General features: G+C 33.8%; 6 protein-coding genes across 11 annotated transcripts; 4 read left to right on the top strand and 2 right to left on the bottom strand.

The window, feature by feature from the left end:
- The first annotated feature begins 14,011 nt into the window (after window positions 1-14,011).
- LOC125221639 (transcription factor MYB61-like) lies at window positions 14,012-15,668 on the top strand. The gene is made up of 3 exons (XM_048123819.2): window positions 14,012-14,278; window positions 14,349-14,478; window positions 14,562-15,668. Exons 1-3 carry the CDS (start codon window positions 14,146-14,148, stop codon window positions 15,376-15,378), a joined length of 1,080 nt encoding a protein of 359 aa, XP_047979776.2. The 5' UTR covers window positions 14,012-14,145; the 3' UTR covers window positions 15,379-15,668.
- Window positions 15,669-20,967: 5,299 nt separating this feature from the next.
- Window positions 20,968-25,080, bottom strand: LOC125221638 (pectin acetylesterase 10-like). The gene is made up of 12 exons (XM_048123817.2): window positions 24,591-25,080; window positions 24,151-24,233; window positions 23,345-23,474; window positions 23,155-23,228; window positions 22,926-23,012; window positions 22,728-22,852; window positions 22,575-22,635; window positions 22,122-22,175; window positions 21,955-22,032; window positions 21,762-21,867; window positions 21,530-21,675; window positions 20,968-21,305 (listed from the first exon to the last, which is right to left on the bottom strand). Exons 1-12 carry the CDS (start codon window positions 24,772-24,774, stop codon window positions 21,198-21,200), a joined length of 1,236 nt encoding a protein of 411 aa, XP_047979774.2. The 5' UTR covers window positions 24,775-25,080; the 3' UTR covers window positions 20,968-21,197.
- A 7,163-nt stretch (window positions 25,081-32,243) lies between these two features.
- Window positions 32,244-39,973, top strand: LOC125222971 (MBOAT (membrane bound O-acyl transferase) family protein). Its single transcript, XM_048125896.2, has 19 exons — window positions 32,244-32,556; window positions 32,617-32,672; window positions 32,902-33,083; window positions 33,182-33,230; window positions 33,329-33,432; window positions 33,533-33,597; window positions 34,109-34,179; window positions 34,720-34,779; window positions 34,900-35,013; window positions 35,505-35,629; window positions 35,710-35,761; window positions 36,869-36,931; window positions 37,031-37,140; window positions 37,228-37,320; window positions 37,415-37,496; window positions 38,941-39,018; window positions 39,418-39,493; window positions 39,561-39,610; window positions 39,685-39,973. The coding sequence occupies exons 1-19, from the start codon at window positions 32,454-32,456 to the stop codon at window positions 39,733-39,735; spliced, it is 1,584 nt and encodes a 527-aa protein (XP_047981853.1). The 5' UTR covers window positions 32,244-32,453; the 3' UTR covers window positions 39,736-39,973.
- Window positions 39,974-40,601: 628 nt separating this feature from the next.
- Window positions 40,602-48,169, top strand: LOC125219600 (uncharacterized). 6 transcript variants are annotated; one of them, XR_016135158.1, is made up of 17 exons: window positions 40,602-40,738; window positions 41,242-41,415; window positions 41,525-41,683; window positions 41,774-41,974; window positions 42,070-42,246; window positions 42,344-42,544; window positions 42,682-42,840; window positions 42,933-43,133; window positions 43,210-43,413; window positions 43,504-43,632; window positions 43,720-44,139; window positions 44,250-44,441; window positions 45,490-45,639; window positions 45,715-45,772; window positions 46,710-46,806; window positions 46,913-47,151; window positions 47,440-47,572. XR_016135158.1 is itself a non-coding variant. In XM_089063963.1 (17 exons), the coding sequence occupies exons 3-17, from the start codon at window positions 41,602-41,604 to the stop codon at window positions 48,027-48,029; spliced, it is 2,982 nt and encodes a 993-aa protein (XP_088920089.1). In that variant the 5' UTR covers window positions 40,603-40,738; window positions 41,242-41,325; window positions 41,525-41,601; the 3' UTR covers window positions 48,030-48,169. The 6 variants fall into 6 exon arrangements, 4 of the variants coding, with proteins under 4 accessions (XP_088920089.1, XP_047977578.1, XP_088920084.1 ...); XR_016135157.1 differs by having other exon boundaries at window positions 46,907-47,151; XM_089063963.1 differs by having other exon boundaries at window positions 40,603-40,738; window positions 41,242-41,325; window positions 46,907-47,027; window positions 47,440-48,169.
- Window positions 48,170-49,191: 1,022 nt separating this feature from the next.
- LOC125185607 (germin-like protein subfamily 2 member 1) lies at window positions 49,192-50,968 on the top strand. Its single transcript, XM_048082168.2, has 2 exons — window positions 49,192-49,397; window positions 50,220-50,968. The coding sequence occupies exons 1-2, from the start codon at window positions 49,289-49,291 to the stop codon at window positions 50,753-50,755; spliced, it is 645 nt and encodes a 214-aa protein (XP_047938125.1). The 5' UTR covers window positions 49,192-49,288; the 3' UTR covers window positions 50,756-50,968.
- A 2,527-nt stretch (window positions 50,969-53,495) lies between these two features.
- On the bottom strand, window positions 53,496-57,099 carry LOC125222173 (glutamate--tRNA ligase, cytoplasmic-like). The gene is made up of 6 exons (XM_048124662.2): window positions 56,915-57,099; window positions 56,284-56,380; window positions 55,956-56,109; window positions 54,594-55,714; window positions 53,950-54,417; window positions 53,496-53,852 (listed from the first exon to the last, which is right to left on the bottom strand). Exons 1-6 carry the CDS (start codon window positions 57,043-57,045, stop codon window positions 53,634-53,636), a joined length of 2,190 nt encoding a protein of 729 aa, XP_047980619.1. The 5' UTR covers window positions 57,046-57,099; the 3' UTR covers window positions 53,496-53,633.
- Between the last annotated feature and the right edge of the window lie 14,838 nt (window positions 57,100-71,937).

Below are 71,937 nucleotides of genomic sequence, written 5' to 3'. Positions count from 1 at the left end.
AAAATTGGATGTTAAAAAGGGGCTGAATTTGATTATTTAAACTTTGAAGAACAGCAACAATGGCTGCACTTTTATTTGGAGAAGAAGACGTATTTAATTAGAAGAAGATTAATTAAGACGTATTATAAAAATATTTTTTTACATAAAATAACGTGTTTGAGATTTGTTTCACTTATAGCTTGTAATTGCTCATATCCCGAGGATATTGATTTTAAAAGATTTAATGACCTTTAAAGAGTGATTAGTCATTCCATTAAGGGAATTTTAAAAATTAATTACTAAGCATAGCCTCTTTTAAATATACTGTACACTCTAACCGGTTAATCCAGGTTGAAAATTTCACTAACTTATTTCTTTTTACATTAAAAACTTGTTTTTTACTAATTTTTCAGGAAACTAAGATATAAATATGCATAGATATATTTTTGTTAAATACATGTTGGGCTGGTTTTTATGTGTATAAAAATTTTATGTAATTTCATACTTACATGATTATGATTTTATGATTCACTTTATTTTTTCATATACTATTAAAAATGATCCTCACCTCTTTTGGAAATAATTAAAATATATAATTATATTTCATCTCTCATATATTAAAACACCCATTAATAGTTGTCCTCTTTTATTATATTCATATATCCTATTTTAAAATACTCAAAAGTATTTTCTCAATATTAATTTATTCATTTTTACATACTTTAAAACATTCAATAGCTTTTACTTTATATTTAAACTCTTTAAAATGAAATTGCATAAAATTCTGTATCGTCTTAAGGGCTGTCTATCCTGGGAGGAGTGTATAGTACAACCCTTGCTAGAAAAATTTCCCGCGTCCGCCACTATAACTCTAGATTGATATTATTGACATCCCTGGGTATATCATAGTCACTATTGAACAAGCTTTCATCATTGGTGGCTGCGTCTTGAAGAACAATATGAGAAGATTCTCTGTCAAAAACATGGAATCCATTATGTTACTTGATGGTATACTACATTGTACAACTCCAGTTCAATAAAATTACAAATTTTCTTCATTCTCGACTTGCTCTAGTTTTAAGTTATGTTGAGTTTTCTTGTTCATATTTATTTTATTAGTTATGATTATAGATTTAAAACCTACAAAATTAGTTTAAAACTCAAACGCTGCCAAAACCAGAATAGCCTCTAACTGCCAAATAATGACGGTTTTGAACTTGAATTGGAACCGTCGATATTAGGTTTAAAACCAGAACCATCAAAACCTCTATTGGTCTAGTCGTAGTTTAGACTTTTGCGAAATCAGGACCATTTCAAAGACGTTGATTCTTAAATCGTGGAAAGGTCATAGTACAGAGTATCCCTATGTGGCGAGTATGTGATCAAACTCTAAGGCTAGCTACAATTGTACTATCACATACTCCCTCCGTCCCACAAGAATATGCACTCTTTCCTTTTTAATCCGTCCCACAAGAATATGTATTTTAGAAAGTTTTTTTTCTTTAATGGGGTGGGATCCATTCTCCACTAACAATACTTTAATTACTTTTTTCTTTCTTTACCATTCTCTACTTCTCTCTTACTTTACTAATTTTACATTAAAACTCATGCTGAACTCAAAATGCATATTCTTTGGGGACGAATACAGTATATTATTAAATGACAATGAATTTGAACTGGTGAAATGTTTCTAATTAATTGTCACATTATTATATATGTAAACATTAAAAGTGTTTATTAGTAAATACGAATTTATTAGTGATAAAAGTTACTAAAACTTAATAAGGAAGCCTACAAATTAAAGGCAACATATAGTATACTATTAGATTGGCAACATTTAAATATTCGACCAATAATAACATCTTCTTTAGTTTGGCATAAATGTAATAATGTTATGTCAAAATTGTTAACCCAACCATTCAAAATGAAGAGTACAAACATACTATACTGAAGTCCAAGCACAAAACGATTGGATATTACTTGAGTAAATTGGACATGGTTGTATACTTGTAATTTAAAATGCATAAGAAAAACAAATAGTAACAAATTTTATTTGTGAGGCATGGGCAAATTACATATACTCCTTAACTAAAAAGAAGTTGATATTTTCTATTGAAAAAAACGCTTCAAACCTTTTTAAAGAATAAAGAGGTGACCCAAACGTCAACAGAATTGTGTGCGGGGTACAATTCAAACCAAAAAAGAGTTGATTCATTACACTAATCTAATGAAACAAAATGATACATATTCCCACAATATTTTGGGGTTCTTTTTATCATTAATTTCCTATTTGAATTATTTCGAGATCACAATGTTTTCTTTGTTAGATCGAGATGTAATTCAAAGAAAAATATTGTGCAATTCAACCTATGTAACGATTATCTAGACAAAGCCCTACCACAGACAAGATCTACAAATTTGAAGAATAATATTGAAATCCAGCCAAGAGATTCAAATTCATGCATTAAGCTGAGGGCCAACATCACGTAGACACACGCACACTCACACACACACATAAATATATATTTAAAACATAAATAATTTTGTGGATAAGAAACCACTATCTTATTTCCTTTTTCTTTTGGGTACGGATTTCTTTCACATTTTGTACTAGCTAGAGCGAGTCGGTGTTGCAAAATTTGACCTTATGATTGGAATAATTGGCATTGGCTATTGCAAGTCTATTTACAAATTATAGCCACCCTGATAAAGACATACACATTCAATTCCAATAATTTTACACCAATACATATATTAGTATTTATTTTAAATATCTCATTCTCTTACATACAGATCAGCAATCCGTGAGTGGGCACAATTTATGTACACGGTCATATTAATTCAATCAATTCAAGCCGCCACCCCTATAATATATAGAGAACTATATTTTTTTAATAATATTATTTGTTGTTCCTATTCTTTAAAAATATCGTTATACATTTCAGAACATTGATATAATGTCGCCGGAAGGACTTTGATTTTTTGGACCAAAATACGTCGAGTCTAAAATGGTTGTTTATATTTTTCTCGTGAGAAAGAGAAATCATAACTTTGGTTCATTTATTTCTCTTCAAATACGTGTCTTGATGAGCAATTATTTGCCACATACTTTGATGATTTCGGGCACGGGATTTTATGTAGTCTTGTATTGTGAGTTAATGAAGAGAGAGTAAAGTAAGAAAGAAGAAAAAGTAGAAATGGTGTTGTTTCTATTTTAGGAAACGTTTCATTATTATTGGAACAACAAAAAAAAAAGTTTCATTTTTAATGAGACGGAGATAGTAGCTTTTATAACTTGAAGTCCTTTTGGTCCAAAAAAAAGTCCACTTAATTTCCAAGAATATCTTATAATATTTCCAAAGAATAGAGACCACTTACAATATTAGTGGAGTCCAAGGACTAAAAACGTAGTTCTCTCGTAATATTAATATTTGAAAGTTACTGTAGTTAGTTTTTTTCTTTTTCTTGTATAAATATTGAGTTAATCTATTTGAAATAAGCTCCAAAATTTGGATTTACTTTGCAACCATCTATTTATTTTTATGTGGGTGAAAAGTGTGGTTGTTTGGTTTTAAGGAGGATACAAGGACAATATCTTTGCACGAATGCAAATATGCTGTATGATAATTGATATTTGTGATTCAATTTTAGGTTTTACCAAGCTTGTTTTCTTGCTAAATATTGACATCAAATCACATCATACGTAAGGCTCAATCCAACAGCAACTTCCATTATTGCGACGAGAATACAGATATTGAAATTAATGCATGATTTGTTAATTTATCTCAAAGAAAAAATGATTAATTTGTTGAAGAGGAAAATATGGGTTATCCAGAAAGACAGGCCCTTTAGATATAATTTGATTTGATATATAATTGATGGAGGTAGCCCTAGAGGAATTAATTGTAGCAATACTAATAGTTAATAATAGTAGTATTAGATTATGAATAATAAAAAAGAAAGTGGACCGACACATAGTGATAGGAAATGTAGTTGCTTTCATGAAAGCCCCCACAACTCATTTTCTTGATGTACGTAATCTCTCTATTTATTGATCGTATATTTTCTTTGTGATTCTGTTTTCTCATTACTCATAAATTTATGGGACCACATTTCCAAATACCATTAATATCATCTATCTAGTTCAAACAATTATTCATCCCCCTTTAATGAGGCCAGCTCATCATTACTTTTTTTTTATTTTCTACAAGGTAGTACTTACCTTATTCGGATTCTTCATCCCATCCTATTATCTATTATGTCTCCAAATAATTTTACTATTTTAAAGCTATTAATTTATTATTATTGCATAAATGAATTGAAATTTATTAGTATACTAAAGAAGAAATACTATAAAGGATCTTAATTATATCGTAATTAAGGAATAACCAATCTTAATGATTTCATCGTTCTGTCCATCCAATTCTTTTTTAAATCACATTTTATTGATATTTCGAAATTTAGGTTGCGCTAATTAATTCTCACCATTTATGTCTTATTCCTTAAAAACTTTATGCTTTATTTTTAATGTTTTTTTCACTAGATAATGATTGTGTCATTAAGAATAAATCATCATTGGCTAAGATTATTTGGGTATATCGTTTTATTAAAGTAATGCTATTTGACATGACCGGCCATAAACATTTATCTCTTTAATATTTCAATAAATTTTATTTTTCTAGTATTTAACACTTAGTACTCTACTAAATTATAAATCTATTCTTATTAAAAGCTGACCTCAGTAGTGGGAAGGAGGTGGAGATTATATGCCAAAATAACTTTTTATTGGAAAATTAAATCCATATTAGAGATTAAAATTAAATAAATTACCACGGAGTACGTACTATAATACGAAAACCTTGTAAAATGAATTATCCCAATGCTCAAGAGGTACTTACCATGCATCATATAAGTACAAATTTTCTTGTGAAGGTAATTTCCAAATAAGCTCTTTATTGTATTCCATGGAGAAATTAAACCCCTTATTGTTAAATAAATGTAGTGTTGGGTATGATCTTGGACCTCTTGGTTGTTATGCTGCAATTATGGACAAGTAAAAGGAGTTATTGGCGAAGTTTCAAAACCCAATTTGTGACTTTATTTGTTTACTTGTTCTTTTCCCTATAATCAATAAAAGTCAACCTAGAATTTTGAATGTCATTTTCATCTTTGTCATAGACTTATAGTAAGTCATTCTTGTGCATGAACATATTAATTACTAGTAGAAATAGACTGCATGCACTCGTAAATAAGTGAGTGATGTATCCTTGTTCAATTGATGAACCTACTCATGTCCACCTAAAAGTAGAAGCAACTTTTGGAATGTTTTTATCGGTACAAATATAGCACACTATTTTCGATAGAGATAATAATCTGACACGAATATGCACAAAATAATAAGTTTAGATCTAATCTTTAGAACACACATTACGTCACAATGCCCATCTTGTAGGCATTAGATCTTAAAATTGTGTGCGGTCTAGATTCGGTCTTAGTTAATACTACTATTATTTGAATATGTTACTATATATATAAAATTGTTAACAAATGATAACTCACAACTAGCTTGGTAACTAAAAACGGTCAAAATCATACTATGAAAAGGGAAAAATGATGTTGGTCTTCATCAATACTAATTTTTGAATCTTTAATGCTACTACATACTTAAAAATCTCAAAAAAATTCCAAAAAAAATCATCTTTTTTATAAGTCTCTCGATTTAATTAAAATTTCATAGCCATTTATTTCTGTGTTTGATGCATTTTTTTTGGGTATGAAGATTAAAAATGAATTTTTAGTAATTTAATTGGAGATAGAGTAGAATATACAGGTGATGAAAAAGTAAGGTTTAAGACAACATAAAATAGGTAATTGAGGACAAAAGGAGAAAAAATCAGATAGATTATAAATATGTTGATTTTAACCAATATTTTGAGAAATGACTCCAACAGAAAGAAGATAGAAAAAAGACTCAACCACAATTAAATGGAAAGAGTAATGAAAGGAATAATATAAATCTATATTTTAATTATTTAAACAAAACATAAAAGAAAGCAAAAAATTCATGATGAAGTTAAAAACCCAAACTCTGTAAATGAAATTAAAGAAAAAAAATTAAAATGCATTACAAAGAATCAGAACAGAAGACATGTAAATCTACTTAAGTTTTGGGATACATTTATACTCCATATTACTAAATTTTTAATAAAATATCACATAATCAGAATTATGGTTAATTAATCAAGATTAATTATTAGCTTATTAATTTTGATTAAGATATAGTATTAATTTTTCATATATAATGTAGCAATCACCAATTTCAATTTATAATCCTCCATTAAACGTTTTAAATATTTTCAGAAAATTGTTTATTATATATATATATAAATTGAATTATGATAAATAAGTTTGGTCTCATCCGTGTGCTAGATGCGGAAAAATGTACTATTACATAAGACTGTCTCGTAGTTAAATCTCCAATTTGGTCTTTCTACATAATTGTAGGTATTTATACAAAATAGATTAATTAGCTAGACCGATTAACACGCCATTCATCTTTTTTTACACAAAGTCTACCTCCGAATCAAATCATTGTATTTATTAATACTCAAAGAATTGGACATATTATATCACGAGTATCAGATATACTATATTCAATTATATAATTTCATTATACGAAATAATTTTTTTTCTAATGCTATTTGCATTATAACTCCGCAGCATCGAATAATTTAAGTACTTAATGATAGAGATGTTGTCATATCCCTAAATACAAATGATGGGTTAAATTAAAATGAGAACTACAGCAAAGCAATAGATATTACCCAATTCTTAATAGATATAATTATATGAACAAACAAGGGAATAAGTATGTATTTATGGTTGACTTGAAGAAACAGCTCACCCCAAATTGCTAATAAAATCAAGATAAATGCCACGAGTTGAATGATTGGGCATGGAGAGATTACATGTATCTTATTATGGGGCCTTTTTGCAATTGGAAGATTCGTAAAGTCAAGGGATTATTGGATTATTTGTCATAATCTCTCATTCATATTGCTGTCCTTTAACCATTATTTATATTATATATATATGCTCTGCCTGAAACTTGTGTATAATTATTAGAAAATGATAGCAATGCGTTCAATAAATTACACAAATTATATAGGGGGCAGTTTTTCTAAAGCGCAACTAGCTAGCTTAAATTAATCGTCTGCAAAATGTCTCCATTACATTAATAATTTTAGACCATAAAGTTCAATTGCAGTGTAAAGGATTCTAGTACTATAATAAATTAAAGGGAGTTAAATATGTTTGAAAATGTCCACTCTCCTTTGGACAACGATGGCTCATTTTACAGTATTGGATATTATTGGGAGATTGCTAGTAGTTACTATAAAATTTAATCAAATTTTAATTTATATTGTATTTTTTAAAATTTAAATGATAAATTATGAAGTTCAAAAATTTATAACTATCCCACAATTATTATTCACAAAAAATGCTCAAATGATATGTGTGATGTCTTTGATGACGTGGGTGAGCAGTGGACATGAGGTGTACTATTACTCAAAGTATCAAAAAATCGAAAGGATGTGATAGAAATACCGTCGTAAGGAAACTACGATGTTTCTAGGTGAGGGCAGTTGGCAATCATGTTTAAGGTTGGCTTCTTATTTCTTTACAACACTCAACACTATTGCTTTCTTCAAATTTCTCCATTTTCATATAAAAAAATTGACTTTCTTTAAATATCTCCATTTTTCTATACCACAATACTGTCTTTCTTCCTTCCTTTTCTATTTTATTTTATTAGGTTCTTATTGATGAATAATTGGTAAAAAAATCCACTCTGGTGCCATGGTCCGCTGATAAATACAGATAATCAAAAATATAAAATAGATGAGCATACAAAGTTGTTTACTCAATTCGATACATTGTGTATCTACGTCTGGAGGCAATACCAAGCCAAGGATTACATTATATAATTTTCAGGAGAAATATATCTTTAGGAAATAAATTCTAGATAAGGTAAGAGATATTCAGGTTCGATAATTAACATGTTTGTGCATTGTGGTCGTTCTCATGAGAAGTAGATAGGTCCTAATTGTTTAATTTTCTTTAGCTGTCAAATCGTCCTGGTTGGGTCGTTATCGTGTCAACTCATTATCGACCCAACCCAATCGTGTCCCAACCCGACCTAAATCGAAATCACCGGGTTCTTATCGTGTCACAACCTAACGCGTTCGTGTCAGGTTCGGGCATGTTATCGTGTACCAAAAAAAGTCAACTCTCTGTTAATGATAGTCAGTTAGCTTGACACGACACGATAACGACTAAAACATGATGTTATTATACGATTTAAACATGATATTAGATGATAAAATAAAAAATTAACAAATTCAAACAATTATTTTTTAATCAAAATAATAAAATTAAGTATAGCACTATTAAATCTATATAATAAAATTAATAATTAAAAAAATAATTTTTAATAAAATCTAAGCATAATATTTTCTTAAAATTCATAAAAAATTAAATAATAATATTAACTATAGTATTTTTTTAATTATTTAAATTAAAGTATAATTATTTTTTAATTAATTAAAATTAAAGTATAATATTTTTAATCAATAAAAATAACTAAAAATTAAAGTTTAATAATTTTTTAATTAATAATTATTTTTTTCTTAACGTATAACCCAAACTCGACCCAAACACGACCTGGCCCAACCTATCTTCGTGTTCTTATTGGGTCGACCCTATAAGGACCCAAATCCTGAACGTGCGTGTTCGTGTCGTGTTAATTTCGTGCGGGTCTGTGTGTTATCATGTCGTATCAAAAATTGTCAACCCTAATTTTCTTCCACTGAAGCTTGGGTTGTTTGATTTTTAAGGTTGTGGAATGATATGTTTCTAAATATACGACTATGATATGTTAAGCTTTCCCTGACTGAAGCTAAAATTGTCGTTAAGCATCACCTAACATTCTCTTCAAGTTTCAAAGTCAATTGTAGCTATGCATAGCTTTAACTTCTCTAAGGCTACCAGCTACCACCTTAGTAAACATGTCCGTTGGATTCTTGCTTTCAAGTATCTTCTTAAGTTGCAAGATTTTTATCTCCAATAAGTATCTAATGTAATGATACTTCAACTCTACATGCTTTGTAAAATATTGAAGCGCTAGACTCTTTGCCGAAAAAATAACACTCTAATTACTGCAAGTATATTATGCTTGTTCTCTTTCTGAAGTTACAAAAGATTTACTTATACGTGGAACGACTGAAGACTAATAAACGGCTAACTCGCTTCCTTAAAGGAGTTATAAGCTAAGATTGACGACCTTATGCTAGTAATCAACGATGTCCGATCAACGGCAGCAATTAGGTGACTCGTCCTAGTAACCCTGAAGTCGTTTGGGTATTATAATTGTGTGTGGAATAGACTAAAGTAGTGAAATCTTATCCCTGTAATTCCCTTGTTTCATATGTTTTCTCAATCATTGTTTCCGCTTGCTTGTTTTATTTAATTGCTTTATTTACTTATTTAATTTAGTACTTCATCCGTCCTAGTTTAGGAGTTAGAATTAGTTATGTCACAGGTTTTAAGAAATTGGTGGAGTGTGTAATAAATGAAGTGAGTTGGTGGAAACTGAGATGGTTTGACTTTTTGGTTTTTCATTTTTTATTTTGTCTATTTTATGTAGATAATGACATTTGAGTGTAATTTTGATGAATAATGAGGTAAAATTTTATGTCCAAATATGGAAGATTCTAAATGTAACTCTTAAACTGAGATGGACTTTTATGATAAAATGTGACTCTTAAACTGAGACGGAGGGAGTAGTATTTTCCCGTAAATCCCGTTTGTCCACAAATAATATAGTATAAAGCGTACTTTGATAGTCAGTTTGTGAATTTATTTCTTGTGCTCAATATCATGTGTTTAAATTTAGCTATTTGTTAATACACATGTATGACATGTCATTTAAATAAGTACATGTGTACATCATGTTATTAAAATTTGTACATATAAGCCTAAGGAAAATTTTGGGTGATACAATTGTGAAATTTTCAAATTTGGTAATTTATTATTTGTATTTCAAATTATGAGACCGACCAAACTCAGTGATTTATTTAACAATTCACCTTTTATTATCTTATTATAAAAAATCATGGATAGTACTTTACTCATTCAAACATATGCAACGAAATATCATTAAAAAACTTATAAAATTATTTTTAATTAGTAGTATATTTAATAAAATATAATTTAAATCAAGAACGATATGAATTAAAGTTTTGACATCCCTATTCTAATAGGACCCGTCATTAATATGTGTATATATTGAAATAGAAATATTTGAAAAAAACATGAGCAGTCCTTAGTTTTCATTAATCAATGCTTTAGCTGTCATGAAAGCTATTACTCCAATATACTAACATTCTTCGATCATGCATGATGCATCCAATCTAAATATCACGTCGCTCTTATTTCAAATTGTGACATATATAGAGCCGCACTCCCACTACGTACCAATTACCATCACCAATTAAAGAAAAATAATTATTACTCCATCTACAAGAAAAGCATATTATATATACTTCCCCATCTATCCTTTATGAAATTATTAATTAGTTGCTTTAAGAAATTAATTTGTAGTAATAATGAGGCTCTATGAACATTTTAGCAAGATACACATCCCCCAGTCCTAAAACCAAACATCATACATGTCTTTCAACTCTAACTTTAATTTTTAACAATATATTATTGTTTTCAACCTTTCCAAATGTTGTGTTTATTTTTTTATTTGCCGACAAATCCTTGTCGGAACCTATGTCCAACTACAAATATTTTATCTATATATAAAGTTTAACAACACTGATATACTTGTGTATTATTGCATCGATTTTAAGTTTGTATCTAATTTACAACTTTAGTAAAAAATGTGTTATTTGGTCCAATTTTTCCTATCTTAAATAGTACTACTACTATAACATTTCTTCCATGTACAGAAATTATGTATCACTAACATTTTATTCGTACAGAATGATAGTATGTTGGTGATATTTTCAAAATTCAAAATAATTCTTTTAACTAAAATCCAAATACAGAGATCGTCTGATAATCAGATGATGTGACATGATCTACATAATGAAAGTTGAGTATACTAATTATCTCTTTTGAACTTATAATTTTTTTAGTAATTATACATCTCTTGACATAAACTGATCAGAACAAGGAATGCTCATTATTTTTCGGTTTCATAGAACAATACTGTTTTATATTTTTAACAACATAATTGTTTTAAACTCTATCACTTTATACACAATTCCAATCACATTTCAATTAATGAAATAATGAACACTATTTGAATATGCTCACCAAATTAAAAAAACATAATTTGCTTGTTTTTACAGTAAAAATTTGTGTACGAGTTTTCATCCGACCGTTGTGCCCATTTAATGACAATACTCAATGTTCGTACATCGATACATTTTTAATTAGAAGTTAATTAATATTTTAATAAAACTTATCCATCTCTAAACAATTTATTAACCATTATAATTATACGAATTAATTCAAAGAAAGTGGGCCCTAGAAAAACATATTTTGGGTCTGGCCCATAATCCTAAAACAAATATAAATCCGAATGAGGACTTAATTTTGGCTCGTTCATTTGCAATTATTAATTATACAAATATATAGTAGTACTACTATATGTGATGGAAGTTGTATGATATTGGCATACCACGACGCCACCAGTACTACGCTGGATGTCACGCCAATATCACATATTTAACTTTCAATTCATTTCGAATTTTAATGTTTCTTCCCTTGTCTTATTCCAAGTCTTGTTAAATCCAAAATCATTAAACTAACAACGACTTTTTCGAGTTAAATTCTCAAAAAGTTACAAACTATATTCCATAGCATTGGTATCAAAAAGGGCACTAAAGAAAAAAATTGTATCAAAATGAACACTAAATAAATACAAATACAATTAACCTTTTGCATAATGAATTTTCTAATAACATATTCTTTCCTCTCCATGTAAACAATTAATTAGTATAGAAAGATTCTAATTTTATGAATTGAAAATTTTCATTTAATAAGGGATAAAATAAGTCCCCTTACGTGGTTAAATAATTCAATGAAATTTGTCTGTATTCAAATTGCAGAATGCAGAGCGGACAACTACATTATTGTAACTGTCGGCTGCGCTTTTGCCAAGTACACTCTATTCATTTATTTAATTTAATCTCTAATTTTTATAAGACATTAATCATTTCTGCTCAGACTTAATCATAATTAATTGCTAATTCTTCCTTGGGAAAACAAATGGGACATCCATCAATTATTGTTTTAAAACCAATCATGGATAATGAAGAAGTTTCCTAATTAATTATTTTTTTCTCCATTCCAATTGATTCCTTCCAATCGAACGAATCATTTGAGCAGTAGGTAGAATTGTGAAAATTTCAATGGACATTGTATCAATATGGGTTTTTTTTATAGACGAGTATCAATATATGTTTATTAATTCTACGAGTTATAATCAATATAACAAATTAAATTCACCATTGAGCTTTGGCAATTCACATTTTATAACTATTATTTTATTATATTCGGTGTTTTGACTTTATATTAATAAGCCCATACCAAAAACTTATATTGTCGAATTCTCAACTATCTTATTCAAATGAAAGAAAAGAAAATGAGGAGAGAGAGAGGGTTGAATTAAGGAAACATCAAAACTTGAAAGCGTCTACGAATTTTATGGTGTGACTCATTTAAAAGTATATATGGCAAAATCAAAAAGAGGATACTTGAAAATGTGTTTAATTAGTATATATGAATTTTATTATTGGGATGATATTAATCTCACGAACATGCATGTTAATAGTGATCATGTAGATTTTGAATAAAAATATTTTCTTTTAGAGGTAAGAGTTTGAGGGTTGCTGAATAAAGAGGGAAGTGATAAAATATTATAAATATGGATTATACCATTAGGTAAGACAGGAGAATGTCTAACTCTGAGAGGATTATGTTAGCATAAATTAATTGCACATTACTCTGATTGACAGCCATAACCAATCATGGAAAATTCTTATTCAATTAACTTCATCCCATTTATACATCTTATGACTTCTTTTGTGTTGGGAATCTTTGGATAACTATATGGAGTGGACTTCTTCAAACTACTTAAACTCACTTTCTCTTAACCAAATTTTGGGACTTTTTTTCGAATTCTCTATCATACAATTTTCGATATCTTCACTAATGTAGTGAAATAGTTAGTATTTATAACATATTATAATTAGTATACTAATTAAATGTTGTTACGTAATTATAGTGTTCTATCACTGGTTTGTGAACTCTTACTAATATCAAATCTTACATGTCGTAAATTAGGCATTGATATAATGTTTATAAGCAAATTTGATACTACAACTCTTTGATTAGTTATTTCAAATTACTAAGTGTCTGTATAAATGACTAAATAAGTCATCAATAGGAATGCCAATTAATTTTGAAGTATGTTTAATTCAAATTCAAGTCGTTGAATCCGAAAATTAATCTTCTATCTCACAAATCATTTTGCTTTAGAGTTATTCTATCACTTGTCGAATATTCCAATCCGTTTTGCACTATGTTTTTAAGCTATAAACCGTTTTGCACTATGTTTTTCGTTTTCAGATTCACCTACGAAATTAGTGTTAATTTAAATTCAGATAAAAAAAGTGTTTGATGTCAAACATTAATCATTTTATCACTAGGCCAACACACGCACACCATCTTAATCCCATTAATTATGAGAGTGGATGTTCCGAAAAAATTGCAATATTTCTCCGCAAATAAATATCTGTCCTTATGTCCCACAAGTGCTGTCAATCTCATAATAAATAGAAGAAAAACAATAAGTCATTATTTAGGATAAAAATAATGTAAAATGATGATTAAGTGTGAATACTAATTACAATCTGCGTGAATATGACCCTCCTTTTTAAAGCCCCCTCCCCTCCCCTCCTATTGACTTGATTCCCTATTGCCATCTCGTTGTCAACAACTTCCCTCTCTCTCTCGTCTCTGACACTTTGAATCAGTGTCTGTTGAAGAAAGAAGGAATTTCTTTGTTTTAGCACTCACACCAGTCTGGAAATGGGCAGGCATTCTTGCTGCTACAAGCAGAAGCTCCGTAAAGGCCTCTGGTCTCCCGAGGAAGATGAGAAACTCATCAAACACATCACCAAATTCGGCCACGGCTGCTGGAGCTCTGTCCCTAAGCTCGCCGGTATCTATCCGTCTATCTATCTATCGAAATTCTAATTAATCCATTAATTAATTTAATTTGTTTTTTGAAGGGCTTCAAAGGTGTGGAAAGAGCTGCAGGCTGAGGTGGATAAATTATTTGAGGCCTGATTTGAAAAGAGGCACATTTTCTCAAGAGGAGGAGAATTTGATCATTGAGCTGCATGCAGTTCTTGGCAACAGGTATTTGTTATAGGTAGTAATTGTGATTTGTTTCGGGGGCTGGCTCAGTGGTAGAGCGGTAATTTTCTTAAAAACATGATCAGGTGGTCACAGATTGCGGCACAGCTGCCGGGAAGAACAGACAACGAGATAAAGAATCTTTGGAATTCGTCGATCAAGAAAAAGCTAAGGCAGAGGGGCATTGACCCGAGCACCCACAAGCCCCTGTCCGAGGCGGACAGCGAGGACAACAAAGCCAGCAAAAACAACAACAACAACAACGACAAGACCTCTGAGAACTCCAGCGACCTCACCTTCGCTGACGCCACCGACAAACCCCCCCGCTACCCGCTCCTCGACAACGCCGCCGCCAATTCCACTCAAGAATTCTTCCTCAACCGCCTAGTCGCCTCCCACGAGTCCTCCACCGCCACCGCGAAGCCCTCCGACATGTCATCATTCCTCTCCTTCCAGCACCTCAACTACGGTACCGCCGCCGCCCCCAACATCGCCCTCGCCACCAGCATCTTCTCCTCCGATCAATTCGGGCCAACCAATTTGGCGGCGGCGGCGCCTCTCCTCTCCTCAATTCCCAGCCGCGTCAACAATTCGGTCACCCCTTTCAGCGTAAAATTCGAAAACTGGGACGCGAGGGGGAGCGAGTGCGGGTTCTTCGAGAACAACGCATTCGCGTGGGCGGCGGCGGACAAGTCTTCCGAGAGTGGGATTAATAATCCCGAAGATATAAAGTGGTCTGAGTATATGCAGACTCCTTTTAACATTCAAAATCAGAATCAGAATCAGAATCAGAATCAGAATCTCAGCGCACACGATGTGTACGAGGGGTGGCAGCCGCAGCCGCAGCCGCAGCCGGCTGAGATATACAGCAAGCATTTCCAGGCGTTTGGACAGTATTCTTAAAAATTAGTCGCAAAAAGGCTGCTAATTCTTCTTCTTCTTCTACGACGACAGGTGTGTGCTCTAGAGTTTCTGGTTTTTCAATCTGTAAATAGGGACCATATAGAGAGAGAATTTCGAATTTCTCACCTCCTTTGATACCGACATTTTTCGATTTTAAAAAGGTTACGTTTCTCCTGTTCCAATTCAATTGTCTGCCTGCCTCTTTTTTCCAACTTTCTGTAAGAATTTGTGATAGCTTTGTATCTATTTGCTTCTTCTCCCATTTTATGAATTAGTGTTACTATTATTTACTTATAATGTTATGAAATATACAATTTTATAGTACAATGTTAAGCATGAACGACATTGGTGGAGTGAGTAAGTTTTGGAGAAGTTTATATATTAGGATTAAGATAGTGACTATCTCTGATTTTAATACACACAAGTAACTTTCCAGCTATTGCTTGCCACAAATCTCTTTCAACTGCTATATCCATCCTACGATAATTTTTGGAGTGTAGCTATCGTTGTCTCCATGGTTTTCACCTTTTTCACATCTTTAAGTCAATTCTTCTTCCCCACACCCCTTGGCCTAAATGCTTCCTTCAATCTAAGGGCGAACGAACTGGCACTTAACTATATCATCGATTTGGCATGCTATGATTGGCTTCTTGTGCACGCGCATGTGTCACTCGCACTGATTCTCTTCCATCTATAGCGATGTGCTTCGGATATTGTGCACTCGCACCTTGCTCTATCTACCGTGCTGCCGATGCTCTGAGTCTATAGACTGATATTAACTCAAAAACTAATTCAGCAAACTTATATTTATGGTTTTCATTTTTCATTTAAATGACGGTCTTAGGGGAATAACACCCTCTTTCACTATATTCACATTAGTTTGAAATTAAAAGGTGTTTGAAAACTCATAACTCTGACGTATATACGATTTTATAGTCATCATTAAAAATAGCCATTACGAGTCACGAGTTATAATCCATGTTAATTGGTACTCGAAAATGAGTAGGTAGCTAATCTTATTGCAAAATAGAAGGCCTAATTCCGACGTTGACGGATGTAATCTTGTCACACTGACATAACGAATCAAGAATTTTCAGTTAGGCCTAAGGGATTATACCTAATTACTTAATGAATGGAGTATTTTTTTTTACCACAATTAATTAAGTGATTGATGTGTTAGGAGCACTCTTACTACTCTTTGAGGGAACAGAAGAAGAGGGTCCCCTACACATTTTGATGTTGACACATACATATACAAGAACAAGTAAATTAGAATATGTATGATTGCTTCTTTGAGGGCTTGAACAATAATATAATTAGCTAACTAATTGGTTTTAGTTTAATTTGCTAGAACAAACTACTCCTTTTAAAGGGCTAACCATTCCTTTGTGTTTTTCAAACATTCTTTCTTATTCAAAGAAAAAAGAGGGAATTGGTGTTTAGTACTTCTCCATCAATATGATACATTGAATTTCAGATACATGGGAAATGGACCAAGTTTCATGTGGTATGGTTATAGCAACCTTTTCACTCTCACCATCATCATCATGCAAAAAGCCATGGTGTCAATTGTTTCTGAGGTGGACTTGCACACAACATTCCAACACCACATTTACACATTTTCAAAACTTGGTACAAATTTAAAGTTCTGATAAAATTAAATCTAGGGAATCCGAAATCATTAATTTCCCTTGCCTTTTTCGAATGGCCCCTGCTTAAGTTCAAACAACCCCAATTCCACCTTTTTTCTATTATGCACATTGCAAATAGACAAATAAAATTTCAAGGAAATATATATATGTATACATATTCCTTTTCAATATTTTTTTTCCGATTAGATGGTGAATTTTGTTACAGAATGCAAGTGTTCTCACGTTTTTACGATAATAAAGTTTATATATAGTATATATATGTATGAAAATACATATCCAATAATGCAAGAGGCAAAGAAATTCAATGATGGTGAGCTTGAGGATTTGAAGAATCAAAAAGGCCCATTGAGATATGTATATATAAACTGAACCACATGAACGTTATACATTTTTGTGGGGTATTAATCCAGGAGTCTCTTTTGTGTGCCCACGTGCATAGAAGAAAATGAAGAGACCCCCAAATTTATTAAATCGGATAGGATGTTTTCTATTAATTTAATATAATTGAAACTTTTCTTGAAGCTGGTACATTCATACATGTGTAATATTTTAATTGATCGTGGTTGTGGATGCATGTGAAGCAAATTATTGAGTCCTTACACAAACGAACAAAGGAAAAGGAATGGAATCGGCAGCCGAAAAAGGGAGGCTGGTTGCCCAAATATTTCGAAATAAATATTCTTCTTTCCTTCTTCACATTTCCATTTATGATATCAACAGTTTCAGGGCCACCAAATATTCATTTTATAGACATGGATATTGGACTTAGTTTGCTAGCCTCCTTTCTGTAGGTAAGTTGTGCATGCCCCCGGCTAATACTCTCGAATTGACGTATGATTAGATTATTATAATTAAATCCTCTTTAGAATGTGATTTTCTCATTCCTTTCTAACTTTTTCGTTAACAGCTCATTTAATTGTTAAATATATCTATTCGGCCAATCGATATTATAACATCAGACATGATCAATTACTTTTATGTGTTATAGAACATTCCTCATACTTAGGGATATCGTGAGTGCATGCAACTCGAGAGCCATACAGTGTTACTTGCTTGGATTACTCGTAACTGGCTCAAATTTATTCGTAGGACATGCTACACCTGTTTATATTTCTCTTTAGCAATTGACTCACCTTATGCTCGATGAGTTGTCAATGTTTTTGCTACTTCACTTATTTGTGGTAATGTTCTGACTTAGCACGCGTTTCGGATATTGAAGTCAATTGCGATCTCGTGTTACCAAATGTGAATATTACTGCATCAATATTTATTTTTACCACCCCCGAGCCCATGGGCGGACCCAAGTATAGTGGGGGAGGGGCTTAAGCCCTCAATGAATTTTTTTTTTTTTTACTTTTTTCTATTAATTGTTTTTAAAATTTATTCGAATTTGGTGTAAATTATAGTGTAAAAGCCCCTACAAATTATCTACATTACTCAAATGTATACTCTAAAACAAAATTTAGAAATTCCAGCCCCTATAGATAAATATTTCTGCGTCCGCCACTGCCCGAGCCTAAGTGCGATCAACCTAGATGTCGTATCTTTCAAAATCATTGGAGCTACACCGTAAGGTGTGAACTTTAGATGTTTTGCAATAAGCCAGAACTTATTCAGATAATATGCACAATATTTTCTCTAACAATATGCACATAACACTAGGTGCATTCTTATAATCAACAATATGTGCATCCCGATGAATATTGTCAAGTCTAAATTGATCTTGTTTGTCCAACAAGAAACGATAAACACTATTCAAAGTATGAAAGAGTCATTTTGTAACCCAAGAATCATGAGACACATGCTTCATATTAATGTCGGAGTTCCTGTTTCCTCCAACTTCGATAACATAATCCTCTCTTATTATCGGGTTATATTTAGATTCTGACCCAGGTTAGAGGCAAATACACAGAGCTTAGGCAATAATTATTACTAATTGGTTTATAATAAGTTTAGAGGTCCAGGCATTCACCTTTCCACCTAAACAGAAAATAAAAATATTTTTTTTCTTAATTTTAATATTTGGTGGTCAATGCTCCACTAGAACTTCGATGCCGATTTTTCATAGTAATTAAAGAACAATGCCTGAATGGTGTATAATATATTAATCAAACAGAATTAAAGAAAATAAAGTCTTAATAATTAGAATGATTACGCAATCACGCAATGTCTTAATCGTATTTTTGTAGCATTCCATGTGGCTCGTATTATTATTCTCCTAAAAAACAATAAATAAAATAAATAAATGAATAATTAATTAATTAAAATAATAAAAAGAGCAAATGCAGTATAGCTTAATTTCCCTTTATTTTCTTCATTAAGTTTTTAGAAGGTTATTATAGAAGGGTTTATATTCTATTTTTTTGTCTTTTCTTCATTTATTTGTGTAATAACTAATGTACATTTTAATTGGACATGGTACCGGTGTAATCCACAACTTCTTAAAGGGTATGAAGTAGATTGGTATCAAATACAGAGTAGCATACTGATAGACAGAGAGATTATCTTAAATAATATTCAAAATCATCTGCAGAGATAAAGTTAAAATTTGTAACTCATTAGAAGAGTAGTCATTAAATTAATGTATGGCTCGAAGAATATTCTAATCCCCCGATTCCTCCAAAATATGTCAATATGTTATGTCCACCAATATAATATTACATCATTATATTATATACTATTATAAATAATAATATGAATATGTTTAAGATCATCAATTGGCCCAGCAATATATTGTATGACTGCATGGCCGGCGGAATTATATCACCGGTGGAATTGCTAATCCATTCTCTATTTAAAAAAGTGATTATTGATTATTCCATAACCCAAATATATTAATCCTGTGACAAAATAACTAATAGAGCCTGTGAATAATTAAATAAGTAAACATTGAAATTTCTAAGTATTCATAAGATTCTCGTTATCTTTTTGTCTGATATTTCAACTTTTAGTTTATGAGTTTATGTGTGGGAGAGACCGAGAGACAATTATTCCACGAAGAAAATTTGGCAATAAAAGATTTGACTTTTTAGGAACAATTCATGAAAAACATTTTTTAAGAGGAGCATGATTGGAATCAAATTAATTTGATTCTGTTGTCTGCTACGAAATTATATTCTTAATTAAACGTATATACAACCGCCATATATGACTTATATATCTATCCACATACATTTTCTTTACACCACTTGTACAGATGCTACAAAAATTATTCACAATTAGCGACAAATTAAGTTTTATAATTGAATATTTTTGGGTGCCCGCTATCATTACATACTTACATTTATAGAACCATAAGTAGGTTTTAGTGAAACAAATTCCAAGATAATAGGTGATAAAGAGAATAAATTGAAGTTTTTTCAAACACAATGGGATAGTGTGTTAAGCGGATTCTCGACCTGTTATTATAAAATAAGAGAATCAAAATTTTGTATATGCGACATGTAAAAATGTATCACGACCTCAGCAAGAAAATAGATTAAAAAGAGAATGAATCCATAGTTGTATAAATTATAAATAAATTAATTCATCGGGTTTGGGCCCCTATGCTTGCTAGGAAGTCTGCCACGCGATTGCTTCCTCAGGGATGTGAGTGATCATGAACTAAATCCGTTGAAGGAGCCTACGGTAGGAATCCCGCACAAGTCCTCCTCATGCCTGACTCGATGTCGCCACAAAAGAGTCATCGGTGTTGATATCGACATCTATGTGTTCGTAAGAAATCCACTCTTAACCATAACATATATCAAACCTCCAATGCTAATATCTAGTAGTATTTCACAATAAATATGATTCCAGAATAGGATCATATCAAATCAAAACTGTGAATGTGAAGCAAATAAAATGTCTATAAATTTTACAAAAACATTAAGGAGGCCAGATTTTATATTTTAGCATCACTTGTTTGTGCAAATTCCACAAACACAATAACAATGAATAAAACAAAATTTCAAGATGAGAAATCTTGATATCCTTTTGTTTCTGGGAGTTACACATACATCTGGGACTTGAGATCACTATAATTGGTAGACCATTTCTTTTTTCCTTTCTACTCAGGCATCATCTTATTGCCTTTGAATGAGTATTTTCTAAATATAAATGGGACTTGAGATCACTATATATATCTTATGTGACACAAAAAATGTAGGAGAAAAATCACATTATTGTTCAATGGAATTGGAGGTTTTGACAAGTTCTATCACATGGATAGGGACAGTCGATCGACTTCACATTTGCTCGATCAAAGTACCAATCCCCAACAGATTTCCCAATAGCCTGCAAATTACAGCACAAGACTTGTAACTTCCTTCAAGAAAATAGAATTCACAAACATTTCCTGTATAGGCATATCTGTTTATGCTAAAGGCAGTGTAGTATATATGTTTGTTCATGATTCATCAAGCGTTACTCGAGAAAATGTAGGCACAAGTTATGGATGAGAAAAGAAGCATGAAAACAACTAAAGCCGCCTACTTTTAGCTGAATAATATGGTGTATACCTTGTTTCCGAGTTTAGGAGAATAATTAGAATACCACGTATCCTGCCTCTCGGATTGACAGTGAGTGAAACAAGAATTTAAGAATATCCCACTTTGTCTTGATGCTGCAAAGCCTCTTATTTGGTTCAGTATGTGATTCCTAAAACCTGCTCAGGAATAGATACAATCTGTGGAGTCAGACGAGCTCTATTGATTCGGAAGCAGCTAAGGAAACCTAAAGTAGAATTAGCACCTTGCAAGAATTGGATCTGTGAAGCTGAACATTGACCGATATTGTTTCTACAAAGATGCCAGTTGCCATGGGGATCAGCTGATGGAGGAGCCAAGCTTTCTTGGACCTAAACACGTAAGAGAAAATATGTTCACTAATTATTATAAAATGACGGGGCGTTGAGAGATTTTACTGTATAGAATTTCGTGCTTACCTGCCATGCATCGTAGGCAGCATTTAGAATGAAGAGAGGGGTTCTTATGTTGCTTATAACATTCTGAGGAAAGAAACACTGCAAGGGGAAGTACAGATGTTGATTCAGATATATTAGTATTACCCAAATCATGAATCCATGCAGAAATGAGTGAGCAAGAGACTTACTGACGATGGATTGCGGTGGTTGGTACAAGTGCCCGGTAGGTTCCTTCTAGAACCCTGTTTCAATTTTAAATTGTTTAGTCATTGCAAATTGTGCGAGGACACAGAAGGAGTCAAGAAAATGGCTCCTAAACGACATAATATGATCACGTGCAGTTTTCAAGAATGGAAGGATGCAATTTATGAAAACAATAAAGCTACTGATATAGGATAAGAGAAAAATAGCTCTATGCTCTTGTCAGTTAGAGGTCAGGTGAAGAGATGAACCTCAATAGTAAAAAATATCGACATTTCGGCTAATGTAACAGATTCTCATACTTCACATGGAAAGATCATGGAATAGACAGCAAGTGGACCAACGTCTAGTAGAAATCAAAGAATTGTTTTGAGGCTAAGCACCGTTCAACTGAAAAATCTTTCCAGTGTCTAGATTTAAGGTGAAGCTAAGAATAATACCTGTAAGTTAACAACACCATCGAAGAAATTCCTCAAAGTATGTCCACCGGAAACATCTGGACTGCAGAGAACAATATATTGCGAAAGAGGAATTAGATATATATGCATGCAGACATCTAAAAGTGTACAAATGTATAAGGATTTGGAAGTTACACGTCCATAAACAATCCACCGTCACTCAGGCACTTCACTTTTGTACGTGAGGGAAATAAACCTCTAAATCTGTCGCAGTGCAAAATAACAGCTAGACCACCAGCAGAGCAACCGGCCAGAAGTACCTGAACCACAATTCGAATGCAGTCATTTACTGAGAGAGAATGGAACTGAAAACCACCAAGAATTCTTGATTACTTGGTTAGCATTGCGCATTCCTTTGGACATCAGTTCATCCATTGCAGCGTGATAGATGCGTTCCCCTCTAAAATGCAATCCTGCAGCCTGAATTAAAATATAGGGTTAAACTTATATAGTCGAGATGTATGCATATTTAGTTCATATTCGAGTCATGATTTGCACTTTCAGAAGTAAGAATAGATGAGATCATAGAAAATAGGAGCAGATAATGGTTTGGTATACATACCCTATTTTCGCCATCCCCTGAAAACGAGGCTCCATCACAGTATCGTACCTTTACTCTATTCCAGTTATAAAAATCTGCGTGGTGGACATAAACAAAACTTATCAAATTGCAAGCTGAAGCAGGGGAATATTTACAGATTTTACGTGTTAATGTGATTGAAAAAATCAAGTAAGCTTAATCATATTTGTACCTGGATTTTCCCAAGCCTTGTCACTAAGTATCCCAGTAAATGCAATTTGCCTTTCAAAATAATTTGATGACCCTCGACGTGTCTTCTTGCGATAAACGCACGTCCTAACATTGTTGCACCACCCTCCACCCTGTAGCAAATTTCAAAATATGAAACAATAATAAATAAGGCATCTTCACTAGTTTATCTAGAGGAGTGTGATGGTTGAGTGCATGTGCAATCAACGTCAGCAAAAGGAACCCGAATTTCATCACCTAGATGTACCTAAATCCTGCTGATGGTACACTTTTTCAAGAAACATGGGACAACTAAGGAAAAGGTAAAAACGTGAATGGGGGATGTATTGAATTTGATGACGAAATAGAATCCTCTTATGATGATTGATCAAAGTAGAAAAAGAAAGGACCGATCAAATTCGATTGAGTCCATCTCATAATGAATTTTTATAGTGATTGTTACCAAATGAGAGAAACAACAGCAGTTTTCCTCTGGAAGTAGATTATCGACAAGTGCTTAACTGAACTTACTTCTAGTATTTTGCTTTTAACCGAATTACACGAGCTGACTTAACAAATTCTGAGAAGCAACTTGGTACTCCAAGACATGAATCAAACAGTGTGTTGGCCTAATGGTAGATCGCTAATTAGTGTCTAAGGCCAAAGATGTTAGATTCGAGTCCATCACAGTTAGATCTTTAAATTTAATGTTGCAATTAAAAAAAGATGACCAAGAAGATTAATCTAGCTTGCAGCAAAAAAATAAAAAGAACCAGACTAAAAAAGTGCAGCATTGTTACAGTTACAAACCTCTAAATTAACAATCCAACTATTTGCTCCGGACCCAAATCCACGATGATAGTGGTAACCAGGCAATGTTCCATCTAGACACACTGCAAAGCCATTCAAGAAAGAAAGGTGTCAGATTTAGAAGCCTCGAGTTCTTGGATCTAGATTACAAAAAGGCCAACATATGCACTATAATGTATCCACATCTAAATAGATACTATTTTTTACATAGCAAATCATACAGAAATCTGTCGGTGGCTATTGTTCTTGCCTCCTAATAAAAGGAGCAGCAGAATCTATGTTCAAAATGGCCCTAAAGTAAGCAAAGATTTCTCATTTATCAGATTACACAACACAAGTTTCACACGAAATCAGTAATTAAAATGGCAATCTCAATCAAAGCATAACTGTAGCCTAAAACACAATTTCATTACAAGGGCTTTTCAAGACCAGAGAGATACCAGCTCCTTTAGCAGCAGCTCCATGGATGAGAGTAAGGCCCACCATAAGAGCATTGGGAGGGACAGCAGCATTAGCTATTCCATACACAGATTCCAAATAATGAAGAGATTCATTTGTAAAGGCAGCTGCAACGAGTGAAAATGCAGCAGAAACCACAAGGAAGAAGGTGGTGAGCCTCTCCATCTCCTCGATACAAGAAGACAAAGCAGCAGCTAACACTCTACTCCTCCTACATATATATATATATACACACACATGAATTGAATCCTCACTTTATGCGAAAAGATAGTATTTTGGAAATGTGGGTATTTTGTTTCTGGCTAACAAAATTCATCTGGTTTTGTGGGTGTGGAAATTGACATTGGTGTTTTCTTGGACTCCCAAATTAAACTCTTTTTTATCATTTTTCACTTGTCATTAATTTTGTCCATGTCTTTTACGACTCCTTTTCGCATTTGCAGATCTATTGAGTGTGGACAGTTGGATTGCATATTATATTTGCATGTATATACATATATATGTAGGAAAACAAGCGCCGCGTTTGGAATGTTGAACAAGTGTTGTAGGATTTAAGGCAAGGAATGTTGACGAAAGAGTCAAAAAAGAGTCAATTATGCTTCTATTTTATTTGATTCATCGTGTTAATAAAGTTTCTGCTTAAATTAATGGACTGTATATTTAATTTGTATACTAGTATTAATTTCTTATAAATGTTGAGATTCAGATTTGTACTATTAATTTACTGAAGTTGGGAACTCATTTGGATTTGGATTTGGAGGTGAATGGAATAAATGTTCAATTTCAAATTTGGGTATTCAATATTCATAGCCATTGTTCTTGAATTTCATACTTCATAGATATTTAATGCCCTATTCTATTCTAGCATTTATTTTACAGCATCACATTATGCTGTCCAGGCAAATTATTATTACAAACATGTATAAACCTTTAGTAAATTATTAATATAAAATAATATTTTGGTATTATTATTAATAAATGATTTTATCTTCTGAAGAAGGGAACAGTTTTATTCTCCGAATCAGAACTTCATGAATTAATGCCTTTAATCAAGAAACAAGCAAAGTAGAGTAAAATTATTACCCAGAATAATTATTTGTAGTGGTGCTTGTTTTTTTATATAATCCATTAATTGCGGCTGATAATTTTTTGAATAATTAATAGGAATCCAAAGATGGTCTTCCCCAAACAGGTTCCCAGCTGTAAAATGATATTCTCCTTTTTGTCCCAAGCAGTCGGTGCTCTCTCACTCACCACCGCTAGGGTTTGTTTGAATTGTGATTTGTGAGTATATCACACTATCAATAATAGCTTCCTAAAGAGTTTTATAATAGCATCAATAATGCCTGTAATATTTCCTACAGAGTTAAAAAACCTTTTTCAATTCTTCTTCTTCTTATTTAATTTATATTCATGTTAAAAAATAAAACTTCTATTAGTGGATGAAGGGTCTATAATAGCCATCCCAAACAAGAAACTAGAGGAACTTATTTAGAACATCGCATTCTTTATTTTATTTTAAATTTTATATGTATGTGTTTGCATTCTAAATTAAGTTACCAGTCATAATATTAATTCATTCTTTCATTTTTTTCATCTCTACTATAATCTTTTTTATATTCTTGATTTTTGGATGTTTTGTACCAATATGTGAAATAATTTACTTGAATGTTCAATGATGTTTTATAATGCGAGTATTTGTTTGAAGAATTCTTATAGGCTCAGCTTAACTGTCAATCAATTTTATGCATCAAAGTCTATTAAGGCATAATTATATAAACATCAAAATATTTTAATGAAGTGTAAGTAATATCGAAATACTGTATATATTTTTCAGTCCACCCCATTATGCTTAAAATTTCATGCTGCAGACAAAAATACAAATACTTTTTTCAACCTTTTCGTCTAAAAGTAATCGTTGCAATAATTGCTATCAACCATAGAAAAATATCCAAATAATATGTCGTAGTAATGTTAGCAGTGAATCAATTTTGTCAAATGATGATCATTGAAATTGTAGCTGTAGCATGTGGTCACGAATTTTTGGCTTTTCAATGTTTTCTTTCAAATTATCTTTTGAATAGTTAGTGAAATTACATAACTTGATATAGCAAAATTTTACGTTAAATGTTCAACAGATATTTTTTTCTAAATCATTTATGAATGAGAAATAAACAAAACATCCCGTGTCCATTGTCCACTTTTAGGCCGTAGCGGGCTACTATTTTGGCCCGATATAATTCAACCCGGGCTTAGACAAATCATCCGGCCCATAAACTCTGGCCGCTCCAATAATTTGCTTATGCCAAATTGAATGAAGCAAACCAACAAAACTATTATCCTCATTGTGTTATGTAATTTTTTAATCAAAATCTCGTATCTCCAAGAATCATTCAAAACTTAAAACAGAAAATAAAAACAGGCTATGTAAAGAACTGTTTTTTTTTCCTTCCCCAATAGTGTGTCAATTGTAATAAGAGGTAGCACTGTTGTTGACAAATGGAAACAATAATTGTAAGGGGACATGCATGTGTAATGGTTGCGGTTAACATCATTGTCAGTGTAAACTGGAAAAATAAATTATGATCAAATTCAAGGACCAGCTAATTTTAATTAGTTGAGAATGACCTATCCAATTACGGACCAATGAACTTCATCCACCTATGAACCACTTTGTGATGTTGTTGGTGTAATATTTCATATCCAGCACAGACCAGATGGAAATTGGATATTTATGGCATCATTATTCATCATCAACAAAACTGACATTAGTCATGGATGAATTAATATCATCACATGCTCAGCGATAAATTATGGTCAAATAATCGGGCTATACAATAATTAGGATTCATGTTAGATATTAGATAATGACATTTGTACTTCTTATACTTGATATTCATTTGCTTATAGTTGTACGTAGTTTTAAATATAGTCGAGCCGTGGACTAGGCAAAATCTCATGTCTAAATCTCAGACAGTCATTAGTCGTCACTTCTCCATCCAAGAAAATAATCTCATTTGTGGACGTCAATGCGAAATTGACAAAGTAAGAGAGTAAATGAGGAAAAGTGCGTAAAGTAAGAAATATAGAGAAAACAAAATAGGTAAAGTATGAGAGAATAGAAAAAGTGAAAAAGCGTATGCAAGAAACTTTCCATTTTAAGAAATGAAACTATTTTTTGTGAATATTCCAAAATGACTAGATGAAACTATTTTTTATGGACGAATGAATTATTAATTCGATTGTGGTCTCAAATATATGACCCTTTTAAATATAGGATGCAAACGGAAACGGGCCTATTACATCTAATGCAGCCCACTTATTCATTTTTATAAGACCAGACCCTCGAGGCCCACCTATTTTTACATCTTTTATGTTTGCCGATTTTAGTCTAACTAGTGTTAACCCATGTGCGATGCACGACAGAATTTTTTTCATCATACAGTTTGAAATTGTTAATTGATTAATTAAATAAGAAATAATATAACTATATAATATTTAAAAATATAAAAATATAGAGTACTATATAATAATAATTCAATAAATATATGCTCCTCAATACATTTTATACCTATAGACATAAAATTAAACATATTTGAGATGTAATCTAGACAAACACAATTATTTGGACAATGATAAAGAAACTATATATAGTGTTGACACTTTTGAAAAATATGTTTAATATAATCCTTCATATTTCTCTTCTAAAAATAATGTAAATCACACTTTTTAACAAAAAAATAAATCGATAACTCATAATATTCAAAACGTCAAAATCATGACCATAAAAAAATTTAAATCATAAACTAAAAAAAAACATGTCATTAATTGGTTGAATTAACACTTTTATATTAATGAATAATGATATACCCTTTTGAACGTTGGCACGTTTATCTTTATTTATTGCACTTTTAAACGTGGCTAGTTGGAACATGAAACATATATACTATTTTTTATGCTACTTTACAATTCTAAATAATGCAAATTTTATTTTTGTAAAAATATATTTAATATAAAATATATTTTACAGCAGGATCACCTATAGATAAGATAATTTGATTCTCTATATAAAATCAGTTGTATCCCTGAACAATTAAGTGCTAAATCCTAATTTCAACAATAGTATTATTAGAAAACCAAAATTTAGTAGCAAACTATTTTATTTTGTTTGAACAACTAATTGTTTGATCAACTCGATTTTGATAGGTTTAATTATCCCACTGCAAATATATATATTATGCACCACTTATTAATTCATCATAAATGATAAAATATTATTTTTTGTGTGACACCACTTAATATAATTATAGCGTCAGTGACAATATAAATTTACAAAAATAATAAATTGTGTAAAGATGAAGATAAATATTATACATGTTTCAAGTTAAGGATGTTACAATTCTCCCATTTTTTATATATGTAAAAAATATTACGATAAAATTCTTGAACCATATACACGTGGTACTCTAACTATTGTAATCAAATAAAAAAATAACAACAAATGAAATGGAAACTACAATCAAAATTATAAAACAAACCGAACTATAAATCTAGTCGAGAAAAACTCTCTTTCCACAAGACAAATTATTACATCACGGTTAGTGCTATTGAATTTACGTATTATCCCCAAAGATGAAACGACTTCCTCCTGACGTATATAACATCTCAAACCCGCTAGACACTGATGAACTTGATGGAGCTCCAAAAATTGAGCAATACAATGTTCTTAAAATATAAAATAAAATGTTGAGAGCTTGAGAGAGAATATTGGTTTGTAATTCCATAACTCTATGCCTATAAATTATAAAATTAAGAGAATAGGGGTTACAAATTTTGTTAAATGCACATTATCCTATTTAAATATTTGTAACCGCTTACTAATTGTAGTGTTTTAAAAATTAGTCAGAATTTAATAGTTTCTATTTATTGTATTTACATCTCTTACATAAAATAATTATTCAAATCTTTCTAAAACTCGCCTTTTATATATGTATAGATATACATATAGATTTAATCCCTTCTGCAAAGTTTGTAGTAAGTAGTACTCTCTCTGTCCACGATTAAGAGTCTCATTTCTAAATGATGCGGGTTTTAAGAAATGTTAAGAAAAGTGGGTGAAAGAAAGTTAGTGGAATAGGGGTCCCACTTGTATATATTAGTTTTAAATGATATGTGAGTGAAATGAGTTAATAGAATGTGAGGTCTTTTACCATTTATTGTAATTATGAACTGGAACTCTTATTCGTGGACGGACCAAAATAGAAAAACAGAACTCTTATTCATGGACGAAGGGAGTAACATTTTAATTCAGACTTAAATTTTAAAAAATGTAACAAATGCTTTGTTACTATAAAAGTTACTGAGAGCGTTCTACTCTTTTTCAATTTATTTTTATAATAAATTGAAAATTGCTAATAAAATATGAGCTTCATTTAAAAAATAGTAAAATAAAAATTTCATAAACTTTGTAGAATGGACTGAAATAGAAATATGGGACAAATTTTCTAGGACGGGAAGAGTATATTTTTTTCGTTGGTTTATTTATCAAATCATTGATACATAATATTGAATCAAAATTGTATAATTAAATGTGAAATTTAATTCTAAATTATTTATTTAAAGTAATTGGTATAAGATTGAATTTGAAAAAAATACATACATACACAAAATATACATATATATTTGAAGTTATAGAGAAAAAGAATAAATTTAGCTTTAATATTTTTTTAATGTATTAAATTCAAAATAAAAGTGAATTTTATGTACCTCTACTAAAACAAAAGAAGAATGAAAAACAGAAAATGGGGTGAAAGAAAGAAGCAATTAGTGTTCACGCCTACCCAAGTCCTCCTTCCTAATCAATGGAAATTGGAGGTACGATTCTTCTCCTAACATCTTATTCGTGATTCTAATCCAATATTGATGAATTAGTATGTAGGAGTAGATGATTTTCGTCGTATTACAAAACTCACCCCCAACTCCGAGTATACATAACTTATGCTCTTCCACAAATACTTAGCATCTAATTAAGTTACGCAAAAATCACAGCCTATTCAAAGCATTTCGAGATTGGCGACATAAATGCCATTTCAACGGGGAAGGGCTGAATTGTTGAAAAATCTGCTTGGATCCATGAAGAAGAATGTTGTAATATACTAGTTCCAAATGTTAAAAGTATTTCACATGCTGCCCTTCCTATTTCCTAACCCAATGATGAAATGAGTGAAAGGGAGTTGGCCACTTGGAATTCACTGATTCCAAGATGGGCTTTCATCACGACGCATTGAAGAGCTTGTTGGGAGGGAAAAGGGATTGATGGATAATGTTTATCTGGGAAATGCATGTATGCCAAATGTGGCTTCAATGGGATGACAAAAGGGATAGTTTCTCATTATTATGGGGTATGCTATGGGGTGCATGACAAAGTCATCTCACTATTCCAGACAAACTCTATAACGTTTCTTTGCTTGCTATTCATTACTTTGAAATGATGAGTTCAGAATTTGGCTTGACACCACTGTTGATTTGTTTGGGCGCGCTGGGAAGCTAAACAAGTGCAATCCTATGGCGGACATTTCTGGGTTCGTCAAAGATCCATAAACATGCGTGCAATGGAGAAGTTGAATGAGCTCTGCACACTTCTAGCTGGATTATATGCCGATGCTGGACACCTTCCAAAGGCTCCAAGCTGGAGCTGGATCGAGATCAATGGCCGTATCCATAAATTTGTTGTGAATGATGGCTCTCATCTTTGATTCTGAGGAAATAAGAAAGATATTGGGTAAGGCCACTGTTGCTGGTTATATCATGGATTTGAAGGCTGTAGTTCTTGAGAAGCACCTTGAAGACAGATTTAAATCTAGGATTGTTCTTTGCTAATCATTTGGGATAACATATTTGTATATTACTTGCTCAACAACATGCTCATGTTTCATAGCACCAGAGCCAGCAATTACCTATATTTATTAATAAGAGAAGTCAAAACAGAGACAATAGTGACAACTCACAAAGATTAGTAATGAACAAAAAACAATTAATAGACCAGCCAAATTCAATCTCTTGTTTTTCATACGTTTAAAAATATTATTAAAATTTTTTATTTTACAAAATTCATAAAAAAACAAAGCTCGATTTGCTCGTTTTCTCTATAATTTTAAATAAATTAATAAAAATAACAAATTGAACTTTGATTTTGATGAATAATGTGAATTTTAATAACATTTTTTAATGTATTAGTTACTGTACAAACTAAATATACCCTTCGTCCAAAAAAATAGAGCACAACTACTATTTTTGGCCGCCCACAAAAAATAGAGCACATTCATTTATGAAAAGTTTCTAACAAATAATAACTATACGTATAATCCCACTAACGCTACTTCTCACTTATTTCTCTCTCTCTCTTACTTTCTTTCCGTTCTTTCTTATTTTACCAATTCTACATTAAAACTCATGTTATATACAAATGGCTCTATTTTTTTTAGATGGAGGGAGTATATAAATCGAAACAAACAACACTAAACATGCGTCAAACGAGTGATGCATTGACGAAGTTACATTGAATTAACCCATCAAGGAGTGAGTATAATTAACGAGAGAAAATAAATATAGTAGTACTCCGTGATAGTAATATAGAAATTATAATCGAAAATTCCTTAAAATCCTTAAATCCTTATCCTTAATGGTGTGTGACAATTTGACAATTGTTTTCCGATTTCCCGATTTGAAGTAAGAGGAAGAGGGTGAAGAATTGAAGATATACGCTGCCCATCGGTCTCGCCGTCGCCGGCGGCTTGACTTTACCTTTGATTCTGGAGTTGCCAAAATTGAAGCAGAAAGGAGTGATGAAAAGCAGTTCCTGGAAGCGGAAGGAACTCTTCCTTCTCCTCCCATACGCGCTCCTATTCTATGCCATCGTCATTCGTCGTTCTCTCCAGCTCTCCCATGGTACTTTCTTCCCTTTTTTGCCTGCTCATACTTGTATGTTTCTCATCATTCTTACCACAGATCACCACGCAAAGCTATATGGTTTGCGCCCTGGTTGGATCTTCGGTCGCCTCATTGTACGTTATCTTTTCTTCTATGATGATCCGTGCTTGCGTTCTATACTTCATTTACTGCAATTCTATTTTTCTGGAGATTACATTTCTGAATCTTGTTTCAGTCTTTCTACTTTTGATGAAATTGATTCCTAATTAAATTATGAGATTACTCGCAATCAACCATACGGACTGAGTCACTGAACTTGATGGATATCCGCATTTTTATAGTAAATTATGAGATTACTCGCAGGATGCTACCGATGCACAATGGAGAAATTTCAGGCAGAACTTACCAATTCTCACCGGTGTGTTTGGGATCTTTACATTGGTTGCTCATATCCTCAAAACATCATTTTCTTTGACAGCCAAGGGAATGTCTTTCTACTGGCTTGTGATTTCTTTGGCATATTTATTTTACCTACATGAAGCCTGGTAATATCCTGATAAGTCGGAATGAAATACATGTTTTGATGCTTTGAGCTGCTGTAACTGTTCTAGTAACACTTTTCCTTTTCTTTCCTATACTGCAGCATCTTATTTATCTTTGGTATTGCTTCAGCTAACTTTTTCCTTGTAAAGGTCTGTTTCCTTCTTACATTTCAACTTTTAAAGGACCCCTCGTTCTATTAGATTAAGCTTCTAATGCTCTCATGTTCACCAGATATTTGCTTATGCAGATACTTGGAAGGACAAAGTACTTCTTATATGGGCTCTGGGTTTTTAACTTATCATTTCTTGTATGTAATCGCATTTATGAGGGATATCAATTCTCTAGTTTTGGGTAAGGTTTCTTTTGGCTTCCATGTCTCTTATATTACCACATCTATTGCTAAAACTGAAGTGCTTGTACTAATAGTTATGTTATGTTTATCTTGGTGAAGAGAACACTGGGCTTATTTGGATGACTTCCGCGGCACCTTCAGATGGCATATCTGCTTTAATTTTGGTAAACTTCTCTTGATATCTATGAGTTGGCTATATAAATATTGAATAAAAAGATCCAGTTAGGATCAATCTAAACCTTCCCATGATGTATATGACTTAGAGTACCCTTTTAGATTTCAAAAGCGTCCTTGTGTGAGTTTGATTTGTACACACATGTCATTTCCGAGTGTATGTTTCTCCTTGGTCTTTTATTTAATTTATTGATGTGTCTTTATTGCTCTGTGACTGACAATGAAATATGAATATTAGGGACATTAGTCATTAGCCTACAATGAGATGGAAATAGTCTGAACAATTTTATTGAATGTCGTATTTCTGTTTTCATTGTAAACAGTGGATTCCTTTTCAGATTTACTCCTCTATGAGAGCAGAAAATAGTTCCATCTTTTATCTTTGTGAAAAGGGATATAGATATATATTTTTATTTGCTCATTGTGTGGGTCTTATATTGGCCCTTACTTTTGCACCATCTGTCAGACTTACTATATTTCTCATTTTTCTTATTTTTCCAGTTGTTTTGCGTATGATAAGCTTTGGTCATGATTACCATTGGACTGATCAATACACTAGTGTTGATGACAAGGTATGGTTTTTAGTACCAAATTTCTGGCCATATAAGCCCCCAAGGTCTTAGTTTCTGGTTGATTGTCTGGTAAATATTAATTCAACCTTATCCTCCCTTCTGTTTTGTTGCTTTGTGTGTTTGACTGAAAATATGAATATCAGCTGTAACCTAAATGTCGAATGTGGTAATTTGATATATGAACCAAAAAACATCTTCTGGTGATATTTGAATGGAAATACTGTTTTTTTCACTGTACTTTCAACACTTTTGTGCGATTCAATTGTATTGTGGAACTCGAAAGTCCATGAACTACTGCTGCGAATCGTGAATGCATGTGTATTGATGTCAAGCATGTGCATTGAGCTTTGAGGAATGATATGTGTAACTGGTAGTTTCATGCTTGTTTCGTGACTTATTAAAATAAAATTAGTTGTATGTCGCATTAATGTCTTGTTGGAAGCTGTGGGTAATTACCTTTTGGTCTAGCTGGAGAAAGGTTGAAATTTAGTAAATGCTTTTTTGGATCTTTTTGTGCTTTAAGATTTTTTGTTATTGTAGAAGCATATTCAGCGGTGTGACCATTGTTCAACTGGCAAGACATGCTACCTGGTCTTACAGGTTAGCCATTCATCTCAATTCTCAACTACCAAACATTAGACGTTTTGCAATATCAGTTCAATTTAAAACATCTTAGTTATTTTTATTTTTTCTGATTGCTGCATTCGTTATTCTTTCCAGGAAAGAAGAGTAACAAATGACAAGTTCTCATTTCCAATATACTTGTGCTATTTGGTTTATGCTCCTCTTTACATTGCTGGACCAATCATTACCTTCAATGCATTTGCTTCACAGGTTTGTTTGTGCCATTCGCCTTAACTTAAAGAGGTTTTCGATTGCTAAAAAATAGCACTAAATTCAGTTTGTATTCTGTCTATACTCTATACCTTCATACATTATGTTCCTGTTGAATAATTTTATGTGAATCTCCATTGTGTTTTCACTTGTTGGCAATGGGGTCCATGTTACATAGTGATTTGTAATCTGTCATTAAAATGTTCCTTCATACACTTTCCCCCTTGTTAAAGTTTACCTAGAAGTGGAGGATGCTGGTACTTAACAAAAGAGTAACATAATTGGTTACAACTGTAACAATGCCAAATTCTCCTTTAACACATGATGAATACATCTACCATTTTATTGGTCCTTTCGATCTCTCCTGTATCACCTATGTTAAATCTTAATATTACCAAAATAACACATTATGTTTTATGCACAAACCATATTACTATTATGAATATTTTCTTTAGAAGGTATTTAGAAATATCTTCTCAAATTTGTGGCAGTTGGATTCTCCCCAGAACATATACTCATCTCGAGAAGTTGCTTGGTATGGATTCCGATGGGTATTTTGTCTTTCACTAATGGAATTCATGACACAGTTCTTTTACTATAATGCCTTTGCCATTAGGTAACTATTTTAAATTTATAGCTATTAATAACATTAATGTTTAAAACATCATATATTGAGAATTGCATTACTGTCTGCAGTGGTTTGTGGAAACAATTGTCTCCAATGGACATCTTTATCATTGGATATGGAGTAAGTTCTGTTCTTAATATACTTTGGTTCTCCTAAAACTGAAAGCAGTTCGTTCTACTGCTCTGAATCTTACTATCATATTAGTCTTTATAATTGTGAAATGTGGAAAAAACTATTTTTTTAACTAATGAAATGTGAAAACTCACTTAGCTTGATTTTAATATGAATTTAATCATGAGCGTCTCATTCTTAGTTGAGTAGCATCCAACTTAGAAGTGGGCCTGATGGGTTCATAGAACAACATCAGAAACATATTTTAAACCTTTTTTTAGTACTCCCTCAGTCCCTAATAGATGTCACACTTTCTTTTTTAGTTTGTCCCACAAAAGATATCAAATTTCCTTTTTTTGGAAAAAGTTTCTGTCTCACATTATTATAAATATACATTTTCTCTCTCCACTTAACAAACAAAACAACATCTCCTAAAATCTTGTGCCATTACCCAAGCGTGTCATCTATTATGGGACGGAGGGAGTACAAATCAAGATATTTCTTAGCACATACATACATAACTAGATGAACTCCATCATGGAATGAGTAGTCCGTATTGGTGTGTATTTATCATCAGTTCATGATTGTAGATTTGTAGTATTAACAGTGGTTTCCTGCAATTCCTCCATTTGGATTAAAACATGTGATATCATCCCTTTAAAGAAAGCTAAATATTACTACTTCCTCCGTCCAACAAAATAGACTATACTAAGTTGTGAGTTTTGTGACCGAGGTTCTAATAAATTTTTGGTAGATTTTATTGTGACTGGAGAAGGGGGCCCACTTTCAAAAAAAAAGAAAAGAAAAGGGGGCCCACTTTATTTAATAGAATGTGTTGTGAGTGGAGAAATGGTTGGCCATGTCATATGTGTGTTAGAGTTAAAAGTCATTGGAAAAAGTGGGGTTAAAAGAGAGGAAATTGTGTCCAAAAATGTCAAAGATTAAATGTGCACTAATTTGTGGCACACCCCATAAAAGCAAAGTGTGCACTATTTAGTGGGACGGAGGGGGACTATACTAGGATTTTTCGTTTACATCGAATTATAATATCCAATAAGTACTTTCTTGCATGTCAGAGCTTAATGTCGTATCAGCACTGTACATTGATCCAAACAGGTTCTAAACTTCATGTGGCTAAAATTTTTCCTGATCTGGCGCTACTTCCGGTTCTGGTCACTGGTAGGCCTTCTTGAAAAATATTTGTTTCTTATTAATGCTGATTCCTGTGTTTTGACACATTTGGCATATGGAATGCTAACGACCAATGTATCGATGTAGATTAATGGCATTGTACCTCCAGAGAATATGCCGAGGTGCATAAACAATTGCCACAATTTGGAAAGTTTTTGGAAAAACTGGCATGCTTCATTCAACAAGTGGCTTGTCAGGTACACTTTTTTTGACACCTTGTATCCCAGTTATTTTTGCAATTTATTATTCTGCCATGTGACATTGTGCAATCATATTTTTATTAGGTATGTTTATATACCTCTTGGGGGTTCCCAGAAGAAGCTGTTGAATGTTTGGGTTGTCTTCACCTTTGTAGCTGTGTGGCATGATTTAGAGTGGTACATTAGCCTATCAAAATTTTTCCAGAAGCGTAATATTGTGCTCTACTGTCACAGCCCAGTTATTATCACGAATTTTTTCCCTTGATTTCAGGAAGCTTCTTTCTTGGGCGTGGTTGACGTGTGTATTTTTTATACCAGAAATGCTGATAAAATCAGCAGCTAGCGCCTTTCAGGTATCTGTATATTTTCATCTCTATATCTGTTTCCATCCTGATAGAAACAAGGTGGATGAATAGTACATGTAGAGAAATAAACTGAAATAGCAAGTAATGATTCCCAGGAAAAATCCTGACTAGCAAATTGTCAAATTCTCAGTAAGAGTCCAATATGATGTCCTGCTGACACAGTGAGGATCACCTAATTCTTTTCCTACACCAACTCCTGCTCCATCTCTCACAAACATAAGTAATGGGCCCACCATCATATTTTATGTTTGTGAGGGGTGGAGCAGGAGATGGTGGGAAAAGGATGAACTAATAAAATGGCCCTCACCTTGTCAGACTAATGGCCCATTCTACTATTAATTCAAGAGAATGTAAACTAGCTGAAACAAAAGAATTTAAAAACCTAAGGACCTAATTAAGTAGAAAGGTTCCCAAGTAAACAGGCTTCAATAATCTCTTGTGCTGGCTTCCCTCTCTTCTGTGACGATGATAGACAATGGAGTTATCGCACACCTTGTGTAATAGTGTGTGTCACTTTAGATCAAAATGAAATGTTTAACTATCAGGTATAAGAAGTTCTTTCACAGGATTATAAATGAAAAGGAGCTCACAGGATGTGAGGACTACTGACCCTATATTAGAATGAAATAACAAAGAAAACAAATCTTCAATGGAAAGAGTACACCTGAGTCCCAACTGTAGCTGAAGTAATTTCATGCACAAAGAGTTGGGAAAGAGAAAGAAAAGGGCTCTGGCACTGGCAAAATGACCTGTCTCTGAATATTCAGAGCATTTAGTCGTGTTACTATTTTTATTCAGCAAAAAGAAGAAAATTCACGATTTCAAAATATTGTAGTTAAATTGAAATTCTTATAGAGCCTGTTTAGGAAGGGATTTTCTTTAACTTTCCCTATCTTAGTTACGAAACTGAGTATGAGTACTTTTTACTGTTTCTGAACCGATGTGAAATTTCCATCTGCATAAGGGTTAATAATTAATGATCAACTCTTTCACTGCTCGTTATTTCATTTTTCTTTATTCTTCACTAGGATCCAATTACTCAACATTTGGTGTATGCAGTGCTTATAAATTCAAGACAGTATAGTTTCTTACAGTTAACTTGGATATGATGATTAGACATCAATAACTGCAATTGCTACCTAATCGGATTTAGATACTCATTAAGAGGGGCAAATACAGTTTTATATAATATGAAGTCCTCAAAAAGTATCATGATATAGTAAGTAGCCTTCCCATGGAAACTACCACCAAGTTAAATTCCTCAAATCTATAATTTATGGTGAGGCTTGTATGTTTCAGACATTGTTCTACAAGATGTTGGCATATTGGATTTATTTAAATAAAGTATGTGCGTGCATCCAATATAACATGTGAACCATCACCTAAACTCCCACTGATTCTCATTATTTATTCTCTGCTGTATTGCTTCCAGGCTGAGGGAGCTTTTGGGGAATTTATTTTTCGTGAACTCCGTGCTGTTGCTGGTGCAGTAACAATTACTTGCCTGATGGTTTGTTTTCTTGGAACTCATTTGAAAAATTATCATGCTACAACCTTTCTGCTGTAAAATCAAATGGTGCTAGTATTTTTAATATTGCAGCTAAAAGTAAAACACATTTAGATCATTGCTATTTAGATATTGTTTCTTTACAGGGCATTCTCATATGCACATTATTTTTCTTTCATACAACTTGTTTTACTTGCCAGTTTTTTTATTTAAAGTAGACGTTCTTTTGATCTTGTAACATTGCAGTAAGCCAATAACAGATTACCATTGTAACATTGTACATAGACCATAACCTGAAACTCTCTAAACTGCTGGACTAGATTTGACAAATCAATCAAAACTCTTTTCTGGGTATGAATGATTCTGATTTTATGAATCTGAAGGCAGTAGTGTCTACTGCAGGTGGCTAATCTTGTGGGGTTTGTGATTGGCCCATCAGGCATTAATTGGTTGGTTTCTGGGTTCCTTCAGGAAGGAGGTTTGTCTCTTTACTTTCATCTCATGGTTTATATGTTTCGGTGCTTGTTACATTTTATTTGTTTCAGGTCTGCTCACACTCGGTGGCTTGCTAGTTTCATTTTACGTCGGAACTAAGGTATGGTTAATAGACATTTTTATGAAATCATCAGTTTGTTGGTGCAAATTGTTGATTACAAATGTAATGCACAGCTTATGTTTCACATCGCTGATGCTAAGCAAAGGAAGGACAAGAGTAGATGATATGAAGGTTTGTTCTTGCACCTGTTTCTTGGGCCCAAATAGAACAAATTGGGACCCTAACATATCATGAGCAACATAATTTTCTGCGCAATTTCTTCGAGATAGGAGAAAAATATCAAAATTCCCTTGTGGAAATGCTCTTTAAGCTGCAAAACACAATGTATCAGTATTGTTTCATGAATGTCGTACAGTTTACCAAAAAACAGTGGTTGCAATGGATGGAGTTTTGCTTTTCTTATGTGTCTACTTTGTTCAATGGTAATAGAAATTAGTGAAGAACTCGGATTAATAAATTTTAATCAGGTGTGGATGTCCTCACGTGTAGCACCAAATGTAGTAGGTGATCTCCACTGGTTTGCATGGCCCATACTTTTGGGACGATAAATGGACATGATACAATTAAATGTTAACCAATATGATCAATGTCCTGATTAAAATTTGGAAATCTAATCATAATTACTTACGTCTACAGCCAAATGAAATTATTATCCATTTTAAGCCTTACTAAAAGAATATTGTAGACAAACTTAGGGGAGGTCTTGCATGGTGTGCACAGACTTTTCTGGTTCATGTGCCATTAACTTTTTCAATCCACTTTTAGTTACATTTTGTAAAATTCATGGCGGGTGAAATGGCGCCAAATTATAAGGAATGGAGAGGAAGATTCTAAGTAATAGAGTCAAAATGGCTTGTTTGATAGGGAATTTTGAACAATTTGTTAAAAAAGCGAAAAACGGAATGATTTCATAAATAAGGGACACATAATTTTGTGATCGACAAGGACTGAAATGAAAATTTCAACATAACCGTTTGCTGCTACGCTTTGAACAAAAGCTAAACCAACAGCTTGCTTTATAAGCGAATGTCACCTCTCCCGCCATTCTATTTACAGTAGTACAATTCTCAACTCAAAACTCAAAACTCTCTCTCTCGCAACAATGATTTAGCCCAATCATCTTGCTAATCCTTTTTTTCTGTTAATTATTTAAGAAATTAATTTGTGGTGAGTGAGGGTTTTCTTGTTTGTTTGCGTATTTTGTTCATTGTTTAAATCATGCATCTTCCTCGTAAATTTGTGGATTACTTTTGGATCTGTAGTAAGAATTATGCGTTTCCTCGTCATGCATTTCCTCTTTCTCGGAATAAATCAAACATGCATCATCTTCTCAAACAATGTTAAAATGGAAAACTTTATAATGCACTAGATTTACCTTACTATTATAGCTTATTTTTCATATTTATAAGCTTGGATTTGAGAATTCTTTGTTGTATTACCAGTTCTACCGCTTACTACTTCTTATATATTCATTAAATTTAAAACTTCAACTCCTTTTGGTTTTCTAACTTGTGGATTTCGACTAAGGAAGATAGTGCTTAGGTTAGAAAAAAATGAAAAACTTCTTGCAGCCTGGTGAAGCATGGCTATCGCATAATTGATGAAATGCTCTTTAGTTTAACTAGTGTAGAAGTAATACTTTTTTTTATCTGCCTTTCTCTGTAAATCAGGGTTCAATATATCAACAAAACCTTGGGGTGTTACTGGAATAGAATGTCGAGGAAGTAGAGAAGCACTGGAATCTGAAACACCAGGTGATGTAATCATATCAATATCAGCAATGCCTCATTATCAAAACAAAAGTCATCAAGTGTTGAGGTTTGAGGACTATAAGCTAAAAAAGGGTAAGATGAGTGAATTGCATAATTATTTAGAATTGGAAGTTAGTACTCCATAATTTTCAATCTGCCTTCCTCTGTATCTCAACAAAACCTTGGGGTGTTACTGGAACAGCATGTCGAGGAAGTAGAGAAGCACCGTATTCTGAAACATCAGGTGATGTAATCAATAATGGTCACTCATTTGAAAAAATGATATCAATATCAGCAATGCATCATTACCAAAACAAAAGTCATGAAGAGTTGAGGTTAGAGGACTCCGAGCTGCAAAAGGGTAAGATGCTTTTTCTCATATTTGAGTGAAGTGCATAATTATTTGGAACTGGAAGTAATATTTTCCAATCTGCTTTTCTCTGTAAATCAGGATTCAACATGTCAACAAAACCTTGGGGTGTTACTAAAACAGAATATCGAGGAAGTAGAGAAGCACCGTATTCTGAAACACCAGGTGATGCAATCAATAGTGGGCATTCCATTGGAAAAATGATATCAATATCAGCAATGCCTCATTACCAAAACAAAAGTCACGAAGAGTTGAGGTTTCAGGACTATGAGCTGCACAAGGGTAAGGTGTTTGTTCTCTTCTCATATTTTGAGTGAAGTGCATAATTATTTGGAACCGGAAGTAATATTTTTCAATCTTCTTTTCTCTGCAATCAGGGTTCAACATATCAACAGAATGTCGAGGAAGTAGAGAAGCACCATATTCTGAAACACCAGGTGATGGAATCAATAGTGGGCACTCCCCTGGAAAATTCATATCAATATCAGCAATGCCTCATTACCAAAACAAAAGTCATGAAGAGTTGAGGTTTCAGGACTATGAGCTGCACAAGGGTAAGATGTTTGTTCTTTTCTCGGATTTTGAGCGAAGTGCATAATTATTTTGGAGATGGAAGTAAAATTTTTCAATCTTCTGTTCTGTGTAAATCAGGATTCAACATATCAACAAAACCTTGGGGTGTTACTGGAACAGCATGTCGAGGAAGTACAGAAGCACCATATTCTGAAACACCAGGTGATGGAATCGATAAGGGGCACTCCTCTGGAAAAATGATATCAATATCAGCAATGCATCATTACCAAAACAAAAGTCATGAAGAGTTGAGGTTTCATGACTATGAGCTAAAAAAGGGTAAGATGTTTGTTCTTTTCTCATATTTGAGTGAATTGCATAAGAATTTGGAACTGGAAGTAATATTTTTCAGTCATCTTTTCGCTGTAAATCCGGATTCAACATATCAACAAAACCTTGGGGTGTTACTGGAACAGAATGTCGACGAAGTAGAGAAGCACCATATTCTGAAACACCAGGTGATGGAATCGATAAGGGGCACTCCTCTGGAAAATTCATATCAATATCAGCAATGCCTCATTACCAAAACAAAAGTCATGAAGAGTTAAGGTTTCAGGACTATGAGCTGCACAAGGGTAAGATGTTTGTTCTTTCTCAGATTTTGAGTGAAGTGCATAATTATTTGGAGCTGGAAGTAATATTTTTCAATCTTCTGTTCGTAAATCAGGATTCAACATATCAACAAAACCTTGGGGTGTTACTGGAATAGAATGTCGAGGAAGTAGAGAAGCACCGTATTCTGAAACACCAGGTGATGGAATCAATAAGGGGCACTCCTCTGGAAAAATCATATCAATATCAGGAATGCCTTGTTACCAAAACAGAAGTCATGAAGAGTTGAGGTTAGAGGACTCCGTGCTGCAAAAGGGTAAGATGCTCGTTCTTTTCTCATAGGCGAAGTTCATAACTATTTGGACGTAATATTCTTCAATCTGCCTTATCAGGGCCCTATATCTCAACAACACCTTGGGGTGTTACAGGAACAGCAGGTCGAGGAAGTAGAGAAGCACCGTATTCTGAAACACCAGAAGGTGATGGAATCAATAGGTGGTGCTCCCCTGGAGAAATCGTATCAATATCAGCAATGCCCCATTACCAAAACAGAAGTCATGAAGAGTTGAGGTTTGAGGACTCTGAACTACAAAAGGGTAAGATGTTTGTTCTTTTCTCATATTTTGAGTAAAGTACATATTTATTTGGAAGTAATATTTTTCAATCTACCTTCCTCTGTAAATCAGGGTTCTTCCATATCTCTACAAAACCTTGGGCTGTTACTGGAATAGAATGTCGAGGAAGTGGAGAAGTACCGTATTCTAAAACACCAGAAGGTGATGGAATCAACACTGGGAACTCTGAGCTACAAAAGGGTAAGATGTTTATTCTTTTCCCATATTTTTAGTGAAGTGCATATTTATTTCGAAATTTATTGCAGACTTACTAATTTTCTCTTGCAGGATCTAGTTTCCCTTTGCAGTATCCATTTAAAGAATCAAGCTGTCTCTCTCATCCTCTCACTTCTCCTGTGCCATCAAGTCAGCCATCTTTTGATTCTCTTCGGGGAACAACCTTTGGTACATCAACTGCTGCATATGTGAAACCAACAGTTGGCAGCACAAGCATGGGTTTTGATCCTCTTCCATTTGGCGGTTCAAGCGCTGTTGGGTCTGTTGGTCGAGATCCAAGAACTTGTGCTTTTGGAACATCTAGCACCAACGTGTCCAGTGCCACAAACAACTCGACACTTGGTCTTCTCATTACATCGTCAACTTTATCTGATACTTCAAACAATTCCGTGTCAAATAATTTTGGGTTCGGTCATGGTTCGACTTCTGATTCTGCAAGCAGTAGCATATTTGGAAGTCAGACTTCTTCTGGTGAGCAAAAGTAGCTGAATTATATTCAAATATTATCGCACAAAGCAATTTTTGTTTCAGTGTTCTAAATAGATAAACATGCATTATACATGCTTTAATTCTTGCTGCAGGATCTGTTGTCACAACTGAAACTAAAAATGAAGAAAGTAGGCAAGGATTTTCTGCAACAGAGGTAGTTCCAAGAGAAAATGAAAGAGATGTTTCGAAAATTCAGTCCATTTCTGCAATGGCAATCTACGAACATAAAAGTCATGAGGAGTTGAGGTCAGAGGATTATGGACTATGTAATGCATGTTATAAAGGTAATTATTTAAGCTTGACATAAGCTGCTCATGAAGTCTCTTCATTTGATTTTCTAAGTGATACTTGTGTTATCCCCCCTCGTCCCTTTTATCAGAGATGTGTGATACATTTTTCAGATCATCTTGTTTGTTCACCTTATCTGAACTTGAGAGAAAAAATGACTCCTAGCAACACAATTTCGGCAGCTCCAACTCTCTTCATCTGTGAATCGCTTATATTCCAATGTGTATCACTCGCAACTACAAGCCTTTACTACTACTACAACTCCATTTATGCTTTCATATTGCCCAAATCTTAATCCATCTTTGTTAATCCCTTTTACACAGCCAATCGTTCAAAGTATTTGCCAGTGCCTCGATATATCAACAACTTTCACTAGTGTATCCGCCGTTCACTTTCAATTCTCCCTTCCAACTGTTAAACCCTGTTTCTCTGAACTCAAGACAGAAAACTTCATAACTCCAGAAGTTTCTTCCTCTGTGATTTCCTTCAGTGAACTGATGTTTACGCTTCTGCTCAATCACAAACTTTACCCGTGTCCTGCACTGCAGCTTCTTTGGGACATTTATCTCAAACCTGAATCTACCTTCTTTAATCCCTTTTACTTAGATAATGCTTAAGAATAGTTGTGAATGCCCCAAAGAATCAATAACATTTACTAGTTCGTCTTTTGGAACTTTTTTCCTTCACAAAACATTCTGTAACTACCTTATCATCCATAAAGCTGCACCAGTAACCTCGTCAAATCTTGGTTCTGTAAAAAGGTTGGAAGGGCCGGGGCTTTCTTTCTTATTTTCTTGCTGAGATAAGGATATTATATGTCGTGGTTCAGTGTTGCAATATTTATGGTTGTATATGATCTGTAGATTGTGCATCTCTGTGGAAATTGTTGTGATCTATTTTGAGAAACAAAACCTTGGGGAGTTACTGAAACAGGATGTCAGGGAAGTGGAGAAGCACTTTATTCTGTGACACCAGAATAAATTAGTTGTGAATGCCTAGTAACGAGATTAACTAGTTCATCTGTTGGAACAATTTCCTTCACAGAACCTTCGATCATCGCCTCATCATTCATGAAGTCTACCCCAGTAACATCGTCAGATCCTTGCTCTTCTTTCATGAATGCATCACAGCCTCAACAGACTGCTGACAAAGTAGGACCCATTTCAACTAATGACCCGAATACACCATCTCAAGGTAAGTGAACTTTAACTCTGTATTGACCTAAACTTCAGCCATGCAAAAGATTTATTCTTTTCTTCCATTTCAAAGCTTCAAGTGGCCTGCCAATAGTGACCGAGTTTACCAGTCAAAACATCAATGGACCACAGTAAGTTTGACTGACTTCACCACTACAGCTTTCAGTTTTCTATTTATTTCTATAATTTTGTAATTTTGTAAAGAGTAAAGCATGATGTTAAAAAATACAGGGCAATGTAAGAAAATCTGAGGGAAAAGAAAATAAGTACCAGTGAGGATAGGGATATTGGTCCCTAAAATCATGAACCTTGGTCAAATTTTGGTATTTCCCACGAACTTTAAAATTGGTCTTAAATATCACAAATTTTACATTTTGTTTGATATTTCCCATGGCAGCCCAAATAAGATATCTTCTGCAAAAATCTTATTATACGTGAGCAATCGTGAAATGTTTATGATATTTTAGATTACTTGTTAAGTTCGTGACAAGTAAGATAAAAAGCTACATTGAAAATCATGTTGATTTAGTAGTACAAGTAGGATAAAAAATGCACGGAAGTGGGTTGGATGTGTAATGATCGACTTGCTATGGGAAATAACAAACAAAATGTAAAGTTTGTGATATTTAAGACCAATTTTAAAGTTCGTAGAAATACCAAAATTTGACAAAAGTTCATGGTTTTAGAGACCAATATCCCGTGAGGATATATACATGATTGACATAAAACAGTGATCCGATAGTACACAAGCAAATTCAAGAATTTATTGTCATAGTCTGCAAGAAACACCAATAATACTATGTTACTTTATTCATATATATACGTATGTTTTATTCTTCCCTGTAACACGAAAGTGGTATACTGATGTTCTTTATTTTTTTAGTTAAGAAAACAAAAAAAAATTAGATGATGTAATGGTGAGAAGATGGCAAGTAATGTATCAGCAACTTTGCAAATGATGAAAACTTCATTCAAAACACAATATGCCTTTGTATTGCCGTCTTTACCTTTCTCTTGATTTTCCTGATTGGTTTTCTTTGTTGTTATGTTATTAATTGATGCTGATAGCTACACTCCTTCAAGCAATTCACTTATGCAGTCCGTGACATCAATACTTCATGGAATACCCACTCAGGAGCCTAATGGTAGAAGCAGTGAGACTAAGGCGAGTCCCCAGTTTTCTCATATTTATGCATTGAGGTGCTCAAATTATTGAGCTATCTCAAGAACAAAAAGAATGAATCGTATATCACAATTCTTGACAGTTGCAGGTGATGTTTTGCATTGATGAAGAAGCTAATGGTTCAGTAGCCCCTTCGCTGCCACGGAAGAAACCCAGAGCTTGGGTCAATATCACCTCACTGTCTCTTCATATGGCTCAAGGCAGTAAGCCTCAATCTAACTTTTATTTCATGATGTTCATTATTTTGCCTTGCTGGAACAGAACTTGATCTGCTAGGTAGAGACTAGAGAGTAGCTTTTTCTTTCAGCTGCTGAGATGGTTTCTGTGGTGAGTTATTGCTCTTTAGTGGCTGTGTATCAAAACATTGCACTGGAACTATGAAGTTTATGTAAAAAACTAGAAATCATAAATAAGTACTTATGTTGCTCATCATTAGATTTACAAGACTGCTTCGTAACAACAATAAGATTTTTGATCATCAGCCATCAATGTAAAAGCATGAAAATTAACTTGTTCTCTTCAATTCCTCGTTTCATATTTAGACATTTCCTATGACTACCTCCTGTTATCTTCAACTCCGAAATATCTAAGATCCTGAAAATGTTTAATTTGCAGGCAAAGGTGATGAGGTCAAAGACAGTTGTAGTTCTGTACAAATTATGGAAATAAATGAAGACATGCATGCCCTTCTGAATCTGCACGAAGTTGAAGTCGCTGCAACAACTGAAAGACGCAATGCTGATGTTTTAGCACTACTGCCAAAGCTTCCTGATGGAGTTGAATATTACACGGAACCTTCACTGCGCGAGCTGGCAGCTAAGGAAATGGCAGAAGCGGGATTCTGCAGGCGTGTGAAGGACTTTGTTGTGGGAAGGCAGGGTCATGGAAGCATCAAGTTTCTTGGAGAAACAGATGTCTGCCATCTCGATGTTGAATCCATCGTGCAGTTGAACAATCGGCAAGTGATCATTTATCCGAACGGGAGAAAGAAGCCACGAGACGGGGGACAGGTTAACAAGACAGCTGAGGTCACTATGCTCAATGTCAAATGCATCAGCAAAAAGACAGGAAAGAAATATGTCGAAGGGCCTCAAGTTGAGAGTTACAAAGAGATCCTGGTCAAAACGGTTCGAGAACGTGGAGCGGAGTTTGATTCATATGATCCAGTTGAAGGGGAACTGAAATTGAGGGTTAAACTCTTTTAGCTAGACTTATCGGTATTAGGATCATGTGGTTTCTTAACTGGCTTAGTTTTGTCTACTAGTTAAATTAGTACTACTTTTATAAATATTCTTATTAATCTTTGAGTTGCGAAAATGTGAAGGTTGTGAATACATTTGTTTCAGCTATAGTTGCTAAATAGTTTGAAAATTAAAAGACAAACTTCAATCAAGACTCGACTTAAGAAGAAATGGAAATAGATGTGAAGTTCAAAGAAAAATGATGCAACATGTTTGACAATGGATCTATAATGTTTTGAAAATAACAGATGATGGTTAGTATGCACGCCGTGTGCATTACTTAATAGTGAATTGAATTTTCCATTGAGAAAACTTATTTGGAAGACATTTTCGTTTCGTAAAGTTTATTTCAAATTGAGAAGGAAAGAAGGCATGGATCAGGCTTTGATGTGCAATTCTGTTTCTAGATTTGTTAATTACACCAACATGAAAAGTCGTCGGTTTTAGGCAATACATGATGCTACGCCATTCAAATTTTATCTATCCAAATTCTAATTTATTTTCTTAATCACATTGTCAACTTCTTATATTTTGTAAAAAATCATCATAAACTTGGATGAATTATTCTTTTTAGCTATTGATATTGCTCGTCTTTGTATGTTTTAATCTCATTTATTTTTCAATCTGTTTGAAGAGGGAGGGGTGTGGACAAAGATTAAGGCTTGGCTTCACATAATAAGGGATGTGTCTATTTTTGATCACTTATGATTACTGTGAAATTATAAATCTGCATAGTTAATTCTCAACAAAAATCTAGAGAAATGAAAAGCCAAAAATTAATATAAACCTCAATTGGGTAATGAAGAATAATAAATCTGATAAATGAAATAATACATACTAATACAAAATGGGGTAGAAAAGTAGAAAATGGGGTAGAATGAAAAACTGGGTTTGCCATTTTCTTGGTCAAAATACCCGAAAGCAAAAGGACTTGCATCTATGTGAGTCCAGCAATAAATTACAAAACCAAAATAAGTAAACATATAATATAATTAATTATGATATGAATATATATTCCATTGACCTCTATCCATTGTGTCTACAAAGGCAAGTTTCATGCTTTTGCGAACACCCCACCCCACCCCCTACCCACCTATCACAGTAAATCAAGTTTCTAGAAAACAAGTTTGAGTATAAATATTGCACCCATTTAGAGCTAAACACTCAACCGCTTACTCATCATTACATACTTTATCATAATATTCAATTTTGAAATCTGAGGTATGGCTGTTTGCAGGCTGCTTCTACTCATGCCTCTCTTCTTACTCACCTACACAGTCTCTGCTGATCCTGATAATCTTCAAGATCTCTGTGTTGCTGATCTCTCATCTCGTAATTCTCTCTCTCTCTCTCTCTCTCTCTCTCTCTCTAATTTTTTATGCGTTGCTGCAGTCACTAAGATATACAGCATATTTACAAATCTATTAGGATTACTTCCTCAGATTTGTGATTTTCATGAGTTAAGCTGCCAATTAATTTTTATTAGTTGTCATTTAGGGTGCAAATTGCAATAAGAAATAGTACTCCTTTTCTTGTGGTCTACTAATTAGCAATCAATAATAACTAACAACGATATGTGTTGTTTGATATTTATCCGACGCCATTAAAAGTTGAGTAGCTATAGCCTATAGTTGATCGCAAAATTATTGATTTGCATTAATTGAGGCTGCCAGTAGCGCCACCTCTCTTGTCTAACTACAATTCATGAATTCAATCTTCTCACCAAATCCCACCTAAGTTTGTAATCTCTCCTTTAACTCATTTATTATAGGTGATTACTATAGTACTTAGTGAAAATACAATGATGAAAAGTAGGAGTATTAAAAAAGGTACAACAATTGTATCAAAATTAAATTGTATGGGGCAATTGCAAAATTTACAATAAAAGTATAATATAATTAGCTACTTTTATAAGTTATGGAATTGACCAGATGTCAATCAAAAAAAAGTTGCGATTTAAATAACAATATTCTCTTTATCTACTTATAATCTCAATTTTCAATTCTTTCAACATTTCTATAAAAATAATCTTAGTCTATCATAATTACTTTAATTTCTATTTATGAAAACTTATTAGCTACATACTCCTTAGATAATAGTAGTCCATTTTATTCGTCCTGCAAAATTAATCCACTTTCATTTTTGATACATTAGCTGTGAAAGTGAACGGGTTCCCTTGCAAGGCAAACATAACGGCCGATGACTTCTTCTCCTCCGGGATCGCAAAGCCGGGCCTCAGCAACAACTCGATGGGGGCAGTGGTGACCGGCGCCAACGTGCAGAGGATCCCAGGCCTCAACACGCTAGGCGTGTCCCTGGCGCGTATTGACTACGCGCCAGGGGGGCTGAACCCACCCCACACGCACCCACGCGCCACGGAGGTGGTGTTCGTGCTGGAGGGACAGCTGGACGTCGGATTCATCACCACGGCCAACGTGCTCATCTCCAAGACCATCAAGCAGGGGGACGTGTTCGCCTTCCCCAAGGGCCTCGTCCACTTCCAGAAGAACAACGGGATGGTCCCGGCCGCTGTCATCTCGGCCTTCAACAGCCAGCTTCCCGGCACGCAGTCCATCGCGGCCACGCTCTTCGCAGCAACGCCGCCGGTGCCGGACAATGTGTTGGCTAAGGCGTTCATGGTTGGAACCAAGGAAGTGCAGGAGGTCAAATCAAGGTTTGCGAGTGCGTAATAGCTGATTGAGATCAACCAACTTCAACTGATTTGTGGATGGATTTATTTCCAATTTCAACCTTCTTTCATATTTTTATTATGTTTATGTTCTTGTTTTTTTTTTTGTTCTGTTTTTTGGGTTTTTGGAGGGTTTAATGGCAATGCATTCGGTACTTTGCTTTGTGTTGTTTTGATGTAACGATGAATAATAAAACTTGCATTCTTGGTTCCACTGCCTATATTTTTAGTGATGAATATTTTTGACTGAGTTTATAAGTTTTATCCGATGAGTTGTACTTCCTCTGTTCCACCGTAAATTTTAAAATAGTTAAAACAAGAGAGAAAATAATAGAAACTATCAAATTTTGTAATACTTGCACAAAATATATTCTGGCTTAAGTATCAAATTTTCCAGTTAAAACTTGTCTAAATTTTCCTGCCCAAACTTCTGAAAATACTCTTAATTAATACTCCTAATATTGTCGACTTCTTATCAAGACACTGATATTATGAAATCATTATGGAACAATTAAGAAAATTTAAAAGATGATTCCATAGTCGAGTTTAAAAAATTATAGGACTGATCAGGAATTAACAAAAAATTATGATCTAAATAACAATTAACACTAAAAATATCACAATCACTAATTGGTTTAAGAGTCTAAGACATATCTATCTAATGTAATGATGTACGAATCATTTGTGCATGATATCAGAAAATATTATGTGGCAAGTTGAATTATAAAATGAAATTATGATGGTCAAGAACTAGACGGTGACAAATTTAAGTACCTCTAAAGATGTAAGTAGTAGGAAAGTAAGATATGAGGGGACATATAGGCCTGCTGAGTTGGAGACTTTGAGAAGAAAGTAAGTGGTGCTTTGTGGGGAAACAAAGATATGCTAATTTGTTGGGGATTCAATTTCTGGTATACTATATGCCAAGTAACAAATAGAAACATTGCATGCTTTAATTTTAAAATTGTCTGATTTTGGAGTAACTAATTTACGAATAATGATAATAATTAAATGATGATACATGGCTACTGTTACCGTAATGTTGATATACTATAATCAAATAAGAATTCGCAACTAGAATTGAATATTAAAATAAACACGTATTTGAACTCATTTCATACCTACACACTTATTACAAGTATTTCCTGCTAATATATTTTAAACATAAGCATATTAAGTGCCAATTAATTAAGCAAATACTATGAAACATGCTAGCTAATCCATGCACTTTGTTCACTAACTAAGGTACCAATTTTAGTGAATTGTTTTTCGTTCACTAAATCTCAATGTAGAGCATTATCATCTCTTCCAAATATTGAATAATCTCCCACCATTTGACCCTGCAAATTAAATACTATACTCCCTTCGTCCCGGAGTATTAGACTCACTTCTTTTGAGCACATGATTTAAGGAATTGATATTTAAATAGTTAAAGTGGAGAGAGTAAAGTATGAGAGAGGGAAAAAGTAGGGGAGAGAAGAGAGAAAAAAGTAGGTGGAGAATAAAATAAGATAGATGTTTTTTGCTAAAAAAGGAAATGAGTCTAATATGTTGGGACATCCCAAAAGGAAAAGTTGGTCTAATACCTTGAGACGGAGGGAGTACTTACTTACAAGAAACCGTCAAACCTAAGGAGCAATTCACTTTAACTGAGAGATTTAGGAATCAAATCCAATTTTTTGCATACTAGTACAAAATTCTTACACTGTATGATCAGTATCAAAACAAGCTAACTCACTCTAATCAACAAGAAAGAATCTTTATTGTTTAATCAAAATGATATAAACCGAGGATAACTCATTTTAAAACTTGAAATTAGTAAATTGCAAAATGGTACTCCCTCCGTCCCACAAAAGATGTCACACTTGTGGGACGACACGAGATTTTAGAAGGTTTTGTTTTGTGTGTTAAATGGAGAGAGAAAATATAATTTTTATATTCATGTGAGAGAGAACTTTTTCCAAAAAGGGAAATGTGACATCTTTTGGGACAAACTAAAAACGAAAGTGTGACATCTTTTGATCTTTTGTGGGACAGAGGGAGTATAAACGAGGATAAGAAACAGCGTGCAATTATAGTTTTAAATATACAAGACTCTGCGAGCAAAATGTCGAAACATGATTTGTTAATTTAAAAATATTTGGGATTTAGAATATATGTATATGGATTAAGAAAAGGAAGAGGCCATGCTGATTTGCAGAATGGCATTTGATTTTTGCAGTTACCAACAATTGGAGTGCAGACAAATAATCCGTAATTAGGTGAGCTAAATACTAGTGGACAAACTTTTAGTGCAGCTAAGCTGTATATAATTAACCTTAAATGATAGAACAAGGTATGGGAATATTAGTAATTTATTTAATCAAATCCATTTAATTAAGAACAACAAATTAGTGGGTGTAATGTGGCCCATAACCCACCAACCTTTTTTTGTAAGCATACAAGTAAGGTCTCTATATAGGGAATGAAAATAATTGACGGAATTCCCCTTTTTTCTTTCTTTTTTAAAGTTAATGAGAAGATAAAGGGTTAAATAATTTAAATAAATTAGACCACCAAATTCTGCTTCTGTATAAATTAACTATCAATTGTTATGATTTTCAAAATTGCCCACCAAATTGAAACCGAGGTGGATGACTAAAATGTCTACATGGCTTAAAGACAGCCAATTAAATCCACCCACGCACACAAAAAAATGCATGCTTAGGCAGGCACCATCCATACAAACACATGAGACCAGATTAAGAAAAAGGAAAACTTAAAAAGTTAATCAGACATAGGTAAAATATCAAGTAACTTCAGTGTGTTTCACATCTAAAACAACCTCTTTCCAAAAAGATTTTCTTCAAACCCAGAGATATTCTATTCCTGTTGAATTCTTACTTCGCTACCGTTTGCTGCTTGCCATCTGGAATGGCGAACAGGACTATAGGCTTTGAAGGACGAATTAGAGGAATATCACATCTGTAATACCCTTTCCTCTCCAGCTGTATAACATCACCGCGCTTCAAGTTCCGCATATCAGACTCCCCAAGAGCTGATGTCTCTGTTCTCGTACAGGGATTGACCACATCGGTGAAATCTTCATCTTCCTCAAGCTGTATGCGTCAGACAATTCAAATAAGATTATAACAAATCAACTGAAAGATAGCTTAACTAGTAGTGAAAAGTGAAATGAAACAAAAAAAGTATTACCTTCTTCTTTGTAATAAGATAATCAAAGTCAACCAACGTCAGTCTAACTAGCTCGTTGCCATCCGAAAGCCAGGTAAGCTTCAACTTTGTGTTCTTAACATTTCCTTCAAGATGCAAGACTCCTACCAGTTGAGTGACAATCCCATTTTCATCTTTCTTAATTTCCTTGACAATTGCATTACCCCAATCCTTCAGAGTTACTTCTTCATTGACAGAGATTGATTCAGCATCAGCATAATCTATCCATAACCTATTTGAATAAGTCACGGCTTTCTCTCCTGCACCTTCATACTTTTTATGTTTTGGTAAAATGCGGACAAAAGGATCTTTGGGTCCATCAGTTAGGATCAGTAATACACGCCGTTCCTCAATAACAGCTGTATGCCTGGGGCACACAGGATCAATTATCTTCTTATTGATTGCCCAGAGTTTGTCCCACTCCATAAGATTCAGATTCTTCGATGCACCCTGATCAGTTCAGCAAGGCCAAAATTTAGACTATACAGTACAGAAAATTAAGGAAGAGAAAAGAAAACTTGTGCATTATAAAGAAATCAAAATACGAAGTAAGGAGAAAATAGTGAGGATCCACTATTGATAAAACTGTGCTATCAGAAATTAAGATGGTACAAATTGCAGCTTACTTGTTCCAGAATAAACTGTATCAGTGCTTCAATCTTCAGACCTCTCCGCACTATTCCTTGAACAGTAGGAAAACGAGGATCATCCCAACTTTCAACCTTTCCATTTTGGACAAACCATAGAAGCTTGCGCTTGCTAAGAAGTGTATAAACCATATTCAGTCGACTAAATTCATAGATATGGACCTTTCTGAATCCCATATCTGTCTGAATTCTGTAATACTGATCATTACGGTCATGGTACTCACTTGATCTAAGAGCATGTGTGATACCTTCCACAGCATCAACAAATGGACAGCAGAAATCATATGTTGGATATACCTTATATTTAGCTCCAATCCTATGGTGAGGGGTCAAATTGCAGCGGTAATACACAGGATCCCTAAGTGATTTGTTTGGGTCCTGCATGTCCAATTTCCCACGGAGACAACATACCAAACCCTTCTCTGAACCAGCAATCATTTCCTTCCACAAATTTAAGTTCTCCTCCACACTGTTATTCCTGCACCTCGACTCTATGCCATCCATCCTTTCCTGCTGCATTTTCTCACGAGGAGTATCATCAACATAGGCTTTACCTTCACGAATCAATTTCTCAGCCATTTCCATGATCTGGGGAAAGTGATCTGATGTGTATGTTATAGCACTGTACTTGATCCCTAGAGTCTCAATATCTTTGAGCAGATTATCAACAAACTCACTACTTTCTTTGTCTGGATTCGTGTCATCAAAACGTATAATAACCTGTCCTTTGTAGCGCTCTGTAAAATACTGGTTTAACAATGCAGCTTTCGAATGGCCGATATGGAGATAACCACTGGGTTCTGGTGCAAACCGCAATTTCACCTTTCCTACCTCAGCATCTGGAAGATCTACCTCGAAGGTCCGTGTGCCAGCAGTTTCAGTGGTATGGACACCATTCTCCAGAGTGTTGGACCGAGAACTAGAAGTCTGAGGTTCCTTCGACTTGGAAGCTGCTACCTTTGCAGAACCTCTCTTCCCAAGAAATGTAGAGGCAAGTTCACTCAACTGTGCATCATATTCAGAAGATATTGAGTTAAACCACCGTACCAAATTTTGGTACTTCTTAGATTTCCTTAAACTTTCCCATCTCAGACCCGCTCCTGTAATGGACGAACAAGAACTTCAATTTTTTTTATGATTTTAATGCATAAGCACTTGAGAGTGACATGATGCTACTATAAAAAAATAGCAATCAGAGGCAAGATATATTATAAACTGAAAACAATTGTAATCAATTTCAAGAAACATTGTAAAAATAAAATTTCAGAGACCAGAACAAGGATCATCTATATAAAGACTGAAGAGACTCAAAAATAGTCTAATAGAAATGCCAAACTTTACCAGCAAGACCAATCCAGACTGCAACATCTGCAATTGACAAGCTATAACCAGCGAGAAAGGTATTCAGCAGTAGATACTCATCCACAAAGCTGCATGCACCCTCGAACTCGGATCCAGATGCAAAAATGGGTGCATAATCTAGCCATTCATCGACCTACAAGACCCAATATACAATTAAAAAGGCTTCATGAAGATCTATATTCTATAACACAAAATCAGCAATCAAGATAATTGAAACAAGTAATATCATCGTAAGTGAAAAAAATGATTAAAGTATAATTAGAAAAAAGAAAAGCTAGTAGTCAAGACAACAATGCAGAAAACGCACCTGGCTTGCCTGATAAGCATCCCTTCCATAGAAACCAGGCACACTTGATATTCTACCAATATACCTCAGAATCACATTAGTTCCATACAGCCTCTTCCTGGAGATCAAATTTCCAGAGGAAATAGCAACAAAAATGTAAGTGCTAAAAGTGAGAGACGAGATTCATCCATATGCATAGAAATCAATCTTTCACAGTATTCAAAATCCAAATTGCAACCATCACTTATAATACCGTCATTATATCTGATGCTGCAGCTGGAATATTCTAACTAAAACCCTAACTTCACCAAATTAAAAAAGCTGGTTTTCCTCTTCAATGCTACTCTTTTCTAAGAGGATGACGTGCATATGTTAACTCCACTGGTTCAATTTTCCAGATCCTCCACACTCACAAATAAACACTAAAATCTCAAAACCTAGAATCTGTAAAGCGCAGTTCAGCCAATTGTTCATACCCCTCCCAACATAAAAAAAAAAAAAAAACAACTCAGCTAGCAGTCGATGTAGGATAGATACTTCTTCATTTATAACAAATTTCAAGACTAGATTAAAAGAAACGATGTAAGCTGAATAACAAAAAAGGAATAGAAGAAAAAACAGGTGAATTTTGAGAGGAAATCGAGAGAAATACCCGGTCTCAAGTAATAGAGTTGGCGGCGAGGCAGAGGGTAGGGATGGTTTAGAGTTGAGAGAGATGCCGGAAATTTTGGCAGCAGCGATCGCATGGAGCGGTGGAGAATCGGCCGCAAACAGGAGCTCCATGGATGGAGTAGTCAAGCCGCCGAAATTACCAAATGTAGACTTATCAAAATTGTGAATTAGGGATTTTGCCATAACTTATTTATATTACTAGTATACTCCATTTTCTTTGTTCATGGGTCAAAATCCACTAATTTGTCGTTGACCATTTATTTAAACGTGTGGAATTGGATAATTCAAAACTTAATGTCTAGGATAAAAACGTGGAGTAAAAATATCCTATATTTAAAATCATATTTGATCTTTACTCTCCAATTTATAATGTTTCGTTCAAAAGTGAACCATTTTAGAAATAGTAATAACATTCTCTTTTCTATTCTTTTTCTTATTATATTTTCTTTCCATTAACACACAAAATAATGCTCTATGTTCTACAACAGAAATCACATTTGGTGTGGCACATGTTTTAAGAAATATAAAAAATAGTGGATTGGAAAAGTTAGTGGAATATAAGGTCCTCTTTTTATATAAAATAAAATGTGAGTGAAGTGAATCAGTCGAATGTGAGACTTATTTACCATTGCGATAAAAGTCAAATTTAACTCTTATTATGGAACGATGGAATATATAATAAAATCTCGTTCTGGAAAAAGAAATACTACTTCACCGAAAAGACCAAAAGAGAGAGTACATTTTTCGTTCTCAACAAATAGAAATATTCAAGTATTAGCCTCATGTGATATTTTCTTATACTACTATTTCATTTTATTTACAATTTTACTTTATTTTCTATACTATTTAGTTAGCATAGTTACTAAATTTTACAAAATTTGAAAAGAAATGGAGTACTTTACTTAGAATGTTCACCTTTACGTCGCATGAAGTGATAGAAAATTTACTTCTATATAATCTATCAGACCCCCATTACTAGAATTCATTCTACATCACATGATGTAAATATTTTATACTCCACTTTGTAAAACAGTTAATTACTAATGCTCCATATTTTAAAATAGGATTTACTTTAAGGAATAATTTTGAACTATTTAGAAATCGACAAATTGAACTCGTAACCCAAGACTTTCGCTATATTCTAGTACTAGTATTTATTTATTGTTTTATGGAAATTTGATCAAAATGGTTATTTGTTACTGTCTTCGTTCTATAGTAATGGAGACGTTTATTTTCGGCACGGAGATTAAAAAAAACATATATTAGATGAATTAAGTAAAGAGAGAATAAGGTAGAAAATGAAAAAGGTAGAGAGATGAATAGAGAAAAAAGTTAGAGAGAGAGTAAAGTAGTGTGGAAAAATGTGTTGACTTTTATTAAAAAGGAAATGACTCTGTTACTGTAGAATTTACCAAAATGACAAAATACTATTACTATGGAACAAAGGGAGTAGTATTTATGTGGGGAACACTTCTTCCACCTCATAATCATAAACAAAAACTAGCCAGCATATGTGAATTATTTTATGATACAATATTCTTGACAGGCTTAAAAATTGTACTATTAATTAATTATAATCCATAATTTTGATGACCATTTTTATTTCTTTCGAGAACCCTCAACTTTACAGTATTTTCGATCATAGCCGACCGAATCCCTTTATCCCAAGAGCAACTAATGAATAAAACATACACAATCGAAAATGGTATACTCCAAACTCCAAATTTTTTTTTCCATAAGGCACCATATATATTTAAACATGAAATAAGGTTAATTTTGACCACATTATGAATAGGAACAATAAAGAGAAATTCAAGAATTAATGTCTAGACTATAACCATGTCAAGCTCCTTCTTGAACGAGAGATGGAAGATGAGTGCGAAAGGACCGGAATACCCCACTGGTAGGAGAAGGCGATGGTGGGACACGCCTCGTCCATCTTCATCCTCTTCACGAACCCGCCATAAAACCTAGCAATCCTTCTCGACAGCGTGAGCACGATCGAGAACGGCTTCCAATTCAGCCTTCTCGACCGCGACAGCTTCACTCCCTTGCGCACAACCTTCTTCACCTTCTTCGCATCATCGCTCTTAATCACATGTAGCCTATGGTATCCGCCACTTCTCCGACGATCACAACTCCAATATTCGAAATCCATATGTATATTTAATTTGATGTTTGGATGAGGAAGAAGTAGTTTAGTTAAATGATCAACTTACATATATATATAGAGAAGAATGGTGAGAGATATGAATGGAATCTAAATATGATTGGAAATAGCATAGCCAAATGGAAGCACATGGTGAAGCCCTTTCGCCATATTATTTTGGAGCACATACTATTTTGTGGTAAAGATTGATAAAATGTGACAGGTTTGGATTCCTCAAACACATGGCTACCATCATAAATTATTGCATTATACATTGCATTTCGATTGAGAAATTATAGAGCCGAAAAAATCAAGTAGTACTAATTGGATTTTAGCTTAATGATGTAGTGTAGTACTGTAGCTACCTATAATTTTTACCAGCTCACTATACTCAATATGTCAAAGTCTCCAGCTAGTCCATCTTTGAATAATTTCTCATGCCGTTAAAACTTAAAACACTACTTTTTGGTCACATACGATATACATACACTTCATTTTTTTCTTCAATTAATTGTGTAATTATTAATCCATGTAAATTATACCGTAGTATTCCATTATCATTTATCAAGGTATATAATTTTCCACATTTCCATTTATAGTAATAAATTTAACTAAGGTTTATTATATTGTATTTTTAAAAATTTATTATATAAATGATTGTTAGGACTTGGAATCCAACCCGATTGTTGAGATAATGTAATGATTAATTGGTGGGTGGATTAATATATTATAGGAGTATGTAAAAGACATGTGAAATGATTGAAAGAGAGATTAAGTAATTGGATGGTTAGTCTCAGTCGGCAAATTATGGTCAAGATGAGGAATATCTGCACTAGTTTGTTTACTATGAAGAAGACAGCAGCTAAGTCTAAATAAATACGACTTGCGGCGCCTGCGTTAGATCTATCTTTTGTCCCTCATTTTATTTCACATGATCCCCATACTTAAGTTATATCGCAATAAATTCTTTTAATTTTCGTTTTCTTTTCGAATATATTTAACATCTAATTAGATGAAACATTCGAGGAGAGTGGCGACAACATATTCGATAGGAAATTTCACTCATATTAAAAAAGTGCATATTCTTTTCTGACATTAGACTTATAAAAAAATTTCAAGATTAAGTGAGTTGAGCCTTGGAAAATTATAAGATGGGTGACCCCTAGAAAATTTCTTAAGGAACTTGTGAGTTTGGATAAAGCAAGCTGGAAAACGTTTTGTTAGTGTGAGCAGAAATGGATGAGCCGAAACATACCAAAAAGATATATAGAAATTCCGAATATACATGTATAAGACTCTATATTCGATGAGAGTTTAACATGGATTATTACTAGTTTTTTGCTTAGTTGAGGACAATTACAAGATAGGTGACCCTTAAAAAGTTTCTTAAGGAGCGTATAAGTGATGACAAAACACATTGGAAAAACTTGTGTTTGTATGAGAAGATATTAATAAATCGAAATAAATCAGAAAGAGAAGGATTCCGAGAATATGGAATATGCAGGTATGAGACTGCATATTCCAAAAGATCTTAACAAGGACAATCGCCAATTTGGGAGCCAGAACGTTACTCAAAAAAGGTGAGAATGTGAGCATGTTGTCGAGTAGAAGTTTTCCAATAGACCAAAAAGATTGTCCAATTTAGGGGTGTCGAAACGGGTACCCGTACCCAAAAACTTCAATATTATACTACCCAATCCCGACCCGTATAGTTAAACGGGTAACTCATATCCGCATCGGGTATCCTAATTGACGGACTTCAAATGATATTTTTAAAGTTCACTGATCTAAAATGATACTTAGTTTGACAAAGTTGGTGGAAAAAAAAAATTTCCTTCTAGAGAATATATAAGCAATGTGTGTTATACCGTGTCTCTATTGGTGGGTATTGATACAGAGTCCAAGGGCTATGACCTAGCTAGTTGGTTGTAACAAAAATTTTAAAAATAGAGTAAAAATACTAGTAGGTAGTTTCCAAAACAAACTGTTGGAGTTTAATTATAATTATTTTATTTTTTAAAATTGCAAAGTGACTGTATATGGACCGTTAAATTATGCTGCATCAAGTAGGTATCACTGAATTTATGACCAATCATTGCGCCCAAAAATATGAAGAATACAAAACTTATAAAGACACCTATTCCACCTCCATGCAAAAAAAAAAAAAAACTTTGCGCGAGTTCTTTCTTCTTTGGGATGCCAGAAGCTATAGTCTAGTACTCCAAGCTTAGATATTTTCTATATTTACAACTTTTATTAGTTTGTTATCTCTCACACGTTAATATAAGAGATATGAATATAATAAAAACCTTAGAGCATCCACAGCGGTGTCTCTTATCCGTCTCTTAACCGTCTCATCTCTTCACTATTTATGGGTCCCACTGTACTCTTTTCACTTCATCTCTTAACTAAGAGATAGCATCCACATCAATCCATCTCTTAACCATCTCATCTCTTAACTATTCATTCAATTTCATTTTTCATTTTTATTTTTAAACAAATCCAATTAAAAAAAACACACTTCATTAAATAAAATAAAATTACAAATTAAAATCCTAAAAATAAAAAAAATACATAATTAAAATCCTAAAAAAATAAAAACACACATAATTAAAATCCTAAAAAAATAAAAACACACGTAATTTAAAATACTAGAAATTAAAAACACTTAAAAAACTACTCCGCCGGCGAATCATCCCCCGAAGCCGGTGGCGGTGCACTCGGCTGAAGACCAAGTTGCCTTGCCATCGCCTACATTCCGAGAACATAATGTTCGTATTGGGTAGGCGTCATCTTGGAAGTGTCAGCCATCGTGGAGAGCATGTATACGGACCACAGGGAAGTGTTCGAGCCCATGCCCGCGCCCGCGCCCGCCTGGCTCGATTTGCCCCGGCTCTTCCCCTTCCCCTTCCCTCTCCCTCTAGCCGCCTTCGCCGCCTTGGTCCCTTGCGGCCGACGTCGTGAACCGGAGGAGGAGCCACCGCTTCAGTGGGCGTGTCCCCAGCCTCATGTGAGGCGTTGCCTGATCCGCCGCCCTCACTAGACGAGTAGCCACCCCTCGTGTGCTTCGTACGTTTCGAGCTCGAGGACTGGACACCGCCAGCCCACCGATCTTCGTTTCTGACCAGCTGCCAAACATCGATATGTTTGAAATCTTTTTTGACGTCGTCTTTAAAGACGCGCATAGCCACTCGCAGAATGTCAGCTTCACTGGCTCCGCTTTGGTAATGCTTCGCTTCACCCCTGTAGACCGCACAAAACTTTTTGACATCTTTGTTGACCCGGTCCCAATGACCGCGGAGCATCTTCACGGTGCGGGGGCGACTCCCCCTCGGCTTTGAATCTGTGTTGTAAAGCTCGGTGACCTTCTTCCAAAAGCACAATTTGTTTTGTTGATTCCCAACGATGGGATCGTACGAGACGGTGAGCCAAGAGGTGTATAGAGCCAACGTCTCCTTGGAGCTGTATGGATGACGGCCTAGATCCTCCTCCACCTCCTCCTCCACCGGGGTCTCTTCGTCCTCTGTATCGCGGCTGGCGGAGCCTCTACCGCTGCTAAACGGAACGTATTCCGGAATGTGTTCCTCCTGAAAATTCTCCCTAATTTGGGACAATCCCTGCGTTGCCCTCGGAAGGGGGGGAGGGACGATAGTATGCATCCAGATCGAAATGTGGAGCTTGGTACGGCGCCGGCGTCGACGAGCCTTCGGTGCCCGACATTGACGAACGAGCCAGCGAGTTGTACATGCCCCCCCAGTCGCCAAACGCGTTTAAATCGAAGCCGCCGGAGCCGGAGTTTCCATCACCGGACATTTTTAAAGAAATTGGAGAGGGAAAGAGAAGTGAATTGAGAGAAGAATAGATGTGGTGTTTGTAGTGTTTGTGTATGGAATGGAGAATGAAAGAGAGTAGTGTGTATTTTATAGAATAAGAAAAAAGGAAAAAAAAAAAAATTACCGTTGAAAAAAACGGTAATATTACCGTTAATTAAAAAAAAATTAAATCGATTTTTTTTTAAAAAAAAATTTAAAATTTGCGTCAGATATTCGACGCCCACTCGCGGGGTCAGCGAGTGGGCGTCACGCACCAATGGCCGTGCGCCACGTCGCCCCAGCGCGTGGCGAGACCGTCTCACCAGCTGCCTCGCCGAGACGGGACGCGGGACGGGATAGCGACGAGCCCGGGACGAGATGCGAGCCACAACGGCGTCTCGCGGGCGTCTCGTCTCTCCGAGATGAGACCGGACTGGATTTTGTTGCCGCTGTGAATGCTCTTACACATAACTAGAAACCAATTAAACACTCAATGTATCTAACTTATGCCTCGTGAATTGTTCGATTATTAATATAATGACTAGGCGATTTATTTTTAGGACATTGGGAAAATATGTTATTTCAGGGCTGTGAAGTTGAATTTATAGTATTTAGTACTAACAATTATTCCTACGATTAAAGGATTCAATTCCTTATGTTCATACTCCCTTCGTCCCAAGTTACTTGAGTCGTATTCTATTTCGAGTGTCCCAAGTTATTTAAGTCATTTCTTTTTTTGGCTAAAAACAAAACATCTAATCTCACCTACTTTATTCTTTCTTTTACTTTACTCTCTATTCTTTTTCTTACTTTATTCTCCCATCTAATTTATGAAACTCACTAAACAAATCTTTCTTCCGAAAGAAACGTATCAAGTAATATGAGACAAAGGGAGTAGTATGCTTATTCCGTCTGTAATTACACATCTAACGTTTTTGTAGCCTGGAAATAAAATATATAGTACCTATGTATGATCAAAGTAACTAAGTGGACAAATCAAGAAACCAAAATAAGTGTGATAAGAGTATTGTGTACAAACTCATGGGCGGCCTACCACACATGGATGTGGCACTGCAACAAATATATTATATAAGGACGCAATAATTTGCATTGGAAATTTTTTAAAAATAGCCAAAATTTAAGATGCAAAATAAAGCGTACTTATTTTGTACGCAATACTCTTATTTTGCCATGGCAAGTTACATACGGCAATTTCCTGAGTGACCGGCGCCCCAAGCACGCCTCGAGCATGTCTATGACAACATTGGAATAAAATAGAGAGGGTGGTATTTCCATTTTAAAAAATATATTAGTGGAAATCCGAAAAAAGAAAATGTGTGATGAATGGAGTATAATTTATATTATAGTATTGAATCAATTTTTGAAAATTTTCTAATTGAATATTCTCTTGTGGAAATACTTCATCCGTCCATCCATACTTGTCACTAGTTTCCTTTTCGATCTATCTACGAATACTTGTCACACCTATGATAATGGACCACACATTCCACTAACTTATCATGCTCACATTTAATTATAAAACTAATATTAAAAAATATGACTCACATTTCACTAACTCTTGCAACTCATCTTCCACTGCATTTCTTAAAACTCATGCCGAATCAACTTATGACATTTAATGGCAAACGGATGGAGGAAAAGGTTTAACTAGTGATCCAAATTAGTACATTCCATCCAAATCACTCTAACACCGTTATTTTTCATCCTTCCCACCAGAAAAATTGATTTGTTTGATTCCGACTCTAAAAAAAAGACAAGAATGAAAATCGAGAAAACAAATAATACTAGTCCATAAAATGAAAAAGTGATTACCGAGTATAAGCATAGCAACGGGGAGGGGGGGAGGAAAGGCCGCAGACGATTCCCGGCCCCACAATCTCCAGCAGAAGCTCGCTGCAGCCGCCGTGAACATCAGGATCAGGAACAGGTTCTCCATCGCTGTCGACGTGCACGGCATGGTTCCGTAAAAGAGGACGCCTGAGAGAAGCGGTCGCTGCATCATGCTCGATTAATTACCTCTTCAACCCACAGCCCACCCAAATGCTCCTCTCCCTCAACTCCGAGCTCGGGGGCGACATATTCATTGCCGCAGCTCGCACACTACGACTTCACCAACAACCCCCAAGCGCAGAAGGTCCAAGTGCTGCGTACACGGACTGTACAACGGGATAGGTCTATGCACACCCTTATCCAACCTGTGCTCTAACAGAAAAGTTACCACCAACAGTGGTAAGTGATTTGGATGGAAGGTAGTACTAATTTGGATCACTATTTAAACATTTTGTTACCTAACTTTACAACTTTTTGTACTAATTTGAAACATTCGTAAAACATTTTACATGTACTCAATGATTACCCCCAGAAAATTTAAGACATCTATATCTATACATATATAAAAGGCGAATTTTGGATCGTTTTTTAAAATTTATGAATTCTGAGTATATATTTGAATATTTATAAATATAGGGTATAAAAATGCAAATATTGATGTGAATTTAGTTTTATAATGATGATAATTTATTTATTGTTTAAGCATAATTTAAACATAATGAGTCAATACCGTTACGACTCCATTTTAAAAAAAGGAGTTACTACCGTTACAAACTTAAATTGATATGTTATTATTATAGTAGTACTTATAATTATCAAATTTGGTAGATACTAACATTTTATGTCATAATTTCAAAAGTCATCACATTTTGAATTTTAAATTTAAAGCTTTTATGATTGTGTCAATATCCGGTTCTCAACTAAAAAAATACTACATGATTTTCACTACAATTACAAACTTAAATTGATATATGAATATTTATATTAATTATAATACATTTCACATGTAATGTGCAACATAATTCTTTATTGTTTGTAACATCCAAAATTCTTTATTGTTTAGGGTGGAAAATCCTTCCGATTTTGACCAAATAATATACCATTACCACTACTAAAATAAATTTAGACATTAACCACAACTAAATCACAAACTAATGAGCCAATTCATTTGTATGGGCCGTCATGTCCATTTGTATTCACTAAAAAATTAAATTTCTAATCATAAATGGAGGAAATTGAAAAGTTTTAGAATAGCCTCCCAATTCATTTGTCTGGACTATAAATATATGATTTGATAGTTTATAATTCACCCACTCGATGCTTTATTTTCTGCAAAAGTTTTGCTTGATTTTAGGTATTCTTCTAAATTTTCAACGATATTATTTTTGCTTTTAATATATATTTATACATTGATATTGTGGCAAAAGTTCATATACCCATCAAAATTTTTTTTAATTTACCATCAAATTTAAATATATGTATTTATACTATTGTTATTTTTTGTTTAAAGTTCTTATATAGATGGAGGCAATCTGACTGGAGAAGATGACACTGGCAAGGGGCGATGAAGTGTTGGAGATTATGACTGGAAAAGGTGAGACTATTGGAGATAGAGGCAACCAGATAAAAAACGTTGGGATGGATACTCGAATTCCAGAAAAGAAGATGGAGACGGATTTATTCTTAATTAGTAATAATTTTTTTATTAATTCTAATCAGTTGGTCATATTATTTACAAAGAATTATTACTGAATTTACTAAGTAATATATATTTTTATTTGGTTTCATTATATAATGAATTTTTATTACATATTTTTATGCTTTTAGATTTCGTATGTGTTGGAATCTATGCTCGGTCAATGGAATTTGACCAATTATAATTTCAACGAGACATTTAATTTTGTGAAATTAAATGATATAGCGTCGATCTACGTTCGAAGTAGATGACCGTGGTATATTCATTTTCTCAAATCCGATTCCCGGTGAGTGAGAAATAAATGAGCTATGAGAGAAGCTTAGGAAATAATTAAGAGAGTTAATTATCCCACATTGGAAGTTACAACCTTATTAAACAAGGGATTATTACATATAATAATTATAGTGGACTAAGATGGGTTGTAAAGCCCACACGCGCGCCGCCGCCGCCCGCCCCGCCGTGAGCCTCGAGCCCGAGCCCGAGCCCGAGCCAGTGGCCTTGTCCTTGTCAATTGGTCTTTGGGCTGTTCTTTGGGCTTGGTGCTTGGGTTCTACCCAAGGCTAGCGGGTCTAGTTCCTTTTAGACCACCACCGTTTCCACGTCAGCGAGCCAAGCGGGATGACACCTCGTAACGGTCTTGCAATGATGGCAGCCATCATGGCTGTTGACCCCTGCAGGTGGACTAAGCCTATAAATAGGCTAGTCATTCTAGCATTATAACACACCAGAAACTAGAATTCACATAGCATTTGCATCATACGCTCTCTCCTCTCTCTGCATTGTTTTTCTGTCGAAAGCTTTGCCCTCTCCTCCTTCCAGTTCACCGGAGCTCTGCTGATAGCGGTGCTGCTTCATCAGAGACGTAGCCGTTTTATCTTTGGGGACGAAACGTCAATCTGAAGAGCACTACCGGGGCGTATCTCGTCTTGCGGAAAGAGGACTCCTCGACTCGGCTAATTCCTACTTTACGATTTACAGTTTCGAATTCGTATTTGTAATTTCGTTTCAGTTCATCTTCAGTATTCCTTCTTTTGGGTTGTATTACGCCCGGTTTATATCTTATAACTCCAGAAACCAACAGTATGATGATATTGTTTATAATTTCATAAAATTATTTCGCTATGTAAAATAAGCTGAGGAAAATAGAATGAATCGTGCAACGCACGTGGGTGATACTAGTTTATGTAGAACACAACATTAATTGAATTTGCAATTTTGTTTTGTGGACTGATTTTTGATTGCAGAATAGCAGGTTGCATGGAATTCGACGACAGCACCAACGAGAGGGCGTCAGGCTGAGGGCGGAAAGGCGGCGGCTGGCAGAGAGGATACGAGGGATCCGAACGAGAGAGATGGGAGGAAAGTTGAGAAGACGAAAAAGAATAGGAAGGAGGTAGAGAGAGAGAGAGAGTACGGCGGCGGTGGCGGATTCATTCAAAGATTCGATCTTTATTCACTAGAGAATAAGAAAAAGGAGAGGAAAAGAGAAAAGTGCCGGTGAGGCGGCCGGAAGCTGGTGTTCAGCGGGTTCCACCGATTAGAAGGGGAGAGAAAGAAATGAGGGAATGGAGGAAGGCGTTGGCGTTGCTCGCCGGCGAGGTGGGTGAGAAGAGGTGTAGAGGCGCTGCTTTAGAGTATTAGCTGTAGAAGAAAATTGTTTGTATGTGTAGCAATATTATTTTGGGCTCTAGTGTATTAAGTTTTAGAATTTGTGCTTATAATAATACATAATTTATAATTGAATTTTTTTTTAATTAGTTAGAATTTTTATTGAGTTTTATATATTTCTAACATGTTCCATGCAATTGTAATACTACATTTTTTGAATTAATTGTTTTTATTTAAGTATACAATTTAAGTAAATATGTTGAAATTATGTATATTCTTAATTAAATTATTTATATAGATCTAATTTATAAATACAAATTTATAGAGGGGAAAGAAGTTGAAAGTGGTAATAAATATTAACGGCATTAACGTGTGCTAGAAGATGAGCTTAGAATTTACTTAATTACGAAATATCTGAATAAAACCAAGTATTAATTTTAATGTTTAAAATTATTTATATTCATAAATATATTTTTATGTATATTTCATATTTACTAAGATAGTATAATTCATAAATACAAATTTATAGAGGGAAAAGAAGTTGAAAGAGGTATAAAATATTAATGGCATTAATGTGCGCTAGAAAATAGAGCTTAGAATTTACTTAATTATGAAAGATCCTTAATTATAAATTTTTTGAAGAGCCTGAATAGCGCTTAAATGGTGAAATGAGTACAACTGTACAAGAGTAGGGAGAGAGATACTAATGCGAAGGGAATTGGGAAATGTAAAGTGTCGTACTCGTGTGTTATTGGAATGCAGAGTATGTAGAATTGGGAATAGGAAAAACTAATAGGGGATAGAAAGAATTGAAAAGTTTTCGATATCTGTGTACATTTTTGTAATTCATTTTAGTGTTCAATCTGCCAATTTTGGTAGTTTGGTGATTATGCATTTTGTATTAATCCATAACTCATTTTTTACTGGATGGATACTCTTCAGTTCAAAAAACACAACATCTCAGTGTTTAAAATACAGTTCAAATTGAATGGAACGCAAGAAATGTAAAATTGGGCCATCCTTTCTTGATTTTTAATTTTTATAACTTCTTTACTAAATTATAGATTTACTGAAATGCAGATATAAAATGTAGGGTTACTTTTTCTTTTTCTTTACACTATTTTATGGAGGTATTTTTTTCGGGCATGGAAATTGAATGGAACGCATGAGATGTAAAAGTGGACCATCCTTTCTTGATTTTTAATTTTTATACTTCTTTACTAAATTATAAATTTACTGAATCGCTCACTACTTTTTGCTTTTTTTTTACACTATTTTATGGAGGCGTTTTTTTTCGGACATGGAGATTAGGAAAAAGATGCGCAATATATTAAATAAAAGATAATAAAGTAGAAGAAGAAAAAAGTAGAGATAATAAAGTAAAAGTGAAAAATGTGTTACTTTTTACTTAAAAAAAAAAGTAATAAGAAATGACTATCCTAATATGTAAATGGAACAATGATTTAAATTGTATACATGTAATCTTAATGGAGATTCTAATTAAACCATCATCTAATTTGTAAATGAGTTTTTTGTGAACTTATACTTTTGAAAAGAGTTACCAATAAAAAATACTCCATCCGTCCCATGATAGGAGTCACCTTTAGTGTGATCACGAGTTTTAAGAAATGTAAAGAATAGTGAGTTGAAAAAATTAGTGGAATGTGAAACCTACTTACTATCTATTGTAAATTGAAATGTGACTCTTATTGTGGGATGAACCGAAATGATAAAATATAGCTTTTATTATGGAATGGAGGGAGTACTATTTATTTTGATGCAGTGTGATTACAATGACAAATTTTAAACAAAAATTCAATTCAATATACAGTTATTTAAAAATATTTTAAGATTCAATCAAATTATAAGCTAAAGTACTTATAAATTTAAAATACCAATATTAAATAATTTACCACTCCTATTAAATTTTTTTAAAAAATTGGGTAATTCGAGTATACCCGATTGGGTATCGGGTCCAAAAATTCCATACCCAAACCTGATCTCCAAACGCAAAAAATCGGATACCCAATTAACTGAGTTTTTTTGTTTGGACATTGTGTATTGGATACCCGATATCCATTTTGACAACCCTAATCCAAATTATACTCCCACCGTCCCAAGATAAGCGAAACACTTAATTTGGGCACGAGATTTATGAAATTAATATTTAAATAGTTATTGTAGAGAGAGAAAAGTATAGAAGTAAAGAGAGAATAAAGTAAGAGATGAAATATTTTGTTAAAAAGGGAAATGACTCACTTAAAAGGTATATTACCTATGTACCTTCTTAAAAAGTGAAATATATCCTTTTAAAAAGAAGGTATATAGAAAGGTAAATTATTTTTTAAAAATAAAGTAATAGTACAAAATACATTAAAAAAATATAAAGTGTAATACCTTCTCAAATACATTTGAGAATATGAAAGGAAATGAACTAGAATTAGATTAATATGGATTAATTAATTATAGTTGAGCTACAATTATATTAGTCCATAAGCCCAACAATCATAGAACCCCAGTGACTCTTCATCTATATAATGGTTATTTATTCTCCATTGTGGGGTATGAGAAATAGCGTAACATTAGAAGAAAATACGTAAAGCTTTATAGAGAGAATTCCTAGCATTCTTCTACGGAGCAATTGTACCGGGATAGTTCCTGCATCGGATTGGATTGTACGTGGACCTCGATAGTGGTGGATTCAACTTGCAGGATTCAGTCGCAGAAGAAAATAACACAGCAAGTAAGATTTAGTTCCGTTGTGTTTTACATGCTCAACTTGCAATATGATTATGAATCTAGATCTGTATTCTTGTATGCAAATTCCACTGCGCTCATTAGATGAATACATGAATCCCCAACATAAGGGTTTTTCATGAACAGAAGACAAATATGGTAGCTATAAGATTTTACCTTTCATTGATGGGAAGGTAAAGATACCTCTTCAAAATGGGAAAATGTATAATACCTTCTCAAATACCTTTCCCCTTGGAGAATGGTTTTTCATGAAAAAAAGGTAAATATGGTAGTTATATTAGTTGACATCTCCATTTACCTCTCCCCTTGGAGAATGGTTTTCCATGAAAAAAAAAGGTAAATATGGTAGTTATATTAGTTGACATCTCCATTTACCTCTCCCCTTGGAGATGCTCTTATAGTGGGACATCCCAAAAATGAATATGACTCGCTTATCTTGGGACGGGGAGAGTGTGATTTTTTCCTCTTTGATCTTTAGTCGCATAGAATCCTTTATTTGTTTATCTTATTCTAACTATCCCGTACTCTTTGGTCATTAGTCGCACGTCTCCTTTTTTTAAATGTTTATGATGGTATAAATACTTATCGTAATTAACACATATTCTTAACTATAAACTTCACTCTTTTCATCCTTTTTTTTATAAGCTGCTTCACTTAGAATTTATCTTCACTATTTGAAAATCTTATGTCTCGTGCATAGCACGAGTGATAACACTAATTTAAGAAATATACAACATTTTTGAATTTTATATTCTCACCTACCAACAAATTAATTTGGATAAACATTGAGCTAAATAATTAAAATAACAAAAGAGTTGATAAAATCATGACCTCATTATTCCCTTATTTAATTCATTCAAACTAGTTGAAACATTTTTTTTTACACGAAGTTTAAGAAATTGATGTGTTAGCATATTTTTGAAGAAAACAACGGTAGATTGATTAATGTATTCAACGATACAATCCGAAATAAAAGACCAAAACATAAAGGGAGGATACAAAAAGGAGTTACGAGCAAGAAAATGTGCTCACATATTGTTTGATCGACGTACCCAAACAACTACCACATCAGGTCTCTGTAGTAGTAATTGTTGACATTCCGATATAACGGCTCCATATTCGGACCAATC

This window comes from Salvia hispanica, chromosome 1, assembly GCF_029641045.1.
Source record: "Salvia hispanica isolate PSC_SH4W2 chromosome 1, Shi_PSC_v1, whole genome shotgun sequence".
NCBI lineage: Eukaryota > Viridiplantae > Streptophyta > Magnoliopsida > Lamiales > Lamiaceae > Salvia > Salvia hispanica.
The sequence above is the reverse complement of the archived record's forward strand: the minus strand, read 5'-3'. Positions and strand labels throughout refer to the sequence as shown.

Bases quoted from the DNA above. Each gene is read 5' to 3' on its own strand.
- LOC125221639 (XM_048123819.2), top strand. From the start codon at position 14,146: ATGGGCAGGCATTCTTGCTGCTACAAGCAGAAGCTCCGTAAAGGCCTC. The intron at 14,279-14,348 runs GTATCTATCCGT...TGTTTTTTGAAG, and splicing joins CTCTGTCCCTAAGCTCGCCG to GGCTTCAAAGGTGTGGAAAG. The intron at 14,479-14,561 runs GTATTTGTTATA...AAACATGATCAG, and splicing joins CATGCAGTTCTTGGCAACAG to GTGGTCACAGATTGCGGCAC.
- LOC125221638 (XM_048123817.2), bottom strand. From the start codon at position 24,774: ATGGAGAGGCTCACCACCTTCTTCCTTGTGGTTTCTGCTGCATTTTCA. The intron at 24,234-24,590 runs GTATCTCTCTGG...ATGGCTTTGCAG, and splicing joins AGCTGCTGCTAAAGGAGCTG to TGTGTCTAGATGGAACATTG. The intron at 22,636-22,727 runs GTAACTTCCAAA...TGTTCTCTGCAG, and splicing joins GGTGGATTGTTTATGGACGT to TCCAGATGTTTCCGGTGGAC.
- LOC125222971 (XM_048125896.2), top strand. From the start codon at position 32,454: ATGAAAAGCAGTTCCTGGAAGCGGAAGGAACTCTTCCTTCTCCTCCCA. The intron at 33,231-33,328 runs GTCTGTTTCCTT...TTGCTTATGCAG, and splicing joins CTAACTTTTTCCTTGTAAAG to ATACTTGGAAGGACAAAGTA. The intron at 37,141-37,227 runs GTACACTTTTTT...TATTTTTATTAG, and splicing joins TTCAACAAGTGGCTTGTCAG to GTATGTTTATATACCTCTTG.
- LOC125219600 (XM_048121620.2), top strand. From the start codon at position 41,352: ATGCCTCATTATCAAAACAAAAGTCATCAAGTGTTGAGGTTTGAGGAC. The intron at 41,416-41,524 runs GTAAGATGAGTG...TTACTGGAACAG, and splicing joins GGACTATAAGCTAAAAAAGG to CATGTCGAGGAAGTAGAGAA. The intron at 41,975-42,069 runs GTAAGGTGTTTG...CTCTGCAATCAG, and splicing joins GGACTATGAGCTGCACAAGG to GGTTCAACATATCAACAGAA.
- LOC125185607 (XM_048082168.2), top strand. From the start codon at position 49,289: ATGGCTGTTTGCAGGCTGCTTCTACTCATGCCTCTCTTCTTACTCACC. The intron at 49,398-50,219 runs GTAATTCTCTCT...TTGATACATTAG, and splicing joins TGTTGCTGATCTCTCATCTC to CTGTGAAAGTGAACGGGTTC.
- LOC125222173 (XM_048124662.2), bottom strand. From the start codon at position 57,045: ATGGAGCTCCTGTTTGCGGCCGATTCTCCACCGCTCCATGCGATCGCT. The intron at 55,715-55,955 runs GTAAAGTTTGGC...CGTCCATTACAG, and splicing joins AGTCTGGATTGGTCTTGCTG to GAGCGGGTCTGAGATGGGAA. The intron at 53,853-53,949 runs GTAATACTTTTT...TGACGCATACAG, and splicing joins ATCTTATTACAAAGAAGAAG to CTTGAGGAAGATGAAGATTT.